At 47.0% G+C, this 71657-nt stretch overlaps 1 protein-coding gene across 2 annotated transcripts; it reads right to left on the bottom strand.

The window, feature by feature from the left end:
* Positions 1-21609: 21609 nt before the first annotated feature.
* Positions 21610-51797, bottom strand: GPR20 (G protein-coupled receptor 20). 2 transcript variants are annotated; one of them, XM_080381094.1, is made up of 3 exons: positions 46587-51796; positions 33252-33348; positions 21610-22946 (listed from the first exon to the last, which is right to left on the bottom strand). In XM_080381094.1, exon 3 carries the CDS (start codon positions 22923-22925, stop codon positions 21882-21884), a length of 1044 nt encoding a protein of 347 aa, XP_080237220.1. In that variant the 5' UTR covers positions 22926-22946; positions 33252-33348; positions 46587-51796; the 3' UTR covers positions 21610-21881. The 2 variants fall into 2 exon arrangements, with proteins under 2 accessions (XP_080237220.1, XP_080237221.1); XM_080381095.1 differs by lacking the exon at positions 33252-33348 and having other exon boundaries at positions 46587-51797.
* Between the last annotated feature and the right edge of the window lie 19860 nt (positions 51798-71657).

Raw genomic sequence — 71657 nt, 5'->3', positions numbered from 1 at the left:
ATGTATAAGTATCAATGATTCTTGTTTTAAAAGCAAGGGACCCATTGTAATTTTAACAGGACAGGTTGTTATTCCTTGACAATATCTGATTCACATTGCAACACCTGGATCCAAGAGTGAAGACTTTCAGATGGAAGTGAGAATCAGCACAGAGGATTTTTCCAAAGTGCTGAAGAAATAGAAATGATTAAGGGAACTGGGGTTTCAGGCCTTGTGTACTTGGGGGAAAAAAAAACACCCTAGCCTCTCCTTTTGATCTGAGAAATGCAGTTCAACTACCAGATGTATAGACCTGGTAAACAAGTCTAAGGCATCTCATTGTGTCTTTTGCCAAGACTCCACAATATTTCACAAATATCACAAGAACTTGATGTAGATCTGACTGTTGTTTTGAAAGGGGAGATAAAAAAAATGATTTTGTCTAAGCAGACATCTGCTACAGCTTACACTGCTGTCCTGTGAGCCAGATTTCTGCCACCTCCTCCAGCCATCGTTCAGTTTGTGTTACTTCTATGGACTACTCAAATTTGTGCAGTGGGTGTTATCCCCAAAAGAGGAGAATGAAGGCTAGTATCTCTCAGAAGAACTTATCCTCCATGTAAACAACCTTCCACTTTTGGCCTGTGTCTGAGTTCCTCCAGCCAGATCCCAAGAAACTTTGTCACTTTTTGAAGTTTTATAACATATCACTGGTGATAGCAAGGCTGTCCTTCTGCATACCTTCCTGGGGTGAAGCACAGTGTGTCATGTGGAACAACATCCTGGAGATATGGGAAGGCACAGGGCATGTATCTGGCTGCATTAAGGCTATGTGATTGTCTGTGTGGTTTTTTACATGTGCAGATCTGCACATTGCAGCAAAGTATTGCTGCCAGTTTTCGGGCACTGTGGAAGAGATGTGGCCATGATACACCCATACTGTATTTTGCATCAGTAAAGTTGTTGACATTGCTATTAAAACAATATCCCCCTGGTTGTTAACCGTTAATTCATTTCTTCACATGATCTGCCCTCCCCAATGCATCCCATTCCAGAAAAACCATCAGGCCACTGTTCGTGTTGCTGGATTGAGCTGCTTTATGGCTCATGGTAACAGGATGGTTCATGGCCTGTGGAACATAAAAAGCCTCATCATAGTCAAGTAATGAGTATGACAACGGCTGACCTGCTAGATGGGTTCTCACTGCATTCCCCGATTCCCCTGAAAAGGGATGCTCCTTCACAGCCACAGTGATGGCAGAATGGCTAAGATTTAATTCATGGTCTTTAGCACTGGAAACAGACACTTAGAGGAGACCTCTTTTTACTTTAATGAGGGCAGAGTCCACAGAGCAAACTCTAGTGATTTTGTGATCTGCAGCAGACCTCCATTCTTTGCAGCATAGATCAAGAATTATTCTGTGCTTTGGCTAATCCTAGCTGTCTCTGTGGTCCTGCTGCTGGGTCAAGTTGTGCATCTTAGGGTGGGATTTGCAGCTGCTAATACAATGGCTACGCTTCCCGTAGAGCCTAACTCACTCTCAAGCACCAAAAAATAGCTTAAAAGGGCTTGTGTTGATCTGCGTAAAACACAAGGTCTTTGAAAACTTCAGTGTTTGAGATCTGATACAGCAGTCCACATGGGTCATCAGGTTCTCCTTAACATGGTGAAACACGTGACAATCCCAGAAGCAAAGTTTGTAGAAACAAACTGCATCACCACCTCCTCCCCTGCATCCAATTGCAATGAGCCAAACTCCCAGGTTCTCCCAGAGAACCACTCAATTTTCCAGCTGCCTGGTTCTCTCAGTAGGGAAGGCAATGGGACTCAGTGGCTGAAGCTAGATCCACGAACACAGCCCCAGGGACCTCTGCACGTCAAAATGCTGGGAATGGTGAAGGTGAAAGAGACAATTTGCAAGTATCTTCACCTATAGTGAGCATGTCATGTGCAAATACAATCTCTAAGCACAGATAAGGTCTATATGTGCATGGAGGGGCTTGCAAACAGCATGATTTAATGTAGACTGAATCGGAGCTTTGCAGCAGAGTAGCAGACTCTTATTTTTATTCTGGTAGCCTTAGTAGTCTATAAATACTGTACCTATATATTTTGACCATCTGCGCTTTAAAAGGCTGTCAGAAACATTCCTTACCGATTTGCTGTGGAGATAGGAGGAAGGAAGGGAAGCTGATTGTAAATGCTCATATATGCCTGTTGTCTGGGTAAACTTTATGTGAAGTATGAGCTAAAACTCAAATGCAAATTCATGGTGCTTGATCCAGTGCCAAGGGAAAGCTCAAGTTCAATCGCTTCAAGGTGCGTCTGTGTAGACATAGACAATTTGAGGTTAACTGACACGAAGCCACTGCTAATTTCACTTATTGGTTATAACCCTGGGCAGACTCGAACCTTCCCTCAGAACCAAAATGTTAGCCGAAACACAGTGGCTGCCTGTACTTGCAGGGTGAACTTGCAAGCAAACTGCCCCAGCTGGGGGGATTTTGAAGTTAGTGTCTTGATGGTACAAAGGCTTACTTCAAATGTGAAGCGCTTGCTTGGTTTATTGAAGTATAGGCTTTTGTGGAGATATAGATCAGCCTGGATGTTTCTGAGGATGCATAGTTTTCAATCCATGGGAAATCTGACCTATACATATAAGCAGAGGAAAAATTTAAACTTAAAAAAATACAGTAGCTCCTTTCATCTTACTGTGACCTTCTCTTCACATGCTTGATAGTCCTCCTGAAGACATCTGTTGTTCTCTGTTTTGGTAGTGATCTACATGCAACAGAACCAGGCTTTGCTGGCTCCTGCACTGTCAGTAAGATTGTTTGGGGTGCAGCTGGGCCTCTTCACAAAAGCCATTAGTGCTTTTTCCTCTTCCTTGTCTTTGGCTAGGGTCATCCTCTGCTGATCAGGTTGACTTGGGTGTTGCTTTCTCTGGGAGTGAAGGAGGACCCTCTCCCATCCCATTTCTGTGTGTAGTAATGATGGGCTAAGAGTTTCAAATGAAGTCTGAGCAAGGATGTCCTATGCTATTGCTGTCTGAGCTGTTAGCACTTTCTTTGTCTTTTCAACCGCCATGGCCTGAGACTTGCCAACAAACCCATAGCCTCAGACAGACACCCTGTCTACCTAACAACCCTGACTTATTCATTCTGCTCCTGCCAGCTTGTGCCAGCTTCTCCCCCTGGATGGGTGTAGCTGTATTTGCCCAGCTCTGCATGCCTCTCTGCCTTCCTGTGCTATGACTGGTACCAACTCAGATCTAAAGGGTTAGGCTCAGCTCACGAGATGGACAAGACAGGGAAGAACATTAGGTATATCCTATATTAGCAAATGCAGGGGAAAGTAGATACATTCAGTGCTTATGTTGAAATCATCTCCAGCTAGGATGTAGATAGCCCCCTACAAATACTAGCCAGGTTGATCCTTCCTGCTGGGGTTTTCAGAGCTTCCACTTCCAAAACCAGACTAAAGTGCACAGAAACCTGTGATGTGTAACTAAGAACTACCATGGAGCAGTTTTGGGGCAGCTCATCTCTGCAGAGACCTCTTTGGAAGTTAACCTGGTCTACCCAAAGGGGTGAATTTAAAGTGTGCTCCTGAAACCAGGTCAAATCTATGTAGAAATAAAGTTACTTTAATTCTCACAGTGTCAACATAGACATAGAGGCTTAATGTAGTCTAAGCAAGAAGGTGTCAGTATACTGAGAAAACTGTAAGACCTATAAAGGTAGGGTAATGTTTTAGGGCAGAGGGTATAAAGGGCCCCAGAGCCCTGATGGGCAGCAGTGCCAAGGTGGTATTGTTTCTCCATATGGATATTTAGCTAGATGTAGCCACTCACTGCACTTCCTCCAAGGAGTCTACATTTCATCTGCAAGGCTGGGTATTCCCCTGCCTCTGAATGGCAACAACCCCTGGGATACAACACTGCTTTGCTAGAAAGGAAAAGGGGAAAGAGGGTAGTTTTTGGAGTTGTTTGGCTGCTGCATACAACTGTTGCTGACTGTGATGCTTCACCACATTTTTTCTGCATTCGTTTGTCACTTAGAAACAGATCAAATCACCAGCCAGGCAAGCTCCCCGCCTCTGTAGGTTGGGCAGTAAAAGAAGCTGCTTATGTCAGAGCCTTGCTCTGTTTCAGGCTTGTGTGAATTGCTGTGTCACCATTTCATTGTGACTCTGTTTTGAAATAGGTTCTGCAGCTGCCTCTTCTTCTCCTGTTTTATTTGGAATGAAGCAGTGGAGAGTCATCATGAGCCATTTTGAATGTTCTTCCTTTGTGGCAGTTTGCCCAAGAATGACATGAGTCACAGGCAGGTTACATGCCCTGTCCACATGAGTGTGAATTAGAGCGAAGGCTCTGGGATTACTGGCGATTGTCTCCCTGAGCGGCCCACCAAATTGTGCATTTCACGGGGCTGGAGGCTGTGATGGTCTCCTAGTCCTTTGGGACTTACTTAAAGGGGGATGAGCTATTGTGTTCTGCTCCGCCAGCTGGTAGCAAAACCTGTTAGGTCTGCCTGACCTGTCAGATTGTTAGGGTTCAAGTGGATTAGGAGAGGAACGTCAAAAAATGTTCCCAGCATATGGGTACCTCATGGCCTTGCAGCAGGCTATGTGTCATGGAAAGAGGTATGTGCAATCAGGGATAGAAGGGAGATAATAGAAATTCTTGCATGCATTTTGAGCCATTAGAGTTTCTGTGCCTAAGTAAAACCAAGGAGAAATTAAGCACTGGGGTTACAAGCCAGTCCGCAGAGTGCTGTACATAGTCTCAGGGAGTTCAGACTATCCTTTGGATGACAGGGAAAGGGAGGATGTATTTTTTGAGAAGAGCATATGGATCACTTAGTCAACCAAGGCTGAAAGATGCTCTGTGTAAGCAAAGCAAAAGAAGTTTGGAGGCAAAGTAGTATTTATGTTAAATATGTTGGGGCAAAAAAGATATTTATGTTAAAAGATAGTTCTAATGGAGGATCAAATGAGAATAAATTGGACATGGGCATCTTTGGCTTGGGAAGAAGAATAATATTTCTAAGCCTCAGAGACATTTTAGGAAACCTTTCCAAAGAAAGGCATCAAACCTGTTTCAGTGTGCAACAAATAAAGTTGAGGTAGGAACTGCACAGGAGAGGTGCCATCCTGTTGGCAGGGGTGAAAAGTGCCTGGATGAGGGTGGGAGATTTGTTGATGCCCTCAGGAGGGCACTGGAAGGAGATGATCGTTGCTGTTCTCAGTTTGTTATATGGCATTCTGACTGTGCTGAATTATTCCCATGTTTCAGGGTTTCTGTCAGGAGGAAGGAAACCTTTGTTCCTTGATGCAGAAGCTGGCTTTGGGTTTGATTTGTTCTGGGGGCTTTTTTCTCTCCTTTCCTGCTTAGCACTGGATTAGCCCAAGTGAAAATTGGCTTGGGGTGGGCGTGGGGGTGCAAGCACTCCACTTGTGCTTTTAGAAGGAAAAAGAAATGTTTCCAGTGTCCATCTCATCCACACACTCAAAATTTATCCCAGAGTCAGACTTAACGTCAGAGAGGAACTGGGCTGGGTCCTTCCTTCTCTGTAATGCAGAGGGTGTGTGACATCACTTGACATGGACCCATGACCTTGGCAACAAACTTGCTGTCTCCTGCCTTTTTGCAAAGGCACATTGTCCTTGGAGGCTTAGAGTCCTTTGTATTTCAGGTCTCCCCTTGACCACAAATTGCTTGGGATGCAGATGGAGGACAGTGGTTGAGCAAGACTCTGAACAGGGTTTCTTGGGGGCTCGTTCAGACATGCAGCTAATGCCTATGGAAAATGCATATGGTGACCATGGTGGCCTAGTCTGGAGCTCAGCACTCCCAAGTGGTTCACAGGATTGATGTGTGGTGACTTGTTTCCATCAGGACCTTTTCCTTCCGTAGTGACTTGGTAACCCAAAGGAAATTCCTGATGCAGGCACTGCCTAACTAACCAGGAGCAGTTTGTGTTTGAGAATGGAAGGGATACGTCATAGCTATTTTTTCCCCTCTGATTTACTAGCAATCTGAGAAGATGACGAATAAAACACAGTTTCAGACAGGAAACTGTTAAGAATCTAGTGCAGGGTGTAATTGTGCAGGTTTGTACTGGAGCTGAAGTGTTCCCATACATGCTGTCTGTGATATGACTGACCCAGAGCATTTCCAAGTCCTGGATCCAGCAGTGCACTCAGGCCAGATTCTAACTGCAGTTTGTTTGGAGGTCTGGGCTTGGACCGTTTGTCCCTGGGGTGGATGGGTTGCACACCATTACAGTGACTCTAGCGAGGTGTGTCTAGGACACTGAATGCAGCCTGGCAAAACAGCCAAGACATAAACAGTGACCCCTGCCTGCCATGTATCTCCAGGATGAAAGGAGTCATTCAGACTGAACCAGGGCTATACCGAGTACAGAGGAGGGACTTGTAGTGGTAAAGGTTATCCCAGGGTTATCTTAGCTTCATTTATGCAACAGCTTTGCCAAGGCAAGAACAAGGGAGCCATTCTTGTAAAGATACCAGCACCACCCAAAGATGAGCAGGGTCTGCAGCAGGCCAACATCCCTTCGACGTGCTGAGCCAGATGAGCTGTCCCTGCACAGCATCATCTAAAGACAATTTCCAGCCATGACCTTGTCCCAGGCCTGGCTGCCACTGGCTTTGGGAGCGTTTGGGCAGTTCAATGTCCATAGTGGCTGAGCATATGGGGCTAAACCTCAGCTATGTTATGTACTGGGTGGGCAAAAGAGAGGAGCATGTCCCCTTTCCTCATATAACAGACTGAGGGAAGCAGAGGGTGCCTGGAGCAATCTTTAGGCTCACTCCGTTGCTGGGCCCTGGTCTCTTACTATGGCCGTGGTCCCAGTGGTCTTCCCCTTGCCCACAGCAGTCAATAGTTTACTTGGGCCCCACTTCCAGATGCAGGCAGCTGGAGCAGTGTCCAGAGGTTCAATAACCTGGCCTTTGTCATGGAAGGTACAGAGCAGGTGTCCTGCCTCTGAGGGGACAAGATCTGAGCCCCACCACAGAGCAGGGGAGTCCTGCCTCTGAGCCCCACTGGGGAGCAGGGGAGTTCTGCCTCCGAGGGGATAAGGTCTGAGTCCCACCACTGAGTAGTGGACTTCTGTCTCTGAGTCCAACTATGGAGCAGGGGAGTTCTGCCTCTGAGGGGACAAGCCACCAGGAGATGGAGGGGGGGTCCTGCCTCTGAGGGGACAAGGTCTGAACCCCACCACAGAGCAGGGGAGTCCTGCCTGAGGGGACAAGGTCTGAACTCCACCACAGAGCGGGGGAATCCTGCCTCTGAGGGGACGAGCCACCAGGAGACTGAGAGAGGGTCCCGCCTCTGAGGGGATGAGGTCTGAGCCCCACCACAGAGCAGAGGAGTCCTGCCTCTGAGCCCCACTAGGGAGCAGGGGAGTTCTGCCTCTGCGAGGACGAGCTCTGAGCCCCGCCACCCAGGGGCCGCGGGTCCTGTCACTGAGGGGACGCTGTGCTCTTCCCGCCACCGCCGCCCCCGTGGCCCTCGGCCTTTCCCGGAGCGCCATCTAGCGGCCACCTGTGGGGATCGGAGCGGCCGTGGCGGGCGGTGCCGCCTCTCCCCTCTCCGCTCAGCCTCTCCCGCCGTCGCCAGGCGGCTACCCGCGTTACCCCTTCGGCCCAGCGAGGCCCGGCAGTGGAGCCAGAAAACAGATCTGAGCTCTCTGGTCGAGCAAGGGCAGAGGAGACTCAGGAGAACGGTCCAGCTCGTGACTGGGGCTCTGACAGGGGTGCTGAGGCGCCCCAGGGCAGGACATACTGCCCTCAGTCACCGCTCTCCCCTCAGACACCAGCGAACACCAATTCCCTCCCCAGGTGCTGCCCTAAAGATGCTTTGTTGTGAGCTCTGACACAGATTTTTGCTTGTCTTCAGCCCAAAGCAGCAGCAGGGACCATTTCCAGCCATCTTGCAGGTATGATGTTCCAAGGCCAGAGGATCTGAAGAAAAGACTACGCGGGGGGGGGCGGGGCACTGGTGCCTGACCCTCAGAGATTTAGGGACAAGTGTACAACAAGTTCTGAAAGGGACAAGAAATCCTTACTGTCCTGGGCCACGCACAAGCTGCACTGTTTGTTGCCAGCAGTGGGCTGGAGCTCAGGGCTAGGACACCCATCCCACCAGGGATTTCTGTGGGGTCCAGCACACCAAGGTAACCCTCAGGGCTTCTCAGGCTCTCCCAATAAGGGAGATTAAGCCCAAACTGCATTAGTCAAGAGACCGATTATTGTTATGAAGTTGAACTAGGTGTGTTTGGGCTTCACTTCCTGCCCGTGACTGGATGTTGATGTGCCTTTGAGGAGGGCACCCAGGCTTATTTTCTTGTGTTGGAGACTCCTCAAGGTCCCTTAGAAATTGGTTTCTGTGGCTGATTCTCTTCAAATGTAATACATTCCCCATGTGTTTGCCTATTTGGATGTGCTCCTGTGATAATTCTCATCAGAAACTGTTGTCACTTCCTTAGACATTTGCCCAAATCCTTAACCAAGGTGGCTAGAGGACTAGCCAGATGTAAACACAGTGTCTTTGATGAATAGCAGCCTTGTGTAGCAATGCATACTTAAATGTGCTGTAGAGATGCACCAGTGTATCAGAGACACAACATGGAAGCCACAAAATACAGGACTTTAACAGCTGACCTGAAGGAAAGAGTCACAATCTAAGATAGGGGGGAGTTTAAAAACATGATTTCAACCATAATTTTCTGGACCCTCGGGAGGTCTGTGTGAATTTCAGGCTGTGTTCAGCAGAGGGCAGTGGTTGGTTTGGTCACTACTTGGCTGGCAGCATCGGTCCTTTTAAACCACTGCCACGGATATCTGAAAAAGCTGTAGAAAAAGATAGTGCAAGCAGATCCTCCCTGCCTTGCATCAGTGCAATGCAGAGGTAATGGTGGGTCAGTGAAGTCTCTTGGGGAAATTCAGCCAATCTCCCTCTTCTGACCCTATGCCAGTTTACAAAAATACTTTCCAAGGAAAAAAATTATGATTCCTTGACCTGTTTTAAATCTGCTATTTTATTGCTAGTTTTCAAGATATTTGGAATTTTGTTATCCACAAGTGTTTAACTGAAATGAAAAAAACCAACCTCTAAACATGCTGTGTGTGTTTATAAAATTTCCCAAAACAGTACGTGTAACCATTACTGCTCATGTGAGTGAAGAATACCACACAGTGTCTCATCATCCGGGCATCCTGTTCCCGTGGGAAGGGAAAAGACAGAGGAAAATGGAAAAATTCCTGCAACATAAGGATACCAGCCACCTGGACTGAACAATGTGTCCTAGGTGGTCTTGGGAAGGTTACTTAAACACAGCAGAATTGGCATGGAGCTGCTCTGAGCTGCTCCAGAAAGCCTGGGAAGGGAGTGCCTGGGGACAACTCCTGTGACAGTCCCCTTGCGTCTGCTGACATGCCAGATGCTGCTGTGGGAAGGAAGCCAAGGCCGGGGATTCCCAACCAGTTGCTCTGTATGGGGCTGATGACAGCCAACATGATACGGAACTTGTTGGTGCAGAGCAGGCTTGGGGTTGCTGGAGTAGCCCAGCTTTAGGATCCCACCCCAGTGTAGGAAGAGCTGGATTCCAATTCACTGACACTGGGTGCACTGGTGTGAGTAATAGTGGATGAGAAGATAGGGGAGAATGACTGTAACACAGACATAAAGGCAGAGCAAAGCTTGTGAGAAATTGGATAGACTGGGAGGACTGGGAGTGAAGTTCAAAAGTAAAATCAAACACTTAGCCACGGCCTGCCTCCCAGTTTGGGCCCTTCATTTAACCATGTGCCTGCCGTGGCCCTGCACCCTTCCCCACACAGACGTATAGGTTTTTAAAATGTGAAACTTAGGTCAAAATCTTACTCCACATTCAGTGCTGAGTGCTCTAGGACCAGTCACAGCCCAATAGAGCTACTCTTAGGGCACAGAAGGGATATGTCGTAATGGCACAAGTGACAGTCCACCACTTTGCCTTACAGGAATGAGCCAGAAAATAGCAAATGTTTGAGCAATTCCTTGCTCCAACAATTCTGCTGCTCCAACAAATCAATCTTTGGAGAGAAGGATCAGTGCTGATGATTGGCCCAGGAAAAATTAACTGTGTATGTTAATTATAATTAGTATCTTATATATCATGTATACTCCAGCTGGGAAGAGCTGTAAAAGCCTGGAAAGATGGGAGGTGCCCAGGCTAAATGGGAGGCCTGTTCTGGTGTAATGGTCAGAAAGGTGTAAGGCCAGTCCTGCCTGGTGCTGAATGTCCTCTGTTTCTGCTGCAGGCGAAAGGGATGAGCCACTTCCTAGAGTGAGGCCCAAGTGTGTAAAAAGAGCCTGTAGGCTATTTATGCCTGCTTCCCAGCAGCTTTATCTTTTCTCCAGTTGCTGGAAAGACCTCAGGCAGGCTGTTTCCTGTGATTTTATGCACCGCTACCTGGGCAAAGACCCCCCTGGAGAGCCATTAAGTCATATTTAATCTGTGAAAATTTTTGCTGATGGTAGGGGGAAAAAAATGGCACCTTGCCATGTATGAGAAAGAAATTTTGTCCTTGAAGGGACTGGAGAGAGAATAAGGAGATGTCCTTCCCCTTTGAGCTTGCATTACAAAGCTAACCTGCGCAGAAGTGGTCTTGTGTTTTTGACCTGCTCATGCCATCTGGTAGTGCCTATGCTGCTGGCTGTTTTCCCACCACAAATACATGTCATAGGAAGGGGAAACTCCACAAATCCCTTAAGGTGACCCTTGGATGTGGTGTAGATAAGCTCCTGACATCTTTCACTAGAGACTGCATGCAAAGATTGTGCCTCAGTTTCCCTCTCGCATTCACACCACACTTCCCTACTGTATCTGTGGCCTCACTCTCATCTCCCTGTCTCTTCAGAGTTTGTACCCTTGTGGTAGAGGTCTTCAGGTCTTCTCCCCATCCATATTGAAGTGTTTCTTTCTCTCATCACATACAAATGTATTAACACATCATTGCACAGTCTTGTCCCTTTTGGACTTACGGTGCATTTATTCTCACTGCTGCTTAGGGTGTTTGTGTTGTCAAGTGTTCAGCTGGGTACTCAGCTCTCTCAGACCCCAGGGCAATGGATCAAGAGTGCTCTTTTTCTTGCTAAGTCAGTCACCAATTCCACCACCTTGCTAGAGCTGCAAGTGGGAAGGACTTCGAGCAATAGCCCAGAACAGACCCAAATCCCTCCACTGAAATCCTCCCTGGCTGCTAGTGGGTGCTGGATTGGGGTTTGTGTGATAGCTGATTTGCATCACATATCAGGAATTTACTGGTGTATTAAACAGCCCACAGGCTCCTCTTGCCTGGCACAGATGAGAGGACTTCCCTGCCTGCAGCTGTCTTTGCTAGGCTCCTTGCCCTGTTTTTCCATCACATAGTTGCAACTACAAATCCACACTTCTCATTGCCACCCATACTTGCTCTGTGTGCTTCTGTGCAGGTATCCTACCCTGTTCTGTGTGGCTTTCCCTTTGGACCCTCTGGCTCCCTCACTCAGCATTGCTGACAAATGACCCTCCAGGATATTCTTGGCAAAACCAATTGATTTTTCTTGCCCCCTCAGGAGCTTGCAGCACAAATGGCTGCTCTATTGATTGTGAAACTTAAGTTACAAATAGCATGTCCACATCCCCTGTACTGGCATTTGCTGCTGGTGGTATTAAACATGGCAACTGTAGAACCAACATGCAGAGAAAACTCCCCCTGCCCCTCCAATCCTTGTGGGCTTGGAAGACCTACACACATGGCTGCCAAATGCAGGGTATGTGGGCTTTGCTTAGCAGGTCTGGCCAGGCAGTGTAGGAGCTGAAAGGAAGGCAAAAATGTTAAGGATACACATTGGTGCTGGCAGACTTGGAGTTGTGGGTGGTGTGTAGAGAAGCACCATGCTCCCATGGTCTTTGAGCATCAGCCGTGTCCCTCAGTCCATCTGTATTACACACACATACACCCTCCATCTGCTCCAGTGTAAAGAAGGGGTTTAACCTACATTAAATCAACTGATGGGCTAACAGCCCTCTGTCCCCCATCCCCAACTTCCTCTGATGTCCCTACCTGGAAAAGGCAGCTGAGAAATCTGAAGAAGCTCAGCAAATAACCACCAGAAAGGCTGACCCTGGGAGCATGCCTCATAGGAAAAGACAGATTAATTTAATTATTTTTGGAGTGCAGGAATGGAGTACTGTTTACAAATACCTTTGCTGGGATAAAAAAAGTCTGGCATCTGGGGGTGTAGTAATCTGTTAGACAGAGCAAATATCTGCAGCTTGGAATGTAAAGACAAAGAAGGTGCTTTATCTTCTCTAAACCTTAAAGAGACATTAAAGAAAAACTACAGGCTTTTCTGAAAAGGGGGCTCCAGTTTAAATGGGTTGATCCTGGGATGACTGGGTGAGGCTTTCTCATCTCTGTGTGCAGTAACCTTAGAAAGAAGTGCTGCCAGCTTCCAAGTCCTTCCAGTCTTGGAAAGCAACAGTGCTGTTGCACCTGGTTTGATATTGCATAGTTTAATATACTCTACAGTGGCTGTTGAAACATCTGCAGGCCTGGTATAGTGTTAGCAATGGCAGAACTGTTAGGATTGTGTAGATAAACCATCCAATAGTTTGCTTTAATTATGACAATACAAATCTGTTTGGTTTATGCAGTGTTTGTCATAAGATGAAGCATGGTTACCAAAATTATCATGTAGACTAGTCTGTATATAATAGCAGGCCAAGAGGTTAGAAGAGGAAGGGTTTCCGGGTTGGGTAGGAGGCACAAAATAAAGCTACCAGATAAACAAGCCATAAGTTCTGTCAAGAACCTATCAACAAATTCCCACCACATGCTCTGCAAATGGGCAGCTGTGCAGAGAAGTCCGTCTGAACCGGCGTCTTGAGCACTGCTGTGTTTTCCAAGCGATGCTGGCAGGATGACATTTCCAACTCTAAATAATATCAATCAAGAGAGGCCTGCCCTGGGAAGCCAGGATTTGGGCAGTCTCTGAACTATCTGAAACGTCAGTGTTGAACACTGGGCTTTAGTCTAGGCTTCTATCTAATGAACTTTATAAATGAATTTACAGGGGTCCTTCTCTGGCTGGAGAAATGCTGCCTGTGAGATCAAAAGAAGGATGAGCCAATGGCTGGGCTCTGGCCCAAGGCTTTCATGCTTTATGGCAATATGGACTTCCCCTGGGCAAGTCTCTTAGGAGAATCTGTTTAACTGACCTGCCACAGTCTCCACTTTTCTCTGTCTGTAGAGACAAACACTTCTAGGCCTGTTTTAGAGACCTCTTTTGGAGGAGGTGGAAGTAAAGCTACTCTGAGAAAAACCTTCCCTGTTATTTTGCTCCTGGGTGTTTTGACCACATAGAGGGCATGCTGCTTTATGGTCACATTAGGAAAGTCCTGTTAGTTCCCTACTGAGGGAGAAAAAACAAGCCAAGGGGTCTTCTGCAAGGGAGAGAGGCAAGGCCTTCAGGACACCCCCAAGAATACCTCTTTTGGGGCTAGACCTCTGGCTAGTGCTTGGGTTTTGGTTGTTCCTACTAGGAAGACCAAAGGTGACATGGTTTGAGGACATATTTTTGGATCAGAGCTCTTGACTGATATTTTGACAAAATGAAACCTCTTCTGGCAGATCTACACAGTCAGGGAGCATTGTACAACTCTACATGTCAGAAAGTCAGCTGGTGCTTGAACATACTTCTCTCCATGACCCAATGAGAAACAAACTCTAGATCACATTCGTCCACTGAGGCATGACTCCACAGCCCACTCTGACCACTACCCACATTTATCTTTCAATGAGCAGCTGCAAGTAAGATCTCCAGAAAGCTCTCCTGAAGTGACCCCTTTCCCTCCTTACAAAAGGCCTACATGTTGTACCACACCTACTCAATCACATCTTGTAGTCAAGAGTGCTCAACAAACATGAGCTCTTCATGTCCTGTTCAGCCCTTTTGTTGCAGATGGAGTCATGCATTTCGCTCATAAGAGAGAAGCAACAACATGCTTCATTGCTATAGAACAATGAGTTAACAACGTTCAATGGTAAATGTGACAATGGTTTAACAAGATTTGATGGCAAGGTACACTCGATTAATTACTGTATGGAGGACAGGGTCAGACAAATTGTCAGGGACACCCTCCTCTCAAGTTATGAGGTTCAGAAAGGAGCCCCTTGCTTCCTAAACTTATCAGAGGGAGTGTAGGTGCAGCTGCATCCAGTCCTAGTCCTAGACTTGGTCAATGGTTTACGTCTAAAGGGTTTTATGTGCAAACACTTAGCTAAGATGTCAAAGTTTAGCATGCTATTAATTACTTATTGAGGATCTGTTGTGGTAAGGAATCTCTCAGCCTCAAGGAGTGTAAGGGGCCCTTTCTGAGAAAAGTCTTTGTTCATTGTCTGGGTGCCAGGCTGCAGAGTAATTACACCTTAAAATGTAGTGAGGAAACAACTCACACTCAATCTGGCTCTCTGAGCTCAACTGCAAACCAGTTCTGTGCACACCTGTCTGCAATGAGGGGCTGCCCAAAGCCCCCCCCAGCTTAAATCCTGATCTGGGAAGAAGAGAGCTCCTCAGGTGAGCGTGGAGGGAGTAAACAGCTCGGTGGACTGTGAACTGGCTGCAAAGGTGCTTTGCTGCACGTAGGCACATCCTGGGGCAAAACTTGGGTGGAAGTGATTGCATATAACCAGTACTTATGTTTGCAATGAAGGATCTCACATGGGGTCTGTGCCTTTGTATGCAACAAAGGAGTAACTTTGAGAGGCATCTCTACTCAATGGGAGATCCTAGTGTGCACGCTGCTGCTGTGCAGGAGAGCTCAACAGGCACTGGGCTGTCCACTATTTATGAAGTAAGATGATTGACTTAGTCATATTTGCATACCAGCAAGAAAGCCCTTAGCCACCATCTGTTGCCATCCATCCCCCAAAGTGCAGAGTAAGCTGGATACAGCCATCAACTTCCACTGGTGGTTATGGCTTAAGTGGGGGGTCAGGGGGAGCACACTGTCACACCTTTTACAGTAGCTACAAGTCAGATGTGTTACCTGAGGGAACTGGAACGGGTGGGTGATAGGCCTGGAAGGAGGCAGGTAAAGAGATTTCTTTGTCCAGCTCAAACTTAGTCAAAAGGACATAACATCAAGAGTGATAGGGGACATGCTTGTCCATGTTGTCTCTTTGTTTCATCTCTCCTTGTGGTCCTAAGCATGTTTCATTTTTTTAGTGGGCTGTTGCCAAGATGGCCTTACATTGTCAAGCTAATGAAGAAAGAAGACCAGCAAGGGCTGCCAGTTATTTAATGTCATGCTATTAATGGAACTTAAACTGAACATTTATGGTAAATATTTACCTTTGCTTTCCTCTGGCCAGGTGTTGACAGATGATGGACAGTGGTCTGCCTTTCAATATGAAGACCTGGCTTTATTAAGGCAAATACAAGAAGGGGAAGGATCTGGGAGAGGGCTACTTACCTTACTTACGTTCTCATTGGGATGGTAGAAGCTCCTTGCTGTGAGCTTTCACTGAGATTGCTGTGAGATGAACAAGGGCTTTCTCTTACTCTCCTACATGGAAACTCAGCTTTATTTCACCTGACAGGCTCTTTCTTATTGCACAGGCAGCTGGAAAGGAGAACCTCAGTCCCGAGTTGGACTGTTAGCTCTACATACAGCCATGAAGGAAAAGCAAAATCACTTGTGTTTGAACTCAAACCCATACCTAAATTAATCCAATCTCTGACAATGTAGTCAAGCATCCTGAAGAAGGGTAGTTTCATGAACTAAGACCCTGATATACTGCCAGCATTGTCAGATTATAAAATCACTTAGAGAATCTCACATGTCTGTCAAGGAAGTTTTGGTGCTTTTTGCAGCATCTTCTGGTTATACAGGAGGGACGGAGTGAAGTCTAAGCAAATCCAGCTCTTTGCCCACGGTAAAGGACTCTGTCCAATGTCCTCTTCCCAGCTTGGTATGGGACTGTTGTGTAAATGATTACATGGACAGCCAGCAGTCAGCAGAGGAAAACATCACCCTGCACATCTTAGAGAGCAGCTGACTTGTGGCTACACACCCTGTGATGGCAAAAAAACCAGGATGGCAGGACTTAGGACTTCAGTTAAGGCCTAGAGATGTGGCAACATACAAGGTTAAGGTCCTGCAGGAAAGGTAGCAGGGATGGACCAGACCAGGGTCATGATGAAAAGGAATTGCAAGAGGGAAAGAGGGGATCAGAGAGACAGGACATATGTGAATATTGCAGTGGATATTTCTCCCATGCATCCCTATTAGGTCCCAATAGCTGAACCACAAAGCACCGAAATACTGCAGTGATCAAACATTTCTTGTGCTTGGGGACGTGCTGCAGTATCCCAGTCTGCCTCTGCCTGGCATGCCCTGCAGAGCATGGGATGTATGCTGTGATGTGACATTTCAGGTAGCACCATCTAGCATAAGCATCACCCAACGCTTCCCATGTCACTCCTGCTCATCATGTAGCCAAAATACACAATAGATGCTGCTTCTAGGCCATAAGCGCACACACTGTGCCAGATCCCCTCCTGTACCCCCTGCACCCCACTCCCAAAGGCAGAGGGATAAAGGCCCTCTTCCTTTTTCCCAGCAGACAGGAGACCTTCCTGTCTTCTGCAGCAAGAGCACAAAGGATGTGGGGAGATCACTCTTGTCCCTTTCCTGGGCCTCACTATGGGAAGGGGATAAAGTGCTCTGCTTTTAGGCTTTTTCTTCCTAAAACGGGAGTCTTCCAGCTCTGATCCAAGCACTGGAATCCTCCCCAGAGCTCCTGTTTTGGGACTAATGATGCCCAGAAGGAGAAAAGCAAGCCAAGCCCTCACTTGTTTTTGTGTGTCATCCTTTGCTGGATATCAGGTCCCTGTGTTCCCTGGCTGCTTTCCCCTGCGTTTGCTTCCTCATCCTTGCTCTCACCAGCCCTCCCTTCTGTGGAGCTCTACTTACTGTTTAACCCATTGGCTCCCTTCCTTTCCGTTTTCAGTTACTACTTTGTCTGGGACTCTGGTTTGTCTGCAATGTCTTCCTCATCTTCCCCTGTCCCGGAGCAGCTGTGGGGATCAGACTTACCTTTGCCTCCCAAATCGTTGCCCAGAGCCACTCCTGCCCTTACACCTGGAAGGAGGCAGCTGACAGGTACAGAATAGGCAGGATGGCAGGCCCATGTTTCTTCAGCGCTAATGCAGGTGACCTGTGCTGACAGCCCTAACATGGGCAATTCCACTTTCCTCAGCCTTACTGTAAGTTGAGCCTACACCTGCTAACAGTACTTACTAATGCTGATTAGGCTGACTAATAAGACTCTTGTGCACACATCTGAGCAGCAGCAAAACCCAGAGGGACAAGGAAGAAACTGCCATTGCATGTTGCTGTGCTGTTTCGTCTTTGCAGTTATCAAGACAGTTGTGGAGGGAGGGCAGAGCTTGCTCAGAGCCCAGGAGGAAGCTAGCCTGGCAGATAACCCCATGTGTGGAGTCAGGGGCTTCTTTTCTGGTCCTGAATTTCAGCTTTGCTGGGCCCAGATACGTTTGCATTATGAGCTGGGGCTGGCTATTCTGCACCTTTGCCTTGCTACAGGTTTCTGGGCTGTAATAGGAAATGCCTTGCAAAGACAGAAGTGCTTTGAAACATGGACTGTGCTGGATGCAATGCAGATGAGACATACAGAAGGGAGAGAAAGAAGCTAAACTTTATTCCTGGGTACACATCTCCTGGCATGCCAAAAGACTGCAGACATCTGTGAGTTGTGACGCAGGCAGGCAAGCTCATGATTAGCAGAGATCTTTTGTCACCAGACTGGCTGAGATCCCAAAAAAAGACTTGTGAGATTTTTCACAATCTTTTTTTGCTAGCCTCTGGGCAGCTGGTAGCAGAGGATATTTCTAAGTCACTTTATAGGATTTTAGATGCACAAGAGATCCACAGCACATCAAAGTGGAATGAATGCTGTAATTCCTATGAAAGGTCAGGGCTCTTTACAGAGTTCTTTATTACTGTTAAGCTCTTTAGGGAATGCTGTATTCTGTCTACCGCAGACTTGGTGGTGGTAGTATGATGTGCAATGCCCATCCATCCCTATTATTATTATTTCAGCCTCTAGGGAATGATGAAGAACCTCAAAGGCTGTTAAGTGCTTGAATTTGAAATCATTGGGAATTTGGCATCTAAATATTCAAATACACTGCTTAAAAGCTTTCCCTGTAAAAGCTGACTTGTATGTGCTTTACTTTAGTGGTCACTGCATGTATTTAATGATGCATTTAATGTAATAGAGTTACTCACATAGCCCTTGGAGGCTTCCCTATTGTGTCATGTGTGGCTGTTTTCATCAGAGAAAGGGCAGGCTGGGGTAGGAACAGGACTATTGCAAATCCCTGTTGGTGATCATTAAGAGGCAACCCAAGGAGATACCCTGCGCAGAGGGATGGTGCCGATCAAGGGGTAAAACACCTCATCCTAATGTCCAGAAACACAGAGAACTGAGGGAGGCTTCAGAAGCAATGCCAACTGGCAGGTGGAAGGCCCCCACCAAAACTGTGCCATTTGGGACAGTATTTTTGATGATGGCTGAGTTTATGGTTCTGATTTTCACCTTTGTGCCGTCAGCAGAAATGGATGACTTGAAACAGCACAGAAGTTTAGCAAGTGCTGCACCCTGAGGAAAAATGTGCGAACTATATGGATTAAACACAAAGCACAAAAAGTCACTGAAAAAGTGGGCTAGTTTGTGAATAATTCAGCTTCTTTCCAATTTTTGGAGACTTTTCTTGATAAAAGACCAGACCCTGTTTTGGAACTGGTATAAAATGAAGGACCGCTGAAAGCTCTGGGTAAGGGAATAGGCAATACCAAATTAAAAAGAACTATCCAGGCTCAGTTGGCTTTTATGGGGAGTGAATAATACATTGACAGTAAAGGGAATTCAGACTACTACAAGTTAAGTTTACAGTAGAAAGACAGAGCTTCAACTGAAACTCTGTTTAGGAACTTAAAAATCTAGAGAAAATAATCTTAGAGATTTTATACTGACCTCAAGTGAACAACTGCATTGAGAAAGATGTTAAGATATTTCTGTATATGGCAAAAATACTTCTGATAGCAAAAGAAAGGGAGGTGTGAAGCTGTAGCTTGTTGGAATGAAGAAACTAAAATAAGCTATGCACTGAGCCTGTATTTTTCCTTCTGTTTCTCTGAAGTAGTCTTAGCAAGAGACATTACTGTTAACAGTTCTGTATACGTGACACACATTTTCATCACAAACAGCTTAGATGGCATGGAAAGGTCTGAGAATGTGTTGTAGGTCAGTGGACATGAGTTTTTGGGGTTTGCAGGGAAGTGCAGACCTTTGAAGCATAAAATATTTCCTCTAGATGAGGGGCTGGTGGAAAATGGTGGCAGAAACATGAAGTGGTGAGCCTAGCTGGGAAATCAAAGCTAATTCATGTGTGCTGATGCATCATTTAACAGAGAGCTTCCAAGAAGGTGGTGTTGGCTGTTAGGTGCCTATGACAGTGATTTACAGATCAATAATGAAATAGATGAGGCAGAAGGAAAACACAGGGCAATTTGGCCCTGGGGAGGCTCACCATGTTTATGGCTGTATCTAAAATGGGAAACAATGACCATGACAACACTCTTACATCCCATGTGATAGTGGTACAGTGTTGGTGGCCCTCATCACAACCTCTTGTAAGGAAAATCCTCCTCAAAGGAATAGAGCTCCCAGCAAAAGGGCACTAAGTCAGCTGTATTGCTTGGGAAAGCTTCAAAGGGGTCACACATCTGGCAATGGCAGTTGCTGAGCCCCAGGATGATCAAGAGCCTGAGTTAATGGGAGCAACTGCAGCTGACAGTGTCATGCTGATGTTCTGGGTGGGACTTGTAGATCCCTGCACTATCTGACTGAACACTGCCCATTTGTAGATTGCAGATACATAATTCTATTTCAGGCACAGGACTCAGCTGCCCAAGTAGAACTGAATGCTCTGGCATACCTGAAGGTAGGGCCATCGGGACAGTGCCAGACTTGCAGGAGAACCACAGCCTTGTGCAGTAGGAGCTGGAAGTGTGGCAACACCCCATCATGCCTACCATGATACTAGGCACTGGTCTATTAGCAACTGAGTCCTTCCCTTGGGGGACTTTGGTCCTGATGAAGATGCATGCATTAGTGTCTCCATGTGCAGGTGGTGTCTGGGCGCCCTGTATAACCCTGGAGATCTAGGCAACACGGAGGCCATGGTCACTCAGCTGGGAGGCCTCTGCTTCCATGAATCCCTCTCCATGGACTCCACTGCCTGGAACAGGAACTGGGACACCCTGTGCTCCTAGGGACAACTATACTCATCTCTGGGTAGACCCCTGTATTGCAGTGTTGTTGACTGTTCAGTGTTTATTGCCAATTGTCAGGGGAAATATATAAATTTATGTTGCAAGAGGCAAACTTCCAAACTCAGTTGGAAGAGGCAGTTTGAAGCACTGGTTATGTTGTGTTCCTGTGAAATGAAGATGGCTGTCCCATGGTCAGACCCTGGGGAAGCAAAGTGCTCTAGGATGCCATAGCTTGGACCAACAGTTAAGCCTGCTGTTCTGAATGGTAACACTAGTGAGTGCCAGGAAAAGCTGTTCACTAGACTTGATGAATTCACAGTAACCTTCCAGCTGCAGGGGCAGTAGACCTGTGAGTGAGGAGATACGGAGCAATAACAACAGCTATTGATGTTCAAGCTGCAGGTTTTGCTTTTTTTTCTAGGATAATTTTTTGTATTTGCATTGCTTAATTGGTACAATGTGATCTAAACCATCTACCCACCAATGTGGACAGAATTTTGTGGCATCCTTAGCCTCACACACCTTTTAAACATGGCTCTTAAATCATCCTAGTGACTTTGTACTGGGTTGAATGTTAACCTAGATGCCTAAGGTGGATTTTTTTTCTGTCCATGGAAGCATCAGCATTTAAGTGACTGAGTGGATGGACTGACGGTGGGAGTTAGAATAGCAAGCCCTGAATTTACAACATGCCAGGAAGGAAAATCAAATGATAGTAGAACATCATAGTCTCGTTCTGCTTTTTATATTGGATGTTCTTCAGGGAGATCAAGGAGAACAGAATAGCAGAGTTTGCTGGAAAGAATGTTCATTTTCACAGCTTTTTTGTATGCTCATCTGCAGTTTATGAGATCCAAATGCAGGTGGAACATATCCCTAACCTCTCCCCAAGAATGTACCCACATGTATTTTTTTCATATAACTGAAACAGTAGAGGAGACTTTACTACCTGACTTCATCTTCTCTTATCTGAGAAGGTTCAGACTTCTTCAGAAACAAATGAGTAGTTACAGGTGGGTTAGAATACTTCCTGTCCTACTCCATTGGCATCTAAAATCTTTGTAGTGGATAGCTGTGGAAACATCTGTCTTACCCTTTACTCTTAAGCACATGCCCAGGGCCCAAAGGTTTCACAGAAAACAGATTTCCTGCTTTCTAAGTCATCCTAGGAGTGTCACATTATTATGTCAAACATGAAAAGAAAACTACAGTAAAGAATTTGTTGCTAGCAAAATGTCTGTATTAAAATACAAAGAAAACTTTCCTATTGGGAACAGTAATTATTAGACTCTCTTTTGTAATGGTACTAAGCACTGCAAGTTCAATTTTCCAAACAGACCACAATGTTCTTGAACAATAAATTCCACCACTGTCATTCTGAACCTCAGCCTGAAAAACAAAGAGGCCAAAGACAATAGTACCATGCATCCTAGCAATATTCCAGCATCCTTACACTGGTTACTGCAGGGTATTCCATCAGATGTGGGTTATATCTGGACGCTCACAGGGCTTCCTATTGTGTTTGAGAAGGCAATGATTGCATTGGAGCCCTTGGGGTTCTTGTTCATACCCAGGATGTCCACACTGGTTTGCTCTGGCTCAGTTTTCCTGAAGATGTTTTTCATGGTTGACTGGAAGTTATTGGTGACAAAGCAGTAGACGATGGGGTCCATGCAGCTGTTGAGGCTACTCAGAGTTACTGTCACATGGTAGACAAGGAGGCTGACATCATGGGCCATGTTTGGGTTGATGGAGATTGCTACCTGTCGCACGTGAAAAGGTGTGAAGCAGATCATGAAGATGATGAGGACAGTGATAAGGAGTTGCACAGCTCTCATTCTCCTCTCCCGACTCTGATGCATGAGGCTGGGCTTGGACAGAGCACACATAATCCTGGTGGTGAAGAAGATGATTATGATGAGAGGGAAGAAGTACTCGCAGACCATCAGGGCCAGAATCTTGGAGAGGCAGCACGCAGCAAACTGTATTGCCATGATCAGGATGGAGAAAGTCACCACAGTGGCAAAGATCCAAATGAAGATGCAGATCCCCTTGGCGCAGGTGGGGTTCCTCCATTTACGTGAGACCTCCACCTGTACAATTGCCAGATAGCGGTCAACGCAGATGCATGTCAAGAAGAGGATACTGCAGTACATGTTGACAAAGTAGCCAAAGATATGAACCAAGGAACAATTCAGGCAGTCCCCTGCACTGTAGAACATGATGATCCGGACAGGCAAGGAAAAGCCCACCAAGAGATCAGTAACAATCAAGTTGATGGTGTAAATAACAGAGGTAGTTTTTGTCTTGGTACGGAAGCAGAAGACGTACAGCGCCAAGCTGTTCAGCACAACACCCACCAGGAATATGATGGCATTGACTACCATCAGGGCAATCCACAGGCTGTAAAATTCTTTGTACAGTTCTTTGTCAGGGTGGATGAACTTGGAGAACAAATAGATGCTGGAGTTGGGCTGCTGGGTGGAGTTGATAGAGTCAGGGGCTGGCAGTTGGGTGGAGAGGGTCGACATGGTCACTGACTTCCTAGTGATCTGGAAGGTAAGAAGCAGAGGTATATTGATGCGTATGTCAGCATTCCTCAGGACTCAAAATATTGTCATCTAAGAACATTTTAACAAACATTTGTACATCTTCTGTAGTTATAGATATTGCTGTACTCTTGGAGTGTCTCATCTGTCAATATGGGTTTACCAATAACAGCTAGGAAAATACCTGGGCTTATAATTACTGTCTTCTTGTGGTTCCAGATACATGTTCTGGAGAAGACAAACTTCAAGTTTCTCTTCCTCTGCCTAGTGCAAAAGTGGTTTTAAGGCCTGAGCAAGAACAGATTTGTGAACTATGCTGAGGAGAGCAGAGACAGAAAAATTGGGGGACCTACACATGGTCATGTTTGAGCCAAACACGTGGCAAATAGCCCAGAGAAATAGATGGGATTGCTGAGTCCAGGCAGGGTGCATTGGTGCTCATGGAGGGCACAGGCCATTTTCTGCTGTGACAGGGAGGGTCAGGCCAATATAAGGCTCCTACCAAGTCTTGTTTCCTGAACATGGTGCTTATTCTTTTGAGTCTTGCCTCCACTGTAGAAGCTTCTTTCCAGCTGGAGGCTCTTCCTACCATGCCATGGGAGCAGGATAATGCTGGCAGCTAGAAGACATTTCCTCAACCTGTTGGCACAACCATAGCCCCAGCATCTGACTCCTAAAATATCACATCCCTTCCCTTGGCCAGGTGATCCCGTTAGAGAGTCACATGTGGCAGCATTTTCAGGAACTGTAAGACTTTCCTGAAATCAAAGGATGGCTGAATTTTCCAGCAAAGCACAAGCAGGTTGTATGGCATCTTCTAGAGATCCACACTCACAGCACAGCAGCTGGGAGATTCCAAACCAAGGGCATCAGCGGCTACTCCTGCCAGGGTTTGACAGCTTAATTTGGAAATCATTCCTGACTTATACACTATTTTAAACTGATTTGTATATGAAAAAGATAAAAAAAAGCTCAATATATACAGAGACTTGGCTGGTTTCAATAAAAATAAATGGTTGAAAAATGTCTGGAATATCTCAATGCAGCTGAGCAGGCCTTTGAGGTTAAAAAAATCAGCTTGAATCAGCAGAGAATGATGCTGAAAGGTTTGAGTTATGAGGGTCTGAAATCTCTACTACCAGCAAGCCAAGTGCGGAAAGACTAGGAGACAAGGAGCTGCAAACACATCTCCCAGTGCTCACGGGAACTGCAGTGTGCCTAGGCTGTTTGTTTCCATGAAGAAGGCTTGAATTGCTAAGGGAGTTTGAATATCCAGCTACCCCAAGCATGCTCCATCCTCTGACAGCTGGCTTGCTGCCTGCACTAATCCTTTTTGCTGCTTATGGGGCTTGGGAGGATGGACTGAAGGTGTCTCATTGCCTTTGATGTGCTTCAAGCTGTTGGTGGCCATGTGCAAAGCAGAGGAGGAAACTACCTATGTCAGAAGCCTTCCAGAGAAAAGTGGATCCTCAGGAGAGTTCCTGCTAAACAAAAGCAAATGTTTTGCAGAGATGGTCCTAACTGGGTGCAGAGAATGTCACAGCAGCTCTGAGCCTGACTGACAAATGCTAGTCTTTTCCTGGCCAGCCACCAAAAGCTTGCTTGTTGGGCTAATGAACAACAAATCCCTGATAGCTGTCACACTAAAGCTCTCGAACTTCACACCTACTGACAAAAGCAGAAAGCTTCCAGCTTTCTGCGATAAAGAGCTGTGGAACTGAGGTGTAGGAGAAATCTCTGCATTTGCTGGACACAGCACTCCTGACGTGTCTCATCAGAGCTGAGCAGAGGGGAGAGAGCCTGCTGGAAATGCTCTTCCTAAGGCAACCCAGGAGGCCTTCTTTCTGACAAGGGTGCATTGCTGGCTCATGTACAACTTGGCGACCACCAGGATGCCCAAGTCTTCTGCAAAGACGTTTTCTTTTTCAGCTGGTTAGCTTCAGATGATACTGGTGCATTCCTTCCAATGGCTCTGCTGGACCCTCACCTGTCTTTCAACATTGCCCTGAACAGCATGGTCCCAAATGGGACACGCCATCAGTGATGAATTGATGGATGTAATAACTCTCCTCCATCTGCTGACCATGAACTTCCTAATGTAGCACAGTATGTACTTTGCCTTGTCTGCAGTGAGTGCACACTGCTTGCTGGTTCTTTTTCAGCCTAAGATCCACCATAACCCCCATGCCCTTTCCATAGAGCAGTTCCCAGCCTGAACACGAGTAGGGTCATAGGATGTGGCCAGGCAGGCTTCTTTGGAGGACTGAGTGATCAAAGTGTGGGTTCTTTCCTGCCCCTTCTCACTTTAGAGAGGGCTGGGAATGAAGTATGTTTGGTAAATGGTCAACATTCAAGATCAATAGTCCTCACGGGACGCTACAGCCTAGTTGTGGTTATTGTGTATGGTTCATACAAGCTAGGTGAGCATGAAGCAGGACATTTGTTGAGCAAAAGCAGAGGTTAGGACTGAGAATTTGGAAGACCAGGTGTGAAGTTCCCTCTGGAAATTTTTCGAGAAGTGATGTTGCCATTATGATGGAGCTTGGGTCTGTTGGCCTGGAATCTGGTGATTGCTCTAGTTTCTTGTTGCTTCTCATTTAGTCTATGGGAGTGGTCTGAAAGAAAAAGTTGGCTTTTAATATCCTTGAACCTGGGATATTTATAATCAAATGGCAATTTGTTCTGTTTAGGTAGCCATTCAAGCTACCTAACTTCATTCAAGCTACTTGAATTATTAATTGGAATGGTTGCTGCTCAACCATAAAGTCCTCCTGAGTTCTAAGACAGTGCTAGATTATGCTGCAGGACTGAAATCCTGAAGCCTGGGGTCATACCATCTGTAATGTCCTAAAGAACTGCTGGGCAAAGAGGAATAATCCTAAATTTTGTCCACTTTTGCACTTAGGCCATCTCCAGCAGCAACCAGGCATTGGAACATCTTGTGTTTCAGGAATGACCAGATTACCTCACCCTGCACTGAACTCCGGTGGCAGCCAAAGTAGCACACTTGTTCACATTATTTTGTCTGGGTCTGATTGAGCCTGTAGATTCCTAGGGGAGAGTCTCGTCTCTTTACATTTTGTGCCAAGCACGCTGTCTGTGAATAACAGGAAAAACTGGGCCCAAGACTGGCTGAAGGTAGCGGAGTTGCAAAGTCTGGCACCTGAGAAAGATGCATGGGGAGGATGTAAAATGCTGGCCCATTTTCTAGTGATTTTCTAGTATTCTCACCATCTGATCTTCTCTGTTTGTTTCATTCTTTAATTACAAAAACAAACTGAAACAAACAGATGCCTGGATCTGCTCCCAGATTTCTCTTTGCAGATGCTGTCAAGAAGAGCACTGCAGAAGCCACTGCACCAGTGCCAACCAAAGAATTAAACCTTTGTTGCCACTCAAGTGCAGCGTGAGCTTGTATATTTATGTTCATACAGGTAGATGAGCAAGGGAAGAAGACAAAATCACTTATCCCATCCCTCAGCATGCACTAGAGTGTATTGAGTTGCATATTCATTTGTCTTCTTATGGTAATTCTAAGGCACTGGCTGCTTGCTCTGATTTTACATCTTGTTAGTAGCTTGCCGCCTCTGGGAGATTTTTTTCAGTCTCAGATCCTTTATCAGAAACACCTGATATTCATCTTACATTTTTCCTTTCCTACCTCAGTGAAATCAGTAACTCAAAATGCATTTAAATGTTCCTCATCCTCACGATGCTATTGACAGACCTAGGGGCACTTTATAGACTAGCAGAAAAGAATTCACTATGAACAGTGTACCTTCACAGAAATATAAATCATTAGCATGTACAGCATGCTGGCTTACATATTCACCTCCTCCACTGAGCCCCCTGTACAGTGATGTAAATTCCAGATATTGTAAACTGCTAAAAAATAACAGGTAACATTTTGTTTGCCAAACAATATGCAAAGGAAGAACTGAATTAGAGTTTGTGCCTTTTCCCAGTCCATTGTTGCCCTAACTAAACTCAAAATCTAAGCAATTACATGAAAGAAGTCCCAACAAATTTAATTATTTCTGAAGACTTCCTCACTGACAGGCTGTGGGAAACCTGCCTTTTGGGCTGCAGTGGGAAAAATCTTCCTCTAATCAAATCGTTACTGATGGATGTTTGGGTGAATGGCCTTTCTCTTTCTTTGTGTGACTGCCCTTGTCTCATGGCTCACAAGCAGAAAGGATGGGGAACTGGACTAGCAAAGCAACAGCATTCCTCTGAGTGCTTTTAATGACATGGAGCTGGACCAAACCTCTGGTTAAGAGCTGCTAAGTATTTTTCCATTGTGGGACTCCAAGCACTTGGGAAAGGTACGTTGCCCCGTTTTATAGTAGGCTGAACAAGACAGCATAACCTCGTGTCTGAGAAAGAGCAAATATTTCCAAAGTTTTCCAATTCTGCCCCCCAAGCCCAAGATCAAAAATTACCCCAGCCAGGTCTCTCTCTCTGATACTAATAACACTCACACAGGTGTTGAAGTGATTCAGTTCAGCTACCCATCAGCATGGAGTGGTGGTATACAGCAGTTAGTGAGGGGCAGGGCTAAATGCATGAGAAGCTTTGCAGCCTCTGCAAACATTTATTTTGCTATGCTTTGCACTATCTGTTACTTGCAGTTATTGCATTAGCTCATGCAGAATTGCAAGAACCACAATCACCTTTGCTTACAGACTAAATAGCCTTTGTGTTAACTCCCTCCTTAAAATCTTCACAGAGTTAGGAGTTCTGCTTTCTTCATGCCTAATTTGGCTCTTAGCCCCACAGATTTCCATGCAATCCTTATTTCTTGGAGCTGGCAGTCTGCAAAGCCCAAGATGGGTAAACACGCATCCTTCTGAGTGCTGTCTGACTGTGCCAGTTGGCCTATGCTGTTATATTATACCTCTCAGGCTGGGTTTTGTCTTTCTGGCTGTGAGACTGTGGGTAGCATTTCCTTAAAAGTACAGCAGGCATCTGGGTAGAAATGGGATAAGGGGAGGGACAGAGACTGGAGGTTGACCTGGTTTCCCTCGTTCTGATAAAGGTCCCTGCTCTGCCCTGGGAGAGGGGGACTTGCTCCAAAATACTTTCTCATTGTTGCGTGACACACCAATTCCATTGTTCTTGGGCCAAATAGGAAACAGATGGTCACTGTGCTGAAACAGGTCCTTCAGCCTTTTCCCTCATTCATTCACTTGCTGCTTGGCATCACACTTGTCCATTTAGCATGGGCAGCTCCATGTTATGTCTGCCCCAGGAGGATATCCGTGACTATCCTGTACTTCGCTCCACCCAACCTTTTGCTTGGTGTCAGCCTTAAGCTTCACCCTCCACTTGCTGAAGTTAATTTCCTTGACTCAGTGGACTTTTGGATCTGGCTCAGCAATTCAAATAATGGGATGCAAAAGAAAAGGCAGGTCAGGCAACTAAGCTTTGTCCTTACTGCTTGCCAAAAGGGTTATTTATCGGTGTGTGCAGATAGGATCTCTGCATGCAAACCCTGAGACAGAGAACAAGAGAACCATGCACTGGGACTGGAAAGATGAAAAGGACATTAATAAGTGAGAAAGTATTATTTAGTATAAACAGCTTCAGCTTTTCTCATCTCCCTGCCCTGAATTAGAACATCTAACATGGCAACCTGTCTCTTCTATCATCCCCCCGTCCCCCTCACCCTGTCCTGCCTGCTAGTGTTACTCTTCTGCCTGGGGTGGCAGCAGCATGTGTTTAGCTTTGCAGCCTTTCCGTGTTTAAAGTTCCCTGGGTGATTTATCATCGTATTTACAAATGAAGGGTTAAACTCACTCTCTTTCAGTTTAAATTGTATGAATCTCCTTCTGGCAAGCTCTTACTCAACTCAGGCTCAAACTGGCCAAATATGGTGTTTTTGTGCATGTCAAGGACCTTGCCCTATATGTGGTAGAGCTTGTTCTGTGCGCCTCATGCTCAGATTGGAGAGGGTGGGTTTGCTGGCAGTGGGAACTGAGGGAGAAAGGGAGAGAAAGATAATTACTCCAGCTGCTGAAAGGAAAAAGCTGGTGCCCGTCTAGTCCTCAGGCTGTGAGAAGGGAGCTAATGCCTGGGGGAAAAGGATCCTACCCTGAAGCAGAAATGAAGCTATTCCCAGGGCTGGGAAGAGCCCATGTTTTCAGGCATCAGATCTCTGCTTTCACGTAATTCCTGGGCAAGGATGTCTCCTAGAAGCCTCCAAATCTCAGGGCAGCCGGACAGAGTATGTGAAATACCCAGTTGTTGGGGAATTGCCATTGGAAATAGTCAAACCCAGTCCAGGGTTGGATTATTCCTTCCCCTCCAATGCTGTGGAAATAGAAGGTGCTTTGGACATACAAAATACATAGTTTGTGAGTGCCAGATTAAATGACACCTGCTTTCTAATGGTTTCATGTCTTGCAGTGGTTTTCAGGGCTGGATGAATGCTTTGCCCTGGCTGGAATGTTTATTATGACTTTTTCCCATTTGGACACTTGGCTGTCTTAATGAGCACTCTCGTTCCAGCTCTTCCCTTGGCTCTGACACTTGTTTAACTTTCTCTTCTCTTTGCTGTCTAATTTCCTGAAAATTGAGGTGATCATTCCCTTCTGCCAAATTTTGGTTGAAATTAGCCAAGAGATTGAAAAAACATTAGGAGGACGGAAGAAATAAGAGCTGACGAACACACAAGTAAACACTGAGAGTGATCCTTGTTTCCTCTAATAAGAATCTACAAGGAGTTTGCTAGCACTCTCCACCACACATCCTTAGGTCTTATTCCCTGCAAATTCACAATTGCTTTGGCATTGAAACACTGCAAACAGGGATGGATGTCTTCTTTGCAAAGAGAGAGCATTGCCTGCCTCTCATTGCTTTCCTGAAGTAAAATAATTACAGATTCACACCAAATCCTATCTTCCTCATGGCAGAACCAGTCTGACTGGGGACAGGTGATAGCTAATTTTCTCATGTCTTCTCTGGTCAGCAGTGGCATACTTGCCCATGTGTAATGAAGAAAGTGATTCGTATCCAGCAACTCCTACTTTGTCCAGAAGTTTGAATGATCATGTGCTTAATTACAGCCTTTGTCTGGAAGGAGAAAGACGTGAACTTACTTTGCACAGCAGAAAGAGGGATTAACCCCACCTTACTGACTTTTGCATCTCTAAAGTTGCCCATGAGAATCAGATTTCTCATCTGGCCAGAGGAAAAACTTGGATGTTCAGTCCTAGGCATAGCCAGGAATTGTCCTTCAAGTCACATAAGCAGTCACAGACTAAGGATGTGTGGAGGCTGATGCAACGTTGGTTGTTGGGCTGGTGTTGCTGATGTTCTATTGAGCCATTTGCCTCCTCTCTGATATGCCCAGTTAGCCTACCTGTGGTCCTTCATCTCCAGGGCCCTGCTATGGATGGGCTATGGGTATTGCTGTGAGTTGTGATCTGTTTCACCCACCACGCTGTGTTCAATGTTACGTGTGCACATGGGTGGACCCCATGATCCCCAGAAAGACTAAGGCTACAATCAGGTCCTGTGAAAGTGAAGGACCCAGATAACTGGTTTAGTTTAGGACAAGCAATAGCCTGTGGGTGCCCAAGCAATGATTTAGTCCAACAGGTCATCCTAGGCCATGAGAGATCACTGCCAGTTAGAAGAGGGAGAGCACAACTCTCCACACTGCATTCCTCTTCTTTGTGGAGCAAAGTGACATAAATGGGAGGGACGCCACTCAGTTTGACCCAGATGCCCACTCACTGCATCTAGGCTTGAACCTGCTGCTTAAAGCCAGGTGGTGGATTACCAGTCCTGGACACTCCAGAGACAATCCATTTAAAACTTGGAAAGGTCTGTTTGGCCCTCCCCCAGCCCAACCCTGTCCTGAGCATGCATGGAAAATATGGAATGAAGCTCCTAAAGATACATAGAGCTAGAAATTCATGTGTTGGCATATTTCTTAAGAGCTTATACCTCCTCTATGTCCATTTGCAGCAGTAAAGCCTCAACCTTTGAAAAAAGGAGCCCAGATATACATGTACAAGCAAAGTGGGATTGTACACAGATTACTTCTCCAGACCTGAAAATGTGCACCGAGCAGCGGTGGGCACTCAGAGATCCTTCAGCACATCTCTAATGAGGCTTGATAGTACCGGTCACCTTAAAGTGCTAATAAAGGATTTACACCTCCTCTTGCTTGTTTATACCACACCGTGTAAAGTCTCTCCTGAAATGTTTAGTTGTCTACAATGCCTTACTGATACCGTTGCATTTCTTATGTCCATCCCTCTTTTCTGCATTACCAGATCTTGGCCTTGGAGTGAGAGAAATGTTATCTTGGATAATGCTCTATAGAGCGTGCTGTTAGCATTTAGAAGACCAATACCTCATAGCCTGTCAGGGCTAGTACCAAGTGCCATCTGTCACGAGGGAGCATGGAGTGACAACTCTGCAGTAGATGCCGTGTATTTCTAGCTCTGATACTTTAAAAGAAATCAGAGCATGACTTCTGTGTGCATCCCTCTCTGTCCTTTGTGGACCATTATAATGTAAGAGGAAAGCACGTATTTTGGGGAGAAATTTTTTTCCAAGAGGGTTTAAATTCTTTTTTTAAACATGGATTTGGATTTGTATAGGTCCAGTCACTAAAGATGGTTTTGCGGCCGTCTTCTTGGGAGGTTGTAACAGTAAGAGATAAATGCATTTGATTTTATTGAGTTTACAGTAATCCATCCAGCATTTCAAGGGTGACTGGGACAAAGTGCTAGAAATGTCAGTTTGGAATAACAGCTGTCACGGCTGTGTAAAAGAACTCTGCAGTGAAAATTACCATATAGGCACATACAGAAACTTCACAGGCAAGTGCAAAAACATCGCGGGAGATTAAACTGAACAACATCTGCCCAGTGCATTGCTGCTTGCTTGTGAAAAGGAAATTTAAAATTGCAGATTTAGTGATCTTTGAGCACTTTTCCCTCTTTCTGCCTTTGGCTGCCTGGTTGCTCTGTCCGTGGCAAGAAGCCTGAGAAGGACAGCGGGGGAAGAGCAGCAACAGAGGTTTGCTGTTGGGGAACACCCGGGGTCCTGCATGGCCCAGGAATGCAGGACAGAAGAGACAATGTTTGCACCCCAGGGAGCACAGGGAATGAAAGTGGCATATATGCAGGTAAGGATAAAAGGGTGATGCAGCAGTGTGAGAGGTCAGGTCCACCATGAGCAGCAGACCAGCCTGGCATGGATGCAGCTCTGCAGCCCAGCACTCACTTCAAGGTGTGCTGCTCTTTTGACTGCAGGGAGAAACTGAGGCACAGAGCCAGGAGTAGGCTTGGCCCAGGTAATGTAGCAAGATGGGAGACCTGCTCAGGTAGCAGACATTTTTTGAGGTATCTCAGGATGGACAACCAAATCTTCACTGTTTGGGAGACTGGTTTCTGTGTTTTCCTTTGCTAGGCACGTATGACACTGTGCTGTGCAGACAGACCCCACGGTGCCTTCAGGGTCTGGCAGATTTTGGATTAACCAGGTCAACCTGGAAAAACTTGGAGCTCTCGGTGAGCATGTTGCTGTGAAGTCAGGGAGCATTTCTGAAGGTGCCTGGTTAAGGACCTTGGAAAAGATCTGCTTTTCCTTAGACTGACCCAGCAAGCAAGTTCAGAGAAAGAAAACAGCATCTTTCCTAGAGCTGAGCTTGCACCCTGCTGCACATTCAAACAGAGGTAAAACATCCCCCATCAGAGCTGATCCCATGCCAGGCAGTGCACCGCCTTCTCTCATCGTTTCCAAAACCTTCCTGAACGCATTTGCCTACAATGTTATTATGCCTGGGAATACACAGAACAAGATATCACCCTACTCCTTACAAGAGCTGGCATAGTACTTTTAATGAGGGGAAGCCAGTACCTTTGCACACTTTTCACCACCCCCCATCCCCTTGAGAAACAACCAAATACCACAGCACTGCCCCAAAACCCAAGAGCAGAGGAGCTTACAGCAAGACAAGCCCCTTGCAGCCCCTCAGAGCTGCCAGCACAGCTCAGCTTTCCGGGTTGGGCTCCTCCTGACAAACTTCCACACCTGCTGCACAGACAGAACCAGGGGCTTCCTGAACTGCTCATCCATGTGTTCAGTGCAGGACCCTCTCCACTGCCATCCCTGCTGCAATAGCCATGCTTTCCACTCTGGACTTGGGGTCCAGTCTCCAGCAATTCCCTCCCGGCCCCCTGATGTCACTTCTCCAATCCCATGCTCCCTATTTCTCTCTGACCAATATCCCAAAGCATTCACTGCAATGGTCCCTGCAGTATATTCCTCCATGACGGACTGACTTACCTCTGGCCCGATCTCCCGTCTATGTTAGAGGAACTGGTGGTAAGAAAATTTCCTCGTGGACCTGAATGCTATCACCCCAGGAAAGAGACATCTGTTCCTACAAGCAGAACAACTGGAGTGACTACAGAATACGAAGAAATGCCTAATCTCTCTCTCCCCCCGCCCCCCCTTCTAAATATAGCCTTGCAACTAATGGGAAAAAATACACACTACCCAAAAAAAAAAAAAATTTCCACTTGTCTTTACTGTTCAGAATTTCTCCCAAACATCTGGCTTCTTGCCCTAAATCTCTCTGAAATTTATGAAGTGCTGGAAACGCTAGAGAGGGCCCCAGCCTTCCTCACAATGCTAATGCCTGAACATCTCTAATAAACTAAAACTGATGTTGCTGCCCCCTTTTCCCCTCCCCAGGTCATTTTTCCTGTGACTCTGTAGGAACAAAAAACTCCTTACTGAGAACTCACCAGCTCAAGGCCATCACAATGCCACTGAGCTACCACCATGTGACACTAGACGAAAGTACCTCTCTTTTCATCTTCCTGACATGAACTGGGATTAGGCAGAAGCATCCCTGGCAGTTGCAGGAAGGTGCTGGATCAAATGCCACAAAGCCTGTGACATGTTTTAAACCAACCCAGCTGTCCAGACCCTGAGAAAAAAACTGGCACAGGGAGACAAAGGGTGACCCTGCACACTTTGGTGATGCTCTGGCTAGAGTCATTTCAGAGAGGGGTTAGTAAGACCTATCCAAGGACTGGGCTGAAATGGCTGAGCGTAGATGAGTCGAGGGTGGAAACAGAGAGTCTGAGATTCCACTGAGGAGCCCCCAACACGTTCCTCCATCCTCACACAACCCTTCCCTACTGGTGGTAGAGTCATTGTGAGTACCGGCTCGCTCTCAGAGTGGGGATTTAAGTATCCCTTCAGCCTGGGCTGCATTACAAGAGGCTAAGATTGAGCAAAGCATAATGAACTATCCAATTGTTGAGATGGGTTCAAAGGACATGGCCACATCAGCTTTGAAGATGTCTCTGCTGACCAAGGCTATAAAGACATTGAACACAATCTCCCAAATCCCCTAAAGTCCCACCTCATGATGGGATACTCCCTGCTCTAAATTGGGTACCAAAACCCCCATCTTTAGTGGGGCTTGCACAGATGTTCTCTCCAGAAGGGTTTACAGTAACTTTAGAGGTCCCTTCTGAGAAAAAAGGCAGAAAAAAGTAAAGTGAGAAGTTGCATCCAATTTAGTTGTTTAGAAAGACAGGGAGGATGGATGATGGATTTTAGTATCAGCCCTGGACTGCTCTTTTCCCTCATCCTTTAGATAAAGACAACACTGGTGCCAATGCAATAAACACACAGGATATGGCCCGTCACAACATGACAGGATCAACTGAGAAGCATTGAATTCCAGGTCAAAAGGCCAAATCCATAAATAGAGAAGAGGTAAACTCCACACATGCATGTCTCACTGGAGCACAAACAGTAGCTATGGTTATTAGAGAAGGTTGACCTCATTTTCTGGAATTAGTTTTTCACCCTTGGATCTTTCCCAGGAAGACTGAGCTGATCTTTTTTGTCTGGTTATTTTATTGATTTTCTATTTTGAGTTTTCTCACATTGAGGGGCACATTTTTCCCCCAATTTCAGGAACATCCTTCTTGACTCCTCTGGGCTCCCCTGTTCAGGAGAGTCAGGGAGCTACTGGAGAGGGTCCAGTGAAGGGCTACAAAGATGATTAGGACACTGGAGCATCTCCCTGATGAAGAAAGGCTAAGAGAGCTGGGCCTGTTCAGCCTGGAGAAGAGAAGACTGAGAGGGGAGCTCATCAATGTCTACAAATATCTCAAAAGTGAGTGTCAAGAGGACAGTGCCAGGCTCTTTTCAGTGGTGCCCAGTGACAGGACAAGGGGCAATGGGCATAAACTGCAACACAGGCAGTTCCATCTGAATATGAGGAAGGATTTCTTTACCTTGAGGGTGACAGAGCACTGAGACAGGGTGCCCGGGGAGGTTGTGGAGTCTCCTTCTCTGGAGTGCAACCTGCTCTAGGAGAACTTGCTTTAGAGAGGATTGGACTAGATGATCTCCAGAGGTCTCTTTCAACCCTGACAATTCTATGATTCTGTGACTTTATTGCCTCCTCATACAGGCATCCAGCCTTTCACAGCTGACCTCCAACTCAGGCATGTGCCTGGGCTCTCATCTGCTTTTCACTTCCTTATGACCTGGAAAGCAAGTGTGATTGGAAGGTCTCCATGGGCCCTGTCTAGGTAATAAGCTTGCCTTCAGTTCCTTCCATCCTGGGAGTTGGACAGGAGGAAGAACAAAAGAGAAGAAACCAACCCATGGTTCAGCATTGGACAGGGCGGGTAAACTTGGACCCTAGTAATTCTTATTGCATATGGTGGCAAATGCTTAAGTTTCCCCTAGCCTATCAAAAAAACTTTTGTACTTAGGGAATAGCCCTCTGGAGTTACAAATGCAAGACTGTAAGAAAGAGGAGATTTTTCTCCAGGATGTGATATTGGTGTCTGCACTCTGTTCACCTGCTCTGGGACTGCCTGACCCTTCCTATGTGAGGACTGGCTTAGTTTTGTGCATCTGCGTGATGCATGTGAGCTTTGTTCCCCTCCCTGTGTACAGGAAAATGAGTGCCCTGCACTCCCCCACTATCTCAGACTTTCCCTCCTTGCTGGATTTAGAGCTAGACTCAGAGTGGCAACAGCTGCAAAGTTTCAAATTGTGCCTGAGATAGTGCAGAGCTTGCCATATTGGGAAGCAGATGCTGCTGTTAAGGTGGAGAAGGCAGGTCTGGGCTCAGGGCCACGCTTTGTCCCAGACGCGGTTCCCACACTTGACTTCAGGAGGATTTGCAACTGTATCTGATGAATGAAGAGTTTCTATCATGTCTTGATTTTCAGTCATTTATCACTCTCCCAGAGGAAGGGGGAAAGGCAGAAAAAAAAGAGTAAAGCTTTAGTAAGCAGAAAATTTTCAAGCTTCTTCATTGGATATGTAACAGTATTAAACATTGGAGTGGATGTCTTGAGATTGTAGGTGGAAGAAGGTATTGGCTCAGCTGAAATTAGCACATAGGAGAAGGAATAATATTTATGGCAGGGAAGGGTGCTACTAGCCTGTAACATTTCCTAGCAATCCCTTAACCTTGCCGTGTAAAATAGGACTCTGTTTAAAGTCTTCTGTGGCACAGTGCAGCAAAGCAGGAGGTCAGACAGTTCTGAAGGAGGGGGAAGAAAGCTGATGCCACACACCTCCCCGTCAAGATATCTCCTCTGTTTTTGTCAGAAGTGTACACTTTCCCAGTCCCATTCAAAAAGAGGAGTTGAGTGTCCTTTCATCCCCTGCTGCAGAAGAAGAGGTTGAGATTGGGCACAGTGTAATGAACTATCACACAGCTGAGATGGGGTCAAGGCAGATGGCAGGATCAGCTTTCAAAAAGTCTCTGTTGACCAACTCTGTAAGGACCCAAACCACAACCTGGTGTCTGAACATACTTGTTTACCTGTTGGTTTGTTGGGTTTTTTTGAGGAAGCTGTATTTAGGCTCTGCTGAGGATCTGCTGAGCAGATCCTTACAAATGAATTATCTTCTTCAGTGGTGAAAGAGTTTCTACCCAAGAAGGTCCTAGACCCAGACATGACAGAATCAAAACTCAGAAAATTAAGGAGCTTTTACTCATGGTCATTACTGTATGGAGGACACTGAAGAATGTGATCCTCACTGTGTGGAGGGCACTGAAAGGTGAGATCTTATTGAGCTGACTGGGAAACCTCTTTTTATCAACTACTTCAACAAGAGTGAACTTGTATCACCATAGGCCACCTCCATTGAATGTTCTCATGTTTTCCCTCCAACACATGTATTCCTGAGGTATTTTACCACTGTCTTGCTTCTGCACCAGGAAGCAGGAGAACCAGAAGGAGAAATAGGAGTAAGTAATGCCCACAGTAACAACACACACACACAAACCAAGTCTGGCCTCAGAAGACTGCTTGCAAGGAGAGGTTGCCCAGCTGACACAGCTGCAGGCTTAATGGAGAGGCAACAGTAGGTGGCCTCTGCTCCCTGCCAGGTGAGTAAACCCTTTGTCATGGCAGATAAAGTTAATGACAGGGAGGAGAGTCTACATCTGTTTTACCCTCCTCTCCCCAGCTACTCTTCCTTCTAGTCAATCTGTTCCAGAAGATGCCTAGGCCTTAATAAGTGCTCGAAAACATTCATGTAGGTCCCTATGATATGCACTGCCCATGAGTCCCAAATTCTTGATTCTTTATAGTCTCCAGGACTATTGTGGGATGCTGTGAATCAGATTCAGAACTGAATATGTTCTCACGGATGGACCAAAGGTGGAGAAGTTGCTGCACTGGTCCACTCTCCAAAAGTCACCTTTTACAGATTATAACTGCCAGGAAAGTACCACACTGCATTTGGTTTAGGGGGCAATCGGTGACACCGAGACTCTCCCCAAATGTGTAGGAATTTCCTTGCAAAGGGGCTTGATCAGGTATGCTTCAACCCCATCATGCTTCCTTATCATTAAGAAGTGAGACATATGATGCCTCACCCTCGAAGGAAAACCTTGGACAGCAGTGTGGGAACTCAATCCCCTTTGGCAATTCCCAAGGTGTGCTTTGTTGAAACAATAGCATGGCAAATGGGTGGATCCTGAAAGTAGATCCAGTTTTTTTCTGGTACCTTTGGTAGAGTTCATGGGAAGTCCAGTTGAAAGAACCTTGAAGACTGGGGCTGACATCTGTATCCAGCCTGGCTTTAGGCTTGTGGCATTTGCTCACTTGGAGCCAAGCAGAGGAACATGTGGCTTCAGCTACTGGGCTGGTTAATCTCTGCTGTTCTCATGGTGATCCGGGTGTGCTATGCTGGGACATCTGGGAGATCAGAGACCCCTTTGGGATCTGAACCCTGAAACGTTAATGATGGCTGTGCCTAAGGTGGTAGCTGCAGGGGCTGTAGGGAAAGATCAGAGCACTTTCTACTGATCCCTAGACAGAATCTGCAAGGAAGAGACAACTTTTGTCCCTCTGCTGCAATGCTGGGGCAGAAATACCAAAGAGGCAAAGAAACATGAGCTGCTTCTGCCTGGAAAAGGAGGGCTTGGACAGCTTCCCCTGCTCATGTTCAACGCCCCAAGGCCTATTGCCTGACTTTCAGCATGGACGACAGAGGCTGTGGGGAACCATAGAAGATGGTCCAGCTGCTTCTGTAATGGTGTCTCAGCAGGGCCCAGAGGCAGCTGCACTGTGTGATATAAGAAGCTCAGCAGAGAGCAGTCAGCGTCTTCTGCCAACTGCTTGAGATCACAGGCACTTCCCAGCACCCACTGGGCTGTTGCTCACTGTTCTCAGAGGACTGCAAAGGCCAGAGGTCACCATTAGCTTGTGGCCCTGCCTCGGAACAGGCTTCCCATCCACGTGTTTATACAGGGAGGGAGATCAGACAGTCACCATATGGGAGCTTCCACTGATGGGATCCAGCCGTGATTTGTCTGTTTGATGAGGAACAGGGAAAGACAAGTGATTGCTAAATGACGGTTGTAGCTCCTGTTGGGTAAGTCAGGCACAGGGGAGAAAGTCTGTAGGAGCCAGTTTCCTGCCTGCCTGGCTGCATATTTGGGAATTGTCTTTTCTGACCATTGCCTCCCCCTCCATTTTTCTCCCCAGGGCATGACAGTTTTGCTGATGGACTTGCTGAGCTGGAAGAAAAATGAAGACATCTGCAGGGCATGAAGAGCAAGTTGCTCCTCTGGGTGACCCTAAGGTCTCTCCTGGGTGACTCGTTTGAATTACATCAGTCCTGACTTTCTCCAGTTCTTGCATGACATGTGGCGTGAAGTTGGATGTGCCCTGTCCTGGTGTAAATGTACCCTGTGGGGGTGAGCCAGGATCCCTCTCTTCTTTGCAGTGTGCCCATTTCACCATAACTCTCACAACAGTGAGGTTTCTGACAAGGTTCTTCAGTCAAAGCACCAACAAAATGAGCCACAGAGACCATTTGGCCACCCAAAAAGTCATGTTGTGTTTCAGCTGCCCCTTGTGATCCAGCCCATGTTGGGATCCCTTGCAGGGTCCCACTCTGACCTTTCTGGCCCACCAACCCAGCACTGGCCAGCAGCCACTTCTTGTTCTTTTTTTGATATTTTTTCAGTTTCAAGAGCTAATTGCCAAGAACACAACATCCAGTGTCACAACCTCACTGCAGAGCTCTCCCCATTCCCAGCAAACTATTTCCTGCTGGGTTTGTTTGTTACTGGGCACATAGGGACACTGGTGCTTGGAGGGGAAAGCTACGCAGGCAGCCAGGGCTTTGGCATTGCTTGGGCACATGTGCCCTGGAGAGGTCAGAACCGGGTGGAGTGGCTCTTGCCCAGCTCTGGCTCGAGGGCTGCAAAGCAGGAATCGGCAGGACGCTTGGCATGGCTGCACTGAGACATGGCTTGAGGGTGGTCGAGAGAACCCTTAGACAACTCTCAGCACTCTGCTCTTGCACCTCAGGAGGTGGGAAGCACAGCGTGGCAGGGCTGAGCCAGAAAACCTTGAACGCAAAGTGTACTGTGTCCTGTGACGCTGCAGAGGCCAGAAGGGGCATTCACAAACACATAGCAAAGAAGTGGCGGGGGACATAGGGGACCAGTCTGGTACCTCCACCTGCTCTGATTTAGCAGCAAACATGAACCTGACAAAGGGCGGTGGGGTGCTCTCAGGGACATCTGTTCAGTGGCCGGGGTCCTTTGCTGTATGAGCAACCTAGCCCAGGAGGAAGGACACCTGCATCTCAGAAAATCTGGTCTTTGGACCCACGCCTCTCAAATGGCTTTAGAGAAAGACATCCTCTCCCTGCTCTCTTACTGCAAACATGTTAATCCTCCTCTCCCATCCTCTTTGTTTGCCTGGTTTGTAGAGATTTTGAATGGCTCAGGGCAGGGCTGTCTTTTGTTAGACATGCACAGAGCTCAGCAATGCTCTGATCTGGAACAGAGCAGCATAAATCTGATGGATTATCGTAGGAAATGCCACAGTGATGAAAAACTCTATAGGAGCAGAAAGAAAAGAAAGGGCCCCATCTGGGGAGAAAAAAACCCCACAGTCACCCTGTTGCTGCCTGGTTACAAGTGATTCCTAAAATTGCTGCCTCTGGAAGAGGCTGGTACATTTGCTGATTATTTTTTTTTTTTTGGCCTGTTATTTTGGAGGGGGTGTTTTCCTTTGTGTTTTCAGCTGTTTGGAATTACAGCTCCTGTCCCTGCATGCAGTTCCTGCTCCTGCAGCAAGCTCTGTGTGAGGCGCCTCACTGGGAACAAAAAAACACCTTCTGGGGAGGTGGCTCAGTTTCCCTATCGTTGAAATGACCCCTCTATGTGTGATTTAAATTTGTTACTGGAAATTGCAATGCCAGACTAATTAGTTTTCTCTTGAAGACTAATAGGTGGGCAGCAGAATCCAGCAGGCACTGTATGTGGTGGTGGTGGTGGGTTTTGCTATAGGATCATGGACCCTTTTGTTTTTCACATGGGGCAGATGGAACATGCTGTGGACTTGAGTCAGGTGGAAACATGATGGTTCAGAAATCCCGGGATTTTTCTCTGCCTGGGATGAGGATATAGACAGGAAAAATTGCCACTGCTGGTTATCAAGGAGGCCCTGAACTCACTGAGGTGTGAGCAGTGCCTGGCATGGTGGAGGGAAGATCCAGGCCCTACTCCAGTTTGTGTTTGTGGCCTCAAAGCAAATTTTTTATCAGCAGCAAAAGCTCAACCTGCCACTGCCTAATCATTCCTTTCCATAACTTCATTTTCTTAGATATCCTGAGTCTTTGTTATGTTAGGAGGTGCTGCAAGGTGCTATTTGACATGCCCTTTTTGTTGTCTGGAGGAATTTTTTTTCTACAAAAGCATTATTAGATGTAATAAATAGTGTTAAAATGGCTAATGAAAGGGGGATGTGTCTCTGCATTGGAAAAGGTCCAAACCAAAGCACTGAGAATGACCTGAGGACCAGCAAACATGACCCACCAGGACAAACCAGCAGAACTGGGCTTGTTTAATCTAGAGAAGAGATGACTGAAGCCAGACCTGATAACAGGTCTGTGAAATGTCTGCAGCAGCTTTCCTGGGAATGGTGCAAGGTGGGTTCATCTTGCAGGGCTTAGTTCATTAATACAAGTCTGTATGAAATCACCATCCCAGTTTGTGATGGTCCCAGTGTAGAGACCTCCTTTGGTTAGGAGGAGTCTTATTCTTTGTGTCTTTTAGGGAAAGGATGTGTGATCAGCATCCCTGCCCTCTGTAATACAGAGTTAGAGCTGCAGCAGCAGCCAGGGTAGCCAGAGAATCCTCCCACAGTGCTAGCACCACAGGTTAATCCCATGGCTGTAACACAACCTAATGGCACCTTCTTTTGGTCAAATTCTGCTGGCTTCTTTAAAGCAAAAATCCAGCCTGCTGTGGTTACTAAATTGGGCTCTGCTTCTTTGGGTGTCTTTCCATTTTCCAAGAAAAATAAACTGCAGGCTCGGTATTTTTAGATATGCCATCTGATCATAGCTAGTCATATATCAGGCCCAATACTGTGAGTCAAGATGCTGAGCTCTGCTGCTGAACTCCCTTGGGCAAGAACTAGTGGCTTGAGCCATCCTGAGTGTATTAATAAATCAGCATGTTTAAAATAATCATGTGCTTTCCTAGGTAAACTGCTCACGAGGAACCGTACTATTGGGATTTATTATTGCTAGTGTCTTAGTAGCTCCGAATTTCTGGGTGAACTTAATACTGTCGTGAGTGGGAGATTAATAGCCTTGGTGTGAGACAGACCTAATCTAGGCAGGGGCCAGATGCAACATGACTCCCCCTTCCTTCCTCTCTCCCACCAGTGACACCGATTCCTGTTGTCTGCCCCTTGCTATGTCAGTCCTGGGTACCCTCCGAGGCAGCTGGCGGTCAGAGTGAACTTTATGGTGGCTTCATGCAACAATGGGATGTGACAACCGTCTCTGTGCTGCTGATCTGAATCTGCGTTGCTGAGACACAGGTGGGAAATGCATATGCAGTACTCCCAACGTTGTCAAACCCCTTTGTGGGTTGTGGGAGAAGAGGCAACTTAAGGGCAGCACGTTTCCCTGGGCTGTATCTTCTCCCTGCTCATGCAACCCTACCCTATGCAACCCTGCCCTGTGTAACCCTGCTCCACAACTCAGCCCTGGACCCCCTCAGAAAGTATCTTCTCAACCTGTCTTGCCCAACAGTGCACAAATGTGGAGTTATTGATGTATTATAAATCTGATCCCTGCTACCTTGCTCCAGCCTTCACAAGCCTGTGTCTCTAATACCAGCACAGCTTGGAGACAATTTTCTGTGCATTTGATCAAAGCAGCAGGAAGACTTGAGGCTGGTGTGTGAAAAATGGGTTGCCTTGTTCCTGTAAGTTTATTTGTTGAGCTACTTCATGACTCTAATGACAATCAATTTATCCACCTAATTGGTAGCTGGAGACAGCATAACACAGCTTGGCAGCCAGGATTTTTCTCAGAGATGTATTGCTTGGCATATTCAACCAGGGCAAAAGGAACCAGCCTGGCTGCTGGGTAAAAGCAACTCTGCAAGTGCCAAGCAGGTGAAACCTGGCATGACAACCCAGCTTTCTTTCTCCATCCTGCCAGAAAAGAATCCTAGGGATGAGGACGAAATTGCATCTGGCTAAAAGTCCCACTAATAAGCCTGCTAGTGCATTGGCCTCCCTACTGAAATGGATAATGCCGAGTCAAGCTGTGCTGGTTGTAGGGGAAGGCATGCTCCACGTGTTCAGTTTGCACTGGCTGTCAGCGGCTCCTGCAGAGTGGACACACCAGCAAGGGTGCTCATACACCCTGCTGAGAGGAGAGGCTGGTTGCACCACAGTGGCTCTGGGCAGTGGAGGTCGGTGCCCACCACTCTGCCACATAAACCATCCACCAGCAATCTCCTGTCCTCTGCACTGGAATGCTAGACACCCCCTTTATGTCATACAAGAAACCGGTTGCCCTGCTGAGCCTGCCTCAGTGCCCTCTCCTGCTGTGCCTAGGTCCCACTTTACTATCATTCTGGGTCTGTTGCTCTGAGAGGACCCTGGTCAGTTATGAACACTTGCCATGGTCTCCGTGTGGGTCTGCATGCTCAGACCTCAGTGCCATTTCACTTTGCTAATGCCTACCTGTGGTGAATGAGCTACTCTAATGTAGGTCTTTGCAGCTGTTTGTAGCTCTGGATGAAACAGAAATTTGGCAGACTTCCACAGCATTCCCAATCTCATACATAAAGCCAAAGCTTTCTTGTGATTGCTTCACTGTGGGGTAGCTCCCCAAAGAGACCCAAATCCATCTCTTCAGGCATCCCATAGAGAGGGCTGACAACCTCAGTTCATGCAGGGATGGGGAGCTGTCTAGTGGACCACCACACTGGGAGCCATGCTCCACTTTTGTTAGCCTTAGAGGAATTTCCCAGAGCCCAGTTGTTTTGCCAGGAATTTTTGGAAAAGGTGTCTGGAGCCATGAACAAGAGGGGACATTTGACAGTAAATCTTTTTGCACCAGCATGGAAGAAGTAGTCTTTTCTGTTGTGTGATAATGGCTGTAGTGGTGCTTTTCAGGCTGTGATAGATGAGATGCACATCTTTTATGGATTATGTGTAAGAGGTAATAAAGTATTCCGTTCCTCTGTGTCTATACACTAATGGCATATCGATCCCAGTAAATATCATGCTGAGACTGAACAGCAGCATCCCTGGTTAGTGTTATCTTGACAGGTGACATAATTTCTTTGGTTGTCACAGCCAGCTCAGCCTAGTCTCATCTGACCCCCACAGCTTCACTGATCCCATTTGCTCTGGCCCTGGGCTTCACCTTTCTATTCCCCTGATTCATCCTTGACCTCAGCACAACTACTTCTGTCTCTGGACTTTGTCATGCTTAGCTGGACTCTGCTGTGCCTCTCTAGGAGTTACTGGATGGGAAGTGTTTCTCTGCTAAGCCGTCAATAGGATTTGCTCAGTTATCTGTAATCAGTTGTTTTGAGTGGGACCACAATCTACAGCTAAAGGCTACAGATTAAAATGCAAGTATTAAAACTGGAGGAGAGGTATAAGAGGGAGCAAGCAGGGATAGCAAGATCTTTGAAATAGTTACAGGTGGGTTTGCTAAGAAGGTGCAGACATTCCTCAGAAGGAGCTATAGACTTTACTTTAGATCTCACAGGAAGTTTGCTAATGTGCACATTTAGGTAATCCATAGTCTCACCTCCCCCTAAATGTAGCAACTAGGCATTTATAGAAACCTGCTATAACAGGTTTGGATGTCTCCATTTTTAGATGTCAGGACTCACATTTCCTTAAAGGGTGAGGTTTCCCTGAACATGCTGAGCACCTGTCTGATAAACATTCCTGTTTATGTGTCTCCAGACTGTTAAAATGCAGAAAGACAAAGTCCCATAGCCCTTCTGACAAGTTGGAGTGCAGGGTTTGGCCTTCCCCCCTGAAGGGGGATGTAGGGGCAGGGCAATCTGTGTCCCTGTGGGAATCACGTCATCCCCAGAGCATGATCCACATAGGGGGGAGCAGAGCTGTGGTGGTGGTGTACGTGCATGTGGTGGGATTTATTACTTTGTTCAGCATCCTCCCCCCTTCTTCTTGTTCTGCCTCTAGGAGAACGTGCTGTCAGAGATGTTTCATGTACAATTCCTTCCTTGGCCTTTGCCTCCTTCTTCAAAACGGGGAAAGGAAGACTTGTAGGGTTCTTTTGGCACCTTTATGCTCTGCAGGGAGGGAAGAAATGGCTCCCTGTCTGTGTTTTATCTCAACACACTGGGAAGTTGGGAAAGGAGTCTTGAGCAGAGTGAAGCAAAATGTGCTGAAATGGATCGAATAAAAAAGTAGCTGCTCGATTACATTGTTAAGTTGCCATATGTCTATAAGAAAGGAGGGGGGAAGAAGGGAATTTTCTTTCTAATTGTGGGTCGGCAGAGATTTCTGTGCACAAAGGATATGATAGAAAAGTTTCCACCAAAGGCAGGCTTCTACCCTCACTTGTGCTGGTAGATGCTACAACATGAAAGTGGTGGGCATTTCTACCTCCTTTTTTCTGGGGCTGCCCAGCTTTCCCCTGTTCAGGGCAGGATTTACAGAGTGAGCTGAGATGCAGCATTGCATCTAATTAAAGGCGCCAGAGGCATTTGCCCCAGTGGTTTTCAATTGGGACTGTCACGCGCATGTAATAGGGATTAAATTTATATGCCCACTCTCTTTTATTTCTGAATGGGGGAGTTTTAGCTTTGCTGAAGGAGGTGCCATTTCAGGAGAGGGCTGGCTTTTTGCTGAAGAAGAGAAATTGGCCCTGGAATATGAGAAATATTAGAAGAAAAAGCAGCTTACGTTACTAAAACACAGCTGAAATGGGTCTGGAGAGCCACATTGCCAATTCATCACACTGCCACTGAGTATAGTTTGTGTAAATGATGGGAGATGCTCTCTATATAATGTACTGTGGCCAGACACATCAGTTAGCATTGTCGATTGAGCTAGTGGGGCCATTTGTCCCTCTCACTCACCCTAGCTCTGGCCCAGCTGCTTCTCCCATCCACACCACCCAAAGTAAGGATATTTACATACAGTTTTCCTGAGGGAAATTTTCTGCTTCCTAAACCTATACTACAAAGTTCATTTTGAGCCCTCTCAGATACCTTTTTCATGTCCTGGGTCTAAAAGCCTTGTGTCTAGCTCTGCATCTCTATACAGGGACACTTGCAGGATGCATTGTAGCTGGACTTGACAGAGTTAGTCAGTATACGGAGGTCTACCAAAATACTCAAGTTGTCATGCAGAATCATTTGGATGGCTCTGCCCTCAGCCTACTTCTTATCTATAGACATTTATGTGTCCTCACATGCACGTCACTGGCTGTGATAATGTATCAGCACCCAAACTGATCAGTTCAGTATCTGTTCAGAAAAAAAACATGTTTTCCTCTATGAGATATTCTCTTCCTTTGCACTGGCACTAAACTCCCTGACCCTCCTTTACCCCTGCAGCACCCGGCACAGGAGACTCTCCTCTCCAGCACTGTTCCCACCCATGTGGAGTCAAACCACATATAAACCCACGTGCTTCGCTCTTGACCCAGCTTGCGAAGACTCCCATCCCCATCCGCATGCCTCCAAACTCTCAGCCCAGCTGGGACCAGGGTATGCTGTCTTCCTGAGCTGCAGCTGGTAAATCTCCCTCCCTCTTCCCCCTCGCTCTGAGCCTGAAGCATGCCGCAGCCAGTACTTACACAGCCTGAATGAGAAAGCTCAGCTGCTGATCCCCGAGTCCGCTCCCAGATTCCTCAACTGAGTGACCGTGTGCTTGCTCCCCAGCGCTCAGCCCAGTGCAGTGATGATACAGGAACCAGACCTCTTTGGTTTACTTTTACATTGACGTCAGTGTCTTTTCTAGCCTTCACAGCTCGTTTTGGTAAACGGATGTCTTCAGGGTAGAGGGGAGGGGTCGGAAAGGGAGAGGAGTGAGGATGAGCTGGAGATGAGTTTTTCTGACGTGGGCAGCCAGTGGTGGGAGGTTTTAGGGGTTAATGCTGAAAGAAGGGGTGCTTATGGAGCCCACGTTGACCCTGGGTATAGATCACCCACCTGGATGTGGGTATGTTGGAGGCCTGATCCTTGCATCTGCACAGAGAGCTGCTTTCCCACCTGCACCAGCACCCTGACTGGGAGTGTAAGCCTTGCCTTCCCTGACCTTCGGTGGCTGTTTTTACTTGGGTGGTGGTTCAAGGGGAGAGGGAATGTTGAGAGACTGAGGGAGGTCTAGTGCCCTTGCACAATGCTACACGGACACAGCTGCCCAGTTCTACTGCCTTAGTGCCCAAGCCAGGGCCAGTGCCTGTCTCCAAGGGAATAGGGAGGTGCCAGTTTGAGTTGCTTTTGCCATCTCAAAGGATGGACTTGAAGGCATGGGCTCCATGGGCCATGCAGATGTAGGTAAGCGTGCACCTTAATATACTTGTCTATGCATATATATCAGCTTTTTACAGGCTTACAGGTCACAGCATCTAGTATTCAGATTCAAGGACCTGAATAACTCACTTGTCCCTAGACCTTTGTAAGGTTGAAGAGTACTTGTATCCTGTTGAGATCCTGCTTTGCCAGGTTAAGGCTCAGATTTTATCCTGGGATTTTTGTTGCATGGTGTACACATCCATCCCCCAGTGTGCCCACTGTGCAGTGGACATGTGCATGGACAAGTTTTCGGGGCATGTAAAGGGCTGACTCTTGTGAGGGATTTGGAGAATGTTATCAGAAAGGGGAACCTTTGAGTGTGATTGTTAATGCTGAATTATTCACAGCAAATAAATCACACCTATGTTTAAGGCTTCTTTCTTGCTGGCAGAAATCCAGGTTTCTTTGCATGGCCAAACAGCTTCCAGGAATTCAAACTTAAGGCTTTCATGCCCTAAATGCTGGTAGTTTTCTGTTAGATTTGTGAGCATTCATTCACTTGGGTAGTGTGATGCAAATGCTTAGGTACTTGGATCTCAGAGAGTCAGGTAAGGGTGAATATGGAGCTTGGCCCAGTGCTGTTGAACAACTGCAATTAAACTTGTGCTCTCTCTGGGTCATGGATCACCTTTCTATGATGCATTTGTCCAGCTCTTAACACAACGGGTCTGTCACCTGTTATTAGACCATGTTTATGATACCTTGATGCAAACCATTCATTGTAAGCTCTTAGGAGCAAGCACTGAGATTAGCTTGTGTGAATCCAGGCACCAGCACTCATAAACAGCCCTAGTGACCTGGTGACATCAATATAATTGGGTTGGTTGACCCTTGGAAACTAGTAATATAACCTTGCCGGGAGCAGGGATTATTGACAAGGAAGCATCATCTGGTACCACCAGAATGATTGGGTTGTATTGGTTTATTTGAAAACTGGTAGTGAGAAAATAGTTTTTGACCCCAGTGTACCATCATCACAGAGAAGAGGCACAGGAAGGGAAGGTTGTTCAGCACGTCCATGGCAGAGCCAAGTAATAAGTCCAGTTTCTTGGCCACTGGATCACACTCTGCCTCATAAATAAAGTTAAAGTCTCAAATTCCTGATGTCCTTGTCAGAACCAATACATTGTTCATGGCTGAAGAAAGACAGAGTCTTATAAAAACCAGAAAAAGAGGTCCTTGTAAATCACCATGTCCATACTTAGAAATGTGTTAAACCTTCTAAGCTCCATTTCAGAACACATAAATTTTTTTCTTTCTTTTTCCAAGTTGAAAAATCCATCCAAAGGTCAGTCAGAAACAGGAATAAAACTGTCTTTGAAATCTCAGGCTGCTGTAATAGCATTTTTGGCAGTGAATGATAAACTTGAACAGTTGAGGTTTACATGGCAGATGAAGTGAACATACATTTGTCTATACATTAAATGACCCAGGACTGGCCATTTTTCATTTCTTCTCCCAACCTGTCAGGCTATTTATAGATTTTTACTACAAATGGACCTCCTGAACAGAAGAGGCAGAAGAAACCATCACAGTGGAGCTGTGCCCATAAGCCATCATTCCTGGGCAGGAGTCCCATTTTAGTGATAACCTCCCAGGTAGCAGGAATATTAACTCTTCGTTTACCTGGCAGCGATTTTTGCAATTATTTGGAGGGTGTAAAGGGTTGTTTAGGGAGGTGTGATGATCATGAAGGTGTTGGATTGAAAAGGAATTGTGACATATCCTGGCTAGGGCTTTCAGAGATATCTGGGGAATGAGATCTACTAGCCATTACATAGACTACGCCTGGCTGAAGGGACTTAAAAGACATGTATTCAGATCTCTCAATTTGAATGAATAGCCTAGGCAGTCCTTGAATGGGTGGATGGTGATAACACCCAAGGATGACAGAGATCTGGGGTTTCTTTTCTGTCATAGATAGGAAGCTTTTGCTGGAGACTTATATTGCACTCCTTGCTCTGTTAATTTTGGAGTTAACCCAGTCAGGGCCTGATTTCTTTGAAATACCTTGATGTTCATTAGAATGAGGACTGCCATGGCATCTCTACAATGACCCTGGTTAGGCAGCTGCACAATAACATGCCCTGTCTATACAGGGACTCCTAGTGGAAACCAGAAGATCTTCTACAGAGGTGAGTATGAGGCCTTCACACCTGGATATTTTAACTTGGTGACTGAGAGGTGATGTGGATTTGAACTCCCTCATGTGCAAGGGGCACTTTAACTGGGAGATCTGCAGTGAGAAGAAGTGTTTGCTCCCTATTTTGAATGAGTTTCCAAGCTATTGGATATAAAAAAATCTGAAAAAGCAGGTCTTCGTCCTTTGGTTGCTCTTATGTAGGGCTGGTTGGGCTGAGGTGCCTCCTGGAATGAACTACCATTGATCTCAGCAAGGCTAGATGGTGGTATGGGTCTGGTGAGCAGACCAGATCTGAAAACACAGGTACTTCTAGTCTTGAGAAGGTATCTTCAGGATCCCAGTGAAAAATACTGAAAAAAATTCCCCTAGATACACTGGGGACTTCAGGCTCCAGTGCAGCTGGTGGAGGAGAGGTTTAAGACCACAGTTTTAGACATCTGTGCTTGAGGTGGGTTAGGGAGGCTGATCCTCCATGAGAATGGGGTCTCACAGGTCCTATCCTGGGAGGCTGCAGCCTGTGGGATGTTTTGTTCTTCAAAGCTGAATGGCAGCTCTCCAGGCCCTGCAGGATAGACTTGGCTCTCCTTGCCTTTAGGATGCCCTGCTGCATATTCAGCTGCTTGTGGCTCCAAGGGAGATGTTCCTTTCCCTACCTTCCCCCTTCTCCCGTAACAGGGACCGCAGGCAGTGTCAGACTCATAAGGCTTCAAGCTGCTGGGGAGCCTTTTGAGCTTCTTAGATAAGATGATGCACGGGCTTTCCATACCAACGCTGTGTAGAAGAACAGAGAGCAGCTGGGACAGTGCAGATTTTACCTTGGCACATATCTGAGGAGCTTTCTAGGGTGAAAGAAAATATTCCCCGCAGTTCCCAGTGCTGGGAGTGAAGGTGGTGCTCAGAGGCTGCAGGAGCATGGCTCTGTGCTTTGAAGAAAGAAATGTCCAAGGTATCCTGGGCAGAGTGAGAGCAAAGGGAGATCTCTCTGCTCCAACAGCTGCCTGCAAACCACCTCTGCAGGCAGGCAAATCTGCATCACTCCAGAAACAGCAGAGGATTCTCCAAAAGCAAACACACAGAGGTGGAGTCCAACAAGGCTTCAGGACTTCATACGACCAGAAGAATCCCTCTTGTCCAGCACAGGAGGACACACCACTCTCGGACTCCTTGTAAGCATGGTGGGAGTTCTTCGCTACATAGTATTTACAAAAGACATCTCTTTCTCAGCCAGCCTTCTGTGTCCTTCTGCAAATCCCAGGCTGGGCTGCGAGAGGCAACAGCATCAGAGCCAGCTGTGGGACACAGGACTGTGTGGTCATGTCCCCATGGCTGGTACCCTTGGCTGCATGCCTGAAGCCAGCTCTGCCTGGCACCATGAGCTCTGCACCTAACTACATTTCATGGCACAGATCTGTATGTCTTGGCTTAGAGGAAGAAGTAGAGAAGAAAAGCTTTGGGCTGGACTCAAGCTGTCTGTATGAAGGAGTCTCGTCCCACTTCTGATGCTGAAGCATAGCCTCTGAGCTCACAGGCTTCCAGTAGGACCTGTGTCTTCTCTCCCAGCCCCGTGAGAAGTGTAGGTTTTGCTAAAGCATCTCAGACATCACTAGAGATCTGAACCTGTCATTAGCACAGGCAGCTGGATTCAGCCTGATGTGAAGACTGCTAAGCGTTTGTGTTTTCCTGTCCTCTGGGTGTCCAGATTCCCGATCTAGTCACTGGATATCTAGTCAGTACAGTTGAGTAGTCTAAACAGACAGTCACAAGCCAGGAGGGTCTGAAGTCTGTTGCTTACATGCAGATGCCATTTTAGGGGTGCTAACTTGGCCTCTGCTTGCTATTCTTTAATTGCATGGGCTCCCACATGCTTTAAATGGGTGCTGAAGGACAACTCCAATGGCTCAAGATGCCACCAAATGGACAATCAAATTGAGCCCCAGCGCCCTCTCCCAAGCTGGGTGGCCAGTGGTCTTGTCATTTGGCCAGCTGATCAACTGAGGGATGAAGCAGGTGAGATTTCAGGGTCTTTTGCCTTCATTTAAGCCCTTGAGCAATGGTGGGGTGTTTGTTGGTGGGAGGGAAGGCAAGAGAAACTGCTAGAGGTCCTTTATTTGCAATGCTGCCCCAAGAATTAACCCCACAGGGAAAACTCCACAGCAAAGTTTACTGGCATAAGGGACTGAAGCAGACAGCAAATAGATTTGTCCATGAAGACGTTTTGACACTGTTCATGCAGCTGTCCAGGGTAAATAACAGCTGGGTCCCCCCAGCCCTCCCATGGTGCCCTAACCATGGAGACCCTCACTTCAGTGTTTTCAAAAGTGTTTTTTCCTCTTGCCTTACAAAAGCAGCATTTTATTTTATTTTTTGGGGGTGAATGAGAGCCAGTCCATCAATGAGGGAAACAATGGCTCATAAAGGCATAATGGTTCATCTGGGGCCCTGCCAGGGGTTATTATTTCTCCCAGCATACTTTCGCCTGAGCTGAATGTTGCATTCAGAGGCTGTGTTTTCCTTGCTTTGCTGTTCACAGACCTCTGTTAAAGGGTCTTCAGGGTAAGGATGGTGGGAACTTGGGCTCAGCTAATTTTACCAAGAACTTTTCCTTTCCCTCCTTTCCCATTTTACAGAAACCTAGGTATCAGACCAAACGCAGGGATATGTGAAACCATATCCAAGGAGTTTACTTACAAAATGAACATGGGGCAGCAGTTACCTGGATATTGTTTTTGCCTGTCTCAGTGACCAAGTGAAGAAGCAGACTGCAACCAATCTGCATCTTACCCCTTCTTCTCCTCAAAGCAATTAGCCTGTGATCTGAGCAAATCTCCAGGAGTCTTCAATCGATATCTACACAAGTGTTTTGCTATATGAACATACAGGGCTGCAATGCCACTGTCTAAACAGCATATATGCTGAGGCAGCCTCATGTGCTGTCTGGCTGTGTAATGGTACATCTCTTGCTTTCTGTTGTGTAGGAATACATGTTCCCTCCCTTGTAGGCTTGCCAGAGTAAATAGAGCCCTGAGAAATCACCCTTCTAACACCAATAAAATCTGTTGGTTAATTTTTTTTAAAGCAGTATGTTTTGGCGCTATTTCTGGGAGCTCTGTCCTGTGTAAAATTCCATGCTCATTTCAAATACCCTTATTACATTTCTTCCATCATCTTGCTCTTCCATTTTGGCTAAAATTAAGATTGAAAATAAAAATAAAACCCCAACAACAATATTCTGTACTACCCAAAGTATCTTAGACAAACTGGCAAAGCACAGAGATTTTAAGGCTCAGTGCCCCAACCTTCAGAGCTCTTAAAGTTTAACTTTCCATTAGTCAACAAGACAACTCATATAGATCCTAGTTCACTTGGTCAGAGAAGGACACGCATAACTAACTGCCTGATCTGCAAATGGCAGATCATCTTGTACTTGGGAATTTTCCATGGCTTAACCTATGATGGAGGAGGTTGGGTTCTTGAGGGAACCACCTGCTCCTGTTCTTACAGTGCAGTGGGATGGGTGCCCTGCAGCATAGCAGCAATGCCAACACCGGCTGGGGTTGCTAACAAGAGTTAGCATAAGCTGTGTACCATGGGAACACCAGTTTGATGCAAAGTTGGCTATTTGTGCACTTGCACTGTGGCTACTTAAAGTGAGTTTGACAGGTAAAATGCATTTCATGTGTGGGTATGTAATCAGTGCTGACCTTCTCTGGTAATACATGAACCTTGACATTAGAAAGACTTACCTATCTGGGTGGAAAAATAGCCATTTTCTTTAATTTCCAGCTTCATTGACTCAAGCACTGCCTTACCCTGCTCTCATTAAGTATGTCCTCACTGTCCCTTAAGCAGTTTGCTCTAAGGGTGTAGTGAAGTCAGATTTGTGGCTGGAATGAGCTGAGATGTTTGGAAAGAAAATAACACTTGTTTTATGTGAAGAAGCCAGTGGAGGAATAGCCAAGACTTTACTGGGCCAAAGTCATCCTGCTAGTGTTAGGTGGACTCCTAGGCAATCTCCCTTTCTTGGCGAGTAATAATGTAAACAATTTGAGCATTGATGATGCAATCAAAGCAGTTCATCTTTTGTAGCCAATTCTACTCCTGTTGAAGTCAGTAGGAGTTTTGCCTTTGGGTCCTCCAGCTTCTAGGAAGGACCTTCAACACAAATTATCGTAGGCAATTTGTCATACCCTGTGACATGAATACAGCAGCTGTCACAGGACTTTACATGTCTTTACATGAGGTGTAGTAGCTTTTCCTTGTCTTCTCCAGAAGCCATTTTCTGTAAGAGTTTCCCAAAACAATTTGTGAAAAAACAACCAACCAAAACCTGAGCTGAAATGCAAATGATTTTGATTCATCTTCTGCATAAGCATCAGTTCATTCATGGCTGAATGCTCCTCCTCTCATGGGCAGGGATGTGTGTAGCTAGTGAGTGACCTTGTCTACACCCAGATCAAGGGATGCCAGCAGCCTGTCTTGGAAAGTAAGCTTTCTGGGCTGTCCCTGAACTACCATTTAAAGTGGTCTGTCAAGCTCTTGTATGAATCTGCCAAACCATGTGGTATGGGCAAGTGATATGCTCCTAGAGACAAATTCCCTTTTAAGCCTGATTCTGAATCATGCAAAATTTCCTCTGATGATGCAAAAGAGCATAAAAGAGGATGCAAATGTGGGGATTTTGTTCATGTCTTCTCTGGCATGAAGAAATAAAAATATGAACAGAGAAGGTCTAAATGGATCTGGTAGTAGTGCCAAAGTTATTCATCTCAGGTGACTGTTTGCCAGGCTGGAAGCCACATGCTCCAGAGAAAGGCTGGCTGAACCCACTTTTAATGGCTTTTGAGCTGAGGTGCAGAACCTTGCACTGAAATGGATGGGACAGTTGGCGATGAGAGGTTGCTCTGTGCTCACCACACATTGCAGAGTGGTGACAAACATCCACCGCCTCTGAAGTTGCCACTGTTGTCTATGGCACTATGAGAAGGAGTCAAGCCTGAGGATGAGACACTGTTGGTTTCCCCTGCTTTAGTCAGACCTTCACAGTCATTGCACCCTCCCCTCCTACCCAGCCGCACATTTCTCCTGCTTTATCTGCACCGGGTGAATGCTCAAGTTGTTTCCTGGGAACTGACTCAGAGAAGTGATGTGAAAGGGTCTTGGAAAAATGAAACATTGCTTAATCCCATGCTGGACCAGTTCCCTGACCAGTTTTCTGCACAAAAGGAGCGTGGGAGCTCATGCGTGCTAGGAAGGTCATAGTGGGTGAAGCAGGACTGGTCCTTGCTGCAACAGCTTCGTTGGAGATGACCGCAATGCTATACTCAGTTTGGTAAGGACAAGTCCCATGAGACATTACCCTTCTAAGCTTGGAAGATAGTTCTTTTCTGATGTGCAGTTGGCCTCTAACATCACCATCTGCGCCATTGTACCAGCTTGTTGGAGGGGCTGTGTTGTGTAAGCTTGGAAAACGTGCCAAGCTCCCGCTATCTACTTACGTAACTGGTGGTATTCATCAAACTGTCTTCAGCCCCAAGCCCGTCAAGATGTATTAACACAAAAGGAAGCAGTGAAATGTTTAAGGAATAGCTAGTTCATTGGTATATTTTATAGATCATTAATTTGCACTCTATGAAGCCTTTCTGTGTGCTTCAGCAATGAGGCCAAGGCCTTTCCTTTAGAGGTTTACTAGAAATAGGGACACATTTGATTCCTGGAAGTGATTACAGGCCTGTTATTGATTTGTTCCTATTGATGGCTTTGGGAGCTTTTGGCAAAGGACAGTGGATGTGAAAACAGGGAAAGAAGTAGATTTCAGCAATGTATTGTTTTGCTTCCAAGTGCTCAATGTCTGTGTGGGCCACAGATTACCAGGAAAGTGATGTTACTTATCTTTGGCTGCCCACACAGCTCTGAGGCAAAACCATATCAAGTGTTGATGAACAAATGTGGGTTCTGCAGCCACTCTGTGCTGTTAATGAAATGGCCTCCAGTTCTGAGGTCTTCCAAGGTTATTTCCGACCAGTTTGGGTAGGACACGATCACGTAAGTATGCACCCTCCCATTTAAATTACATTTGCTATGACCTGCTTTTTATGTCTTTGATCTAATTAAGATTATTCTGACACTCTGTTATTTGGAAAGAGTCTGTATTTGCAAGTGATGTACTGATCTGATTTGTTCTTAGTTTTGGTTCATTACTTAGTCAGAAGGACTCCTAGAGCTCCTTCCAAGATATTCTTGGTCTTAAAAGTGCTATAACTACACCTGTGATCCCTGCATATGAAAGTTTAGTATTTGCATCTGATGAGTGAACAGGCAGGTCCCCTTCAAGCAGCTGCCTTCTTGGCAGCTCCTGGAGGCATAGCCACCTGAAAAGATGCATCTTCCATCCAAGAAGTAGGCATGTGTGTGTGGATGTGGATGGGAAGGCATGTAATAGATTGCTTGGTAGAACCATATCCATGTGGGCTCTGTCTAAACTCGGCTTCTGTTCTGAGGGGCAGAGATTACAGGCAATTTCTTTTTGTTGTGCAATTTCTGTTGTTCTGAAAAGTCAGCTAGGACAGGATACATGGGAATTGCGAGGCATCTTCTGCCAGCCCTGTCTGGGAGGACATGCGCATGGCAGAGCAAGGCGGAAGCTTTGAGACCTTCACCTGAAACCAGGCTGGAAGAACAAATGCCGGATGCACAGAATCTGAGCAGCTGTTGGATCACCTTTTGAACAGGGACGAAAGACAGGAGGGACTGAGGTACAACCTTTCCTGGGGTGCCTGCAAGGGCAGATGTGGGCTCAAGTCAAAGAAGAGCAGACTAGAGGAATAAACAAATGTGGAGCCTGGTGGTGCTGGGTGCGTCTGCTGCAGAACCAGCTCACCCTAGCCCTTTCCAGGTATCCTTGATGCCCTTCCACCCTCCTTGCTACAGGCTCCTTACAGTTATTTACCAGCCCTACCATTTGCTTGAGACACACTGACATGGCTGCATGACTGGTGAGGGAGATCCTACCCATCTGAGACAGTGCAGATGAGGAGCCAGTTTGCTCCAAGGGAGGGTGGAAGGAAGCAGTGAATACCTGAGGCTTGAAGCTTATAATGTCTCCTGGCTTATAGTGGTTCAGTGAAGATGATGCCTTCTCACCAGATTTCTCCAGAACCTAAAAACCAGCATGATCTTGGGAGTGTTGGTGGGAAGGAGAGTGTGACGTTAAAAGCTCTAGGCTGTGCTTGCAGTGGACATGCTGTTTCTTTGGGTTTTGTGCCCTGGCCAATGCATTTACTGCAGAGTGCTGCTGCAGGGGCAGCATACCAAGTGCTTGACTCAGCACTTACTTTGCTTTTTGTGGGGTCCCTGTCCAGTAGAATCGAGGTGCCTGGCTAGCACGAGATCAACTCCTGAGGCAGGCAGATACTGTGGAGAAGTGCAAAATCCTTCATTTCACATGTGGAAAATGGATTTCTGTGGAGGGCCAGTCCCAAATCACCCATATGTCTGCCTTCCACAGATAAAAGTGCTCTCTGAAGGAGCCCAAGTGTGGTGCATGTTGCCTTCTCCCCATCCATCAATCCTGCTCTGGCCTGAAGCAAGGAGACTGATAACCTTTTCCAAAGTACTAAAGGGAACAATCTGAATCGCTTAAGGATTTGATGGTTTGGATGGGATCTCCACAGGCAGTCTTGGCAGCTGGCCTAGCACCCTTGTGAAAGGCTTAACCAGCTCTATCCGATCACAGCTAGTGGGGGAAGAGCTCTTTTCAGAGTGGCTCATGTTTCCAGACTGGAGCCAACCATGTTTTGCACAGCTGAAAGTATTTGGGGGAGGCACATCAGGTGCCAAGTACAACATCCCTGGCAGTTTCACTCATGGGTGGGGGTCCATGTGCTGGAGGAGGAGGCTAAGATGAAGGGGGCCATGACAGTGGCGTGGGGGAGCTTTGGGTAAGCTGTTTTCTGTGATTTCCTTCTTCATCACTTGTCTGTACACTTTTTACCACTGAGGGGTGTGGCTTCTGGCCCTCTTCTCTAAGGTTAGTGGTAATTTTGGTATCGATACCAAAGGAAGGAAGACCTGCTCATTTCTGGACTCTCAACAACCAGGCAGCTGAACCTGCAAATCAGATGGAGGTGCTTGGTTTGGGTGTATGAGAAGTTGGTCAGGCATGGTCACACTCCAGTTGCCTAAACAGGGACATTTAGTGGTATTTGTGATGCCCTTTGGAATATTGCCTAGTCAATTGGTTCAGAAGGTCATGGACCTCCTATAGCTTCTGGGGAATCAAATCTTCCATCCCCAGATGGACATCTCAGACATCCTGGCATGGGACACTTTTGGAGCTTGCATAGGCTGTGGGATGGAGGGCAGTGACACAGGTAGAGAGAGATAGTGGTTTTGATATGGATAGTAGATTTTGGGTCTGTTTGCAAACGCTGAACTAATGCACAGACTCATCCTCTGAGACTGGGTGTCTTGATATCTCAGCATGTCTCTTCTGGTCACTCCCTGTAGCTCTGTCAGGCAGTCTGGGGCAGGATTCTCTAATTTTCCATGGGTAGGGGTTCTATTTGGGGAATGCTAGTTGTACCTTTTCAGTACCTAATGTCCTCCAGCTTAACACCACTCCTGACTGGAAGGCAAGTATTAGATGCCCACATCATGGATCAGTACTTGCTCACTGGACTCTTTTCCTGCTTAAGCTTTTCTACCTTCAAAGGGACCGAACCTTTGGGTTTAAAGATGAACTTACAGGAGGTGTCAGGTAGGACCTGCAGCAAACCCAAGCTACAAAACCTCCTCTTCCCCACTCAACCCTTGCTGTGTAATTTCCTCAGTCCCCACAACCATGAAACCATTTGTCCACATGAATGGAAATTAATCTCCAAGGTAGGATTCAGCTCTGGATAGAGACCTAGCCATGTAGGATGGGTCCATATCCGTGTCCATGTCCATGTCCATGTCCATGTCCATGTATCCATGTGTACTAAGTATCTGAGCTCCTGTTGTATCTTGTGGAGAGCTAGTTAACAGAGACCAGCCATAAAGGTCTTGATTCAGTTGTAAATGTGCAGACTCCTAGCATTGTGTGAGATGCTCTCCAGCATCTCATTTGGCCTCTAGCTGCTCACAGAGCATAGGTTTTCCAAAGCCCTACTACATGTTGTCCTAATGTTTTCACCGCTCTAAAACACTCCCATCCCTAAGAAGCAGGAAAAAAAACCCAAACCAGGTCTCTCCAAATTTCCTCCAGTTCTGAGAAGCAAAGGGAAAGCACAGCCTGATCCACTTGTCCCCTCCTTTCCCCAGCTCTTCCAAGGGAACGCCATGGCCTGTCCTTCTGTGGTGCTTTGTGACACCAGTTTCTCCAAAGGCAGCTCAACCGCAGGGCAGAGGCGAGGCACATTCCTGACAGGACCAAGATAGCTTTTTCCCATAGCTCCCAGGCAGTGGGAACAGGGCACTTTTTCAAAGGATTGCTATGCCTAAAGTTAAAATAACAGGAGGAACAGAGTGGGAGATCCAAGCTGGATTATAGTACTTGGGGCTCGATTCCTTCAAATTAAAAAAGGGAAGATGACAAAAGGATGCACTTGGGGAGCTTCCAAAATACTTCTGTGACCACTTCGATATCTCCTTGGTCTCACAGCATAGCACCACAGGAATAAATTTGCCTGATTCCAGCTTGTGGAGCTGCAGCTTTGTTTTTATTAACAGGGATTACCCAGGCTTGTGGTTTTGTTGTTGTTTCCAAAAAGATTTCTCCTGCTGTTGGGGTAGATGAGTTCTTCTTCCTATTCCCCCCCCACCCACCCCCCCACCACCCCAATGGAAGAACAATATTGATATAAGGTCTAAAACACTTAAAATCAGATGGACTGAGTGTTGTTTTACAGTGTCAAAACCCCAAGCTGTCTTTATCCCTCTGATTTTTCCACAAGTTTACAAGCCATGGAAAATCTTGTCTGTTTTCAACTTATAAATCTCCAATGGCTACAGTATTGCCTCTCATGAGAAAATAAATAGATAGGTACTCTGGGGTCACTATGGTGTTGTAGGTGACAATCTTTGAAGCTTTCACAATGGAGTCCGTGCTGCCTGTAAGAGGAAGGAAAGGGGAAAATTGCTTCTTATTATTTTAAAGCTATATCTTACAAAACAGGAACTCGTGCCAGGATAGTTGATTTGGGTTAAAGCCAAGTTGTGCTGCAGTTCCCCTGAGGCGGGACTGAACTTGAGGGCAACAGAGCAGGAGAGAGATACGCCCAGGGGGAGACTGAGTGTTTAATCAATGCTGAGTGATTGTTGATACTTGGGAGCATCAGCAACAGGATTGCATCAGGTGGAAAATGTTACCTTCTCTGCACATGTCCAGACAACTATAGGCAATGAGGGGCACTAGGGACTTAAGTCACAGCAAAACTCACCTTGTCCAACACCTCGATGTCACTGCCTTGGTGCTGTTTTGGCTTCATCTGTCCCACCATGGCTGGAGTTCAGAGGATGCACAGGCTATGTCTACACCAATAAATCATACAGGAGCATCCCAGGGACCTGAATATGATCTATACAGTTAACTTGGATGGACCACAAGGCAGGGAGTGGGGGAGCAATGTCCCTCCCGTTGCAAGAGAAGATCAGATTCATGACCACCTGCAGAACTTGAACATACTTATGTCTGTGGGACCTGATGAGATGCATCCCAGAGTCCTGAGGGAATGGGCTGATGTCATTCTTGGCAGATTGCCAAGCTGCTCCCCATGATATATGAAAAGTCATGACAGTCAGGTGAAGTTCCTGGAGACTGGAAAAGGGAAACATTCCACTCATTTTTGAAAAGGGTAGAAAGGAGGACCCTGGGAATTACCTACCTGTCGGGTTCACCTCTGTGCCTGGGAAGGTTATGAACCAGATCCTCCTGGAAGCTATGTTATGGCACATGGAGGACAGGGAGGTGATTCAACACAGCCAGCATGGCTTCACCGTGGGCAAGTCTTGCCTGACCAACATAATGGCCTCCTATGATGAAATGACTTCATCCATGGACAAAGGGCGAGCTACAGATGTCTGCTGTCTGGACTTCTGTAAGGCCTTTGACATGGTCCCCCACAATATCCTTCTCTCTAAATTGGAGAGATATGGATTTGATGGGTGGATTGTTCAGTGGATGAGGAACTGGTTGGATGGTCGCGTCTAGAGGGTAGTTGTCAATGGCTCAATGTCCAGATGGAGATCAGTGACAAGTGGTGTCCCTCAAGGGTATGTATTTGGAGCAGCACTGTTTATTATCCTCATCAATAACACAATCAGTGCACCCTCAGCAAGTTTTCAGGCAACACCAAGTTGAGTGGTGTGGATGATACACCTGAGGGATGGGATGCCATCCAGAGAGACCTGGATAAGCTTGAGAAGTGGGCCCATGTGATCCTCATGAAGTTCAACAAGGCCAAGTGCAGAGTCCTGCATCTGAGTTAGTGCAACCCCTAGTATCAATACAGGCTGGGGGATGAAGGGATTGAGAACAGCCCTGTGGAGAAGGACTCGGAACAGTGGAAGATGAAAAGCTGGACATGAGCTGGCAATGTGTGCTCACAGCCCAGAAGGCCAGCTGCATCCTAGGCTGCATCAAAATAGTGCGGCCAGCAGGTCAAGGGAGGGAATTCTCCCCCTCTACTCCACTCTGGTGAGACTCCACCTGGAATACTCATCCAGCTCTGACATGTTGGAGCAGGTTCAGAGGAGGGCCACAAAGATGATCAGAGGGATGGAAAACCTCTCCTATGAGGAAAGGCTGAGAGCTTGGGTTGTTCAGCCTGGAAATGAGAAGATTCTGGGAAGACCTTATTGCAGCCTTTCAGTTCTTAGAGGGGGCCTATAAGAAAGAGGTGGACAAACTTTTTAGCAGGGCCTGTTGTGATAGGACAAGGGGTAACGATTTTAAACTAGAAAAGCGTAAGTTTAGGCTAGATATAAGGAAGAAATTTTCTATGGTGAGGGTGGTGAAACACTGGAACAGGTTGCCCAGAGAGGTGGCAGATGTCCCATCCCTGGAAACATTCAAGGCCAGGTTGGACAGACAGGGCTCTGAGCACCCTGATCTAGTGAAAGATGTCCCTGCCCATGGCGGGGGTGATGGACTAGATGATATATGAAGATCTCTTCCACCTCAAACCATTCTACGATTCGATGATTTTGTGGTATGGTGTGTCATCCCTGGTGTGAGCCCAGTAACTTCAGCCACCTCCAAGTCACCTTTGCTCAAACTTCCTACAAAGTGGCTTTGTGCTCCCAAGTACTGGATTTAGACGGGAGCTGCTGCGGGGGAAGATGGGAGTTGCATCGCCCCGAAGGTATCTGTGGTCATCTGAATGGGGAGGAGGCAGGCGATGGCCACCCTGGTCTGCAGAGGCTGGAGGACATGGGAACCATGTTGCAGATCCTGTAGGTGCTCCTCAAGGCTGAAACTCTCCATAGGAGATGGGAGGACCCCAAACATAGGCTTGTATGGCTGCAAACCCTGAGCCAAAGCAGCTGGGGGATTCCTGCATGCCAGATGGTGCCGCAGAACCCGCTGCATCCCCACAGAGTTGCGCTGTGAGCCTGCTTTCTGGCACGTGCATCTGTCTCCCCACTGCCAAGGTCCCAAACACCACCACCCTGAGTAAAAAGCAGTCTCCCTGAGATTTTCCCCAGACAGTGTTTCTCTCTTGCCCTGACCTTGCCCCCGCCTCGCAGGACTGGCCGTTCGATGATGGAGCACCTCCTCCCAGCAAGATAGTGGAAGATTGGCTCAACTTGTTGAAGACCAAGTTCTGTGAAGACCCTGGCTGCTGCGTGGCCGTGCACTGCGTGGCCGGCCTGGGGCGGTAAGTCAGAGCCCGGCACCCCAGCTGCCACCCCACCCATGAAGGGAGGAGAGGGAAAACCATGCCCGCTCTGCTCCTTCCCTTCCCCGGTCCCGCTTTGAGCAGGGTTTTTGCATGCAGTAAAATCTGAGTGGGAACAGGTGTTGACGGGGCGTTCTGCTGCCGGAGCTTCTCCTTGTGCTTCTTATGGCCAAACCCTGGGCGCTGGAGGGGATCTGGGTGGCTCGGTGCTGTCCTGCCAGTGCCCTGTGGCTGTTTTGCTTTTGCTAAAGAGCTCATCGTGGAAATACTGCAAAATGCCGCTGCAACCGGGAGCTGATCCTTTTTGAGAGCTGCTGCATTTTGCTGTTCCTCACAGCACAGGTCAGGTTTTGCATGTGTATTCACATCCACTTCTCCGATAGATTTGCCTCCAAAGTCCCTGTGCTCATTAGAAGAGCAGGAAACAGCTGCCAGCCCTGTCATAGGGGTTTTGCTCCAGAATCATGGTTGGGGCACCACTTGCAGCAAAATGACCAGAAATTACAAATTAAAAGGCTGGTGACTGCCTGCAGTGCCACCATTGTGTGTCCCCCCACCCCAAGTTGGGATGTCAGTCTCTGGGCCACATGGCTGGGGAGTGACCGCTTCTTGCCATTGCCTTTCAGGGCTTCTATCCTATCTCTAGGACAACCTGATCTAGGTAAAGGTGTCCCTGCTCATTACAGGGAGTATTGGACTAGATAACCTTGAAAAGTCCCTTCCAACCCGAAGTATTTTATGATTCTATGAACTGAAACACAAGCTTACAGCATGTGGTTGTGGTTTGGTCACCCCAAAGCTCTGTTGCATTGCTGTGGGTTTACCCCTGTGGGATTGGGCTGACCCACTGCCAAGGAAGCAATGGTGGCATCCAGCCATGGCTGCAAATAAACACCAGATCATAGGGTGATGAGATAATTCAGGTCAGAATGGACCTCTGCAGCCTCTAGTCCATTCTTCTGGCTCAAAGCAGCATCAGGGACATCCAGGGATGCTGGGTGTTTGTTTTGTAGTTAAAGACCAGGACAGTACCTTATCACATGTGTACCTTGGGTAAGTTAACCTGTGCCAAAACAAGGCCATTCATTGCATCTTGGGACATACACAGTCACCTCCAGTTAAACTGCTGCTTCCTGACAGCACCTCCATGGAAATGGTGATGCTGGTGGATGGCGATTTTCCCTTTACTCATCCTTCTGTTAATGGAGAAGGGCCTGTCAGAACTGGGAATGAACAGAAAGAATGAACTGTCCCTGACCAGCTGCTGGGCTATTTTTCACAACCTCCTTGCATTTTGAAGTTGCTGTGTGCTACCCAACTCAGGGTGGCTGTATGTCTCCTTTGTGCTTACAGGGGAACTGAAGCTTTATAGTCTGTACATATACTGTGTAAGAATAAACAGAATGAAATTTTTTCTCGAAGTGGTCTCCCTGCCTCCAATACTTGTGCATTGAAGGTCTTCTGAGTTGCATGTTAGTTTTACATATTTAACAACCCTCAGTGTATTTTTCTTCATCACCTACTGTCCTGTTGGCTTGTGCAATTGTTAGCACCCACAAAATCCCGTGGCAAGGATTTGCAGATTGACCATAAGTTACATGAAGAACTGCATTGCATTTGGTTTGAAGCTTCATTGTGTTGGTTTGATTAAAGACCTAGATTTTGCATTAAGAGACCATGACAAATCAGCCTCTGTACCCTTTCTGTGCCTTTTGTGGGTTTATAAATCTCTGTCCACCCTCCTATTGTTCATCTTTTTTTTTCCAGCCTGAAAAATCCCGGTGTGCAATTCATTCCTAAGTGTCAGCTTGCCGAAATCTGAGATGAAGTTTTTGTGGTGCTTCCAAACCAAGATCTTGTTCCAGCCCGTCATTTCAACCTGCATTTTGAAACTCCACTTAAATCGTTTTCAATCCTTCCCACATGGAACAAACAGCACAGCTTGATACTTAGAGCGGCTAAATTTTCCATACAGAGAGATGTGATTGTTTTATGAAGAAACCGAAGTCATCTGAAATAAATGGCAATGGCAACATGTGGCTGTTAAATGTGAGCAGCAAAAGCAATAATCACCTAAGTCCATAACAGTACATGTCATGTCCTCCTTGTTCACCTGTCAGGGACATGGAAAATGAGCAGCAATGCAGCGAGGCAGCATGGACTATCAGATTTGAAATCACATCCAGGGCTTTGGAGCCAAATCTCTGAAACTGCAAACTCAAGCTGTACATGAGATCTACAAACAGGAATCACCCTGGCTAAACATGCACGTTTCTTCCAGGAACATGGCTATGCAACCAGGGCCCTGGGCACTTCTGCAGTATATTCCATCCCTTTGCAGTCCCCTGAAGATTCAGACAAGCTGGCTTTGCACAGAGAGGGAGGAAGGCATTCTCCTTACTTTCGTTACTTACCTTACTTAGGTAAATTGCAAAAGGTAAAGTAAATTTACCTTACTTCTTTCATCCCTGCTAGAAAGCTGCTGGGATGAACACAGCTCAAAGCTATCCCAGGATGTGGCAGCAGCAAGTGTTGGAGGTGGCAAACAGAAAGGGTCGAACAAGAAATTGTAAAAAAACTTAGTTCATTTTACCGTTTGGATCAGGAACCAGAAGGATACATTTTCTCCTCTTGCTGAGGCTGCTCTCTCTCTTTACAAAGTTTGCAATGCTCCCCTGACCTGGAGGGACTGTGACTGTGGGTGTTGTACCTGCCATCAGGTGAGAGGGAAGGGATGGGGGGCAACTATTCAGTGATTCCCTGTCCTGCTGGGCTTGTGTGCCCACTTGCTGGATCCTCTTCTCCTGTTCAATCTCTTTGGAAAAGACTGGTTTTCTTTTTACTTTTCCAGAATTTCTGACAAACTCATTCCTACCCCACACTTATTTGTCCCTTCATGTTCCCTTGTTTTATTTTTATATTCAGGAGAATCAGTTGTTTGAAGAGAGCTGACATATCTGAAACTCTGCATCATCTTGTCTCTCTCCACAAGTTTTTCTGTCCCAGGAGAGTTTTCCTTTCCATCCTCTTCTCACCAGACACAAGATTTTTTCCTGGGAATTTCCTTCCTGATACTGCCATTCTGTTTTTGCCACATCTGCTGCATTGTAGTTTCACTGGCTGCAAAAGGAGCATTTTCAGGCTGATTGGCATAGTCAGGACTGACATACTCTTGTCTGGAAATGTTGGACAAGAAAGGGCTGCTAGGAAGGCAGATTGTCATTACAGATCAAAATCTTCCCATCAAGGACATAGACATGGTTTAATGGCTCTGAGAGTTAGCTACTGCACTCTGTTCTGTGCTATTATTTTATTTACTTTTATTTTGTTACATTTCTGCCCCTAAATAACTACTCACTCTTTTTTTTTTCCTTCAAATAGGGAGAGCCTCACCTCCCAACATAAAAAAAAAATATCTGATTTTGCTGCAACTAGACAATAATGAACATCTTAGTCAAGAATAAACAGCCGACACAGGGGATGGCTGGTCCACAGGAAAAAGGGAGGAAGATGGGGAAAGGCAAACTTTCTGACTCAAAACAGGGGGATGAGCTGAAAGGCAGGTCTCCTTGGACACCACTGCCAGGGCAGGGGCTGGCTGAAAGAAGGATTTTCAGAAGAGCAGGGGTGGCATTTCCAAGAATGTGGCCCCCTTTGAGGATGTGGGTTTGAGATGGACAAAGAATCTGATTTGGTCCATCTTACCCTGTATATAACTGCTGGGACCATTTCATGTTTAGCAGCGCAAGGAGGCTGGGGAAGTCTGGTGCTGAGGGATGAGAGAACTGAGCAGATGGCATTAACCATAGGAGAGCATCTCACAGGGAAATAGGTGAAAATTAAAAAATAAGCTATGAAGTCAAGAGGCAGAAATTAGCCCTTGTGTTGTGTTGACCCTGGCTGGACACCAAGTGCCCAGCAAAGCTGCTGTTATCACTGCCCTTGTCAACCAGATTGGGGAGAGAAAATAGAATGAAAAGCTCTTGGGTCGAGATAAGGGCAGGGAGATCAACTCAACAGTTATGTTCATGGGCAAAACAGACTCGACTTGGAGAAATTAAATTTATTACCATTCAAATCGAAGTAGGGTAATGAGAACTAAAATCACAACTTAAAAACACCTTCCCCCCATGCACCCCTTCTACCAAGGCTCAGACTCACTCCCGAATTCTCTGCCTCCTCCCACCAGCAGCGCAGGGAGTTGGGGAATGGGGGTTGTGGTCAGTTGGTCGGTTTATCACAGCCGGTCCTCGGCGCTCCCCCCGCCCTGCCCCGCCCCGCCCCGCCCCGCGCGGGTCCCTCCGGCGGGACACAGCCCTCCCTGCCCCGCTCCAGCGGGAGCCCTTCCCGCAGCTGCAGCCCTTCCCCCCCTGCCCCAGCGTGTCCCCCCCGCGGGCGCAGCCCCCCCGGCCCAGCCGGCCCCAGCCCCCCCGCCCCCGGGGGCACCGGCCCTGCCCCAGCCCGGCCCCGGCCCGGGCTCCTCCCCGCGGGGCCACAGGCCCTGCCCGGAGCTGCCCCAGCGCCGCTGCCCGCGGGTCACAGCCCCCTGCGGGCACCCCCTGCCCCGGGGGGGGCCCTGCCCGGGCTGCGGCGGGGGAGCTGCTCCCCCGGGGGCTCCGCGGGCCGGGGGCGCCGTGGGCTGGGGGGGAAGGGAATCTCTGCTGCGGGCCTGGAGCGGCTCCGGCCCCTCCGGCACCGCCCGGGGGCTGCAGGGCCGCGGCTCCCACACAGGCTCACTCCTCTCTTTGGCTACAATTCTTGTGCAGATTTTTTTTTTCCCGTCTTAAATATGTTATCACAGGGGCACTACCACCACGACTGACTGGCTCAGCTCTGGCCAGCGGCAGGCCTGTCTTGCAGCCAGCTGGCATTGGCTCTGTGGGACATAGGAGAAGCTTCTAGTAGCTTCTTACAGAAGCTGTTACACTGTAGCCCCCAGCCTCACCCGGGTACCAAGACCTTGCCACACAAACCCACAAACCCACTACAACCATAAAGAAATAGGTAGAATAACTACAAATTTAATTCTATTTTATTTTGTAAAAATTAAGGAGGAGCTTATTGCTTCAGTGGCTTATGTTGATGGTGCAAGAGCTTGAACCCCTGGGTGTCACTGCCTGTGTGTCTGACATGCATTTGGAAACAGGAGGACACAGGAGGTGAGGACACACCACCTCCATGGGCCCTCGTGTGTGCAGGCACATGTTGACAGCCTCCAAGTCCATAAACAGCTGCTGCAAAGGGAAGGATCACTGGTGGGAAGTGGTGGGCAATCCTGTGGTGTGCCTCTGACATGAGGGAGCAGGGTGGTGGGGACAAACACAAGCAACTTGCTCAGGGAGGAGCTGCAGGGGGCTAAAAATAGTGTCTGTCGCAAATGCTTTCGTAGAAGTGGTCCCACCTCGGCACAAAGGGATGGACTGGGTGCCTTCTCAGGGGCTGATCTTGCCCTATTTTTAGCCTGGTTTTGTAAGGAAATGGGCGCCTGTCCATCTCTCCCTATGTTCTTCCCAGCTTTAACTTTTCGGTCTTTTGGCCACCCAGAACTAAACATGACAGACTATAGGTTGGAGACCTCAAAGAGAAAATGTGCTGGAGAGTTTCTCAGCACTCAAAAGTGAATGCTGGTGCTGAGAGAGGCTGCTACACCATAGCCCCTTGCCCATGCCTTGGTCAGCAGGGATGCGCTGCCTGGCTGGTCTGCTCTGTTGCACACGCACCATCATTTGAGGACATGGCAATGATCAGCGGCTGCTACATGGGGAAAGGACATGCCTGGGGACATGGATGGCATCTGTGATGACTCAGGTGGTAGGGGATGATGTGGGACAGGGGCACCCCAAGGAGCTGTTGTTGCATAGGGAGCACCACGGGGCACATTGGGTCTGTGACCTGTTCCCCTGGGTGGGGGGGGCAGGGGAAAAAACACGGCTAGTGACAGAGTATATAAAAAGGTGGTCTTTGGCATTGGCCTTCCTAGTGCAGGAAAGGTGAGGAAATGCAAAGTTCCCATATGAGGAAGGGCAGGAGAGGAGCCATGAACCACAGCAAGGCAGTGAGGTGGAGAAGGACAGCAGGGCACTCTTACCAGAGAGGTTGAGCTAGGAGGAGCTGCAGCCATTCTGGAGCAGTGCAAGGTGCCTTTGGCCTCCTGCAGCCTGTCAGAGGCCATGAGGAGATGGGGACTTGCACCCCTTTGAGTGGGATCATAGGTCTGTCTGCTCCTGGGGAGAGACGAAGGGAGGCTGTCAGACTGTCGTTTCAGTGAGCATGGCCTTCCTCCTTCATGATCCCTCTCTGGGTTTTGTCTTCTGTGGGGTGCTTTTCACAGGGTGACTCTGACACACCTCAGCCTGTGTGTGGGACCTGACCCCAGCCCAGCCAAGATGAATGATGAACAGGTTGCAATGCCAAGGAGACAAGTTTTCCAGTCTCCATCTTGGGAGATGAGATTGGATTCATAACCTGGAAGTTATGGGCCAGCACCGTCCCAGGCAGCGCATTGTGGTATGTCCATCACCAAGGGGTGGACATGTCTCAGGTCACTTCTGGGCCAGGAGAAAGCTGCCATGTGAGACATTAGCAAGGGACACAGCCTGTCTTCAAGCCTTTTATTTCCATCCTGTCTTTTACACTTGCGTTGTCTTTGAGATCCCAGGTTGGCCAGCCCTAACCTCAGGGTACTGACTCCTTCCGTGGCCTATGTTTACTGTAGGGTCCCCACTACTACCACTGTAACAAATGACTATTTTTCCTTCTGTGCTGGCCAGAGATTGCCTCTCTTCCCAAACCCTCATTTCTGCTTGATGTCTGTCATCCTAGCAAGGCTAAAACCAGACTGCAAACCTTCAGTCATTGGCAGACCTTCTCCTGACTTCAGCAGCCTCAGGCTTTTGCATTATTGGTCAGTAAATTGCCCCAAAAAATTTTTGGGAGGAACTACTAAGAAAAAGCATCCTGTAGATGACCAGTAGTCAGCCATCACATGGAAGTCTCTGGATGCTCTTATTCACCATCTGTATTAACTCCAGATGTGCACAAACTGAACAATATGTTTGAGAACCATCTACTTGGCTGAAAAAGTGACATAATTTCCCCTAAATGTCCCTTTTTGAATGATTTGTTCCTATCTTTCTGGACATAGCTCCTTTTTCACAGAACATGTGGGACTGCCGTTGGAGGCAAGGGGATGGGGGCAGCTTGATGCGATGGTATACATTAGCATTTTTTCCTGTTCCTGGGTACAGCTGACTGGAAAAAAACACTTTCACTGCTTGGAGGGGAGGAACTCACGAGAGAGCAGTGACTCTTGGCAGTCCCCATTGAGTGCAAGGTGTGCCAGAACTGTGCAATGTGAAAATGGTATGGCAGGGTGGGCCATGCCCCACACAGTGCCTAAACCCGACTCTGGGTCCAGCTCTGAGTGTGAGACTGTCCCACCAGACCCAGCTCGAGGACCATGCAAGGTCTGTGCCACCATTATCTCTGTGCAGAGCGTGTTTGGAGCCCAATCATTTGCACTTGGGAGCAGCGTGAATTCTCTGGGCAGGAGCACTGCATGACCAAAGAACTGAATCTAGACAGCTTCGAGGAACATGGTAAAAGCTGTTTTGGAAGCTTGGATTGGGTCAGGGCTTTGCAATTTATCTGGTCATGGCTGGGTTTCCTCTTAGCTGCTGTCAGGATCAGTGTGAGGATAGCTGCACACTGGCTGCAAACCTATTGTTCCTGGTCGATACAACCCCCAAATCTTACATTACATTCACAGTTTGTAGTGAAGAGTGTTTCAGAGAATTCTCACTTGCCATGAGTTGTGTTTGGCTATAAAGCCTTTGGTTTTGATTTGAAGGCTTCAAGAACTGGCAAACTCACCCCTTCCTGTACTGACTTGTTTTGGTGGTTTATCATCCACGTTGTTAAAACATGCACTTAACTTTTCTTTTGAATTTGTTTTGTTTCCTAAATACGAGTTTGAGCCATGCTGTCCCACATTAAATCTCTCCTGCAGACACTCCAAAGGTCTATGCTGACCTTACCTCACTTTTCCTTTGCCAGTAGACAGCTGACCACTGGGGCAGAACAGCTGATTTATTCTGATGTAAATCAAAGCACAAACATATCCCCAACCTATTTTTATTTGGCCAAGAGAGATTATTGAGTACAGCTGCAATTATGTGAATGCAGTGGGTGACCCTTGTGAAATCTGGGCTGCTAAGAGGCGCAGATAATCCTGTGTGATGCTGTTAGGACTATCATGATCGCAGCATGACCTGTGTGGTGGCCACAGCCTGTGCAGGTACAGGGCAGGGGTAGATGTACAAATACATTTGAGCATGGAGAGCTCTGGTATTCCCTGATAGCCTTCTGTGCTGAATCCAGAAAGGGTCTGGATGTGGAGATGTGGCCACTGCCCATGTTGCCATGTTTCTGCCTCTGCTTTTAGGACTTGCACCCCTGTGGCTTGCAACCTCCTCAGGTTCATGCTGCTGAGCCTTGCTCTCCAGCAAGACACATTGTGTTCCTCAACCTCCTTCATACCAGATGAGGAGTCAGGGCACATCCCGACTAAAAGCTGAGAGCATGACACCATGCCAGACAACTGCAATTTTTGCCTCAAGTAGGTGGGCATGAGCCAGATTTGCCCCGTGTTAAAGACTGACATTTTGTCATACATTCAGCACCCTCAATTAAGCCTTTGATTTTATTTTTTTTTGTTACTATTATTTTATTTATTGCTGCTTTAAAAACCTGAGAATACCCATGGATCTGTTGTTGTTTTCTCCAACAGTACCTGCCACAGAGGGAGCTGGCTGCCAAGAAAAATAAGAATACTAATCCCTCAAAGCTTCTAGCTGTTCTGGCTTTCAATCCTTGCCCTGCTGTAGCAAACATCTACCCCATCACAGTGCAGGAGATGCAGTTAAGAGGCAGAAGTCTCCAGTTCCCAACTTTTGAGTAGCTTGTATGGAGCACTCCAAAAAGCTTACTTTGCACCCACTCTTATCTAAACATGCCTAAGCCCCAGCATGCTGCTTCAGCTGTGCTGGCTTTACACTTCAGGCTGTTTTGAAAGTGAATTTGTAAAGCCATTAACATTATTTAAACAGTTTAGCCACAGAATTACCCGGTGGTGCAATCCAGCTGCCAGAAACAAGATGCAAGGCTCATTTGTGTTACAGATCAAACAAACCTCGGCCAAAGCACGTGGGCTCTGGAGAATGCCAAAACCAGGGGTGATGGGGGGAGTGAGAGCTCACTGGCTTTCTGCTTAGTGGGATATGTCATCAAGTGTGGGTTGTAATTTTTATTTTTTTTATGAGCTGGTTTGG

This window comes from Falco punctatus, assembly GCF_963210335.1.
Source record: "Falco punctatus genome assembly, chromosome: 3".
In the NCBI taxonomy this organism is placed as follows: Eukaryota; Metazoa; Chordata; class Aves; order Falconiformes; family Falconidae; genus Falco; species Falco punctatus.
The sequence above is the reverse complement of the archived record's forward strand: the minus strand, read 5'-3'. Positions and strand labels throughout refer to the sequence as shown.

Bases quoted from the DNA above. Each gene is read 5' to 3' on its own strand.
- GPR20 (XM_080381095.1), bottom strand. From the start codon at position 22,925: ATGTCGACCCTCTCCACCCAACTGCCAGCCCCTGACTCTATCAACTCC.